At 39.2% G+C, this 72,089-nt stretch overlaps 2 protein-coding genes across 7 annotated transcripts; one reads left to right on the forward strand and one right to left on the reverse strand.

Annotated features, from left to right (window-relative positions):
• Positions 1 to 10,633: 10,633 nt before the first annotated feature.
• On the reverse strand, positions 10,634 to 16,693 carry LOC121864497 (putative uncharacterized protein DDB_G0287113). Of its 3 annotated transcripts, XM_042363532.1 has the most exons (6): positions 16,464 to 16,676; positions 14,990 to 15,082; positions 13,962 to 14,102; positions 13,544 to 13,612; positions 13,194 to 13,337; positions 10,634 to 12,634 (listed from the first exon to the last, which is right to left on the reverse strand). In XM_042363532.1, the coding sequence occupies exons 2-6, from the start codon at positions 15,068 to 15,070 to the stop codon at positions 12,422 to 12,424; spliced, it is 648 nt and encodes a 215-aa protein (XP_042219466.1). In that variant the 5' UTR covers positions 15,071 to 15,082; positions 16,464 to 16,676; the 3' UTR covers positions 10,634 to 12,421. The 3 variants fall into 3 exon arrangements, with proteins under 3 accessions (XP_042219466.1, XP_042219469.1, XP_042219468.1); XM_042363535.1 differs by lacking the exon at positions 13,194 to 13,337 and having other exon boundaries at positions 16,464 to 16,693; XM_042363534.1 differs by lacking the exon at positions 16,464 to 16,676 and having other exon boundaries at positions 13,962 to 14,298; positions 14,990 to 15,075.
• A 7,306-nt stretch (positions 16,694 to 23,999) lies between these two features.
• On the forward strand, positions 24,000 to 38,476 carry LOC121864498 (thymidine kinase, cytosolic-like). 4 transcript variants are annotated; one of them, XM_042363536.1, is made up of 6 exons: positions 24,000 to 24,192; positions 31,819 to 31,931; positions 33,098 to 33,224; positions 33,740 to 33,949; positions 34,460 to 34,570; positions 37,954 to 38,476. In XM_042363536.1, the coding sequence occupies exons 1-6, from the start codon at positions 24,145 to 24,147 to the stop codon at positions 38,059 to 38,061; spliced, it is 717 nt and encodes a 238-aa protein (XP_042219470.1). In that variant the 5' UTR covers positions 24,000 to 24,144; the 3' UTR covers positions 38,062 to 38,476. The 4 variants fall into 4 exon arrangements, 3 of the variants coding, with proteins under 3 accessions (XP_042219470.1, XP_042219472.1, XP_042219471.1); XM_042363538.1 differs by lacking the exon at positions 24,000 to 24,192 and adding an exon at positions 28,587 to 28,726; XM_042363537.1 differs by lacking the exon at positions 24,000 to 24,192 and adding an exon at positions 30,424 to 31,454.
• Positions 38,477 to 72,089: the final 33,613 nt, after the last annotated feature.

Here is a 72,089-nt window from a genome sequence, read left to right on the forward strand (position 1 = left end):
ATTCAGCTATTACCAAATACCAGTCAGTATTGTACCTGAGAGAAAATTCATTATTCTCAATATAATTCTTCTTCTAAAACTAGGACAATAAAAATTTGTTTTATTTAACAAGTGAACAAATCTCTTCAAGCCTAAAGCACTTGGGGATGCTTTTCCTCCTCTATGACCTTGCTATGAATTTGGGAAAGAGGAGCATAGTCTTACACAAGTCTCCAACTCCAGATATCTTCATGAGGAGCCAGATAATCCAGACTGTTGTTTAAAAAGTTAGTAAGGAGAGCCTCTCATAGAGGTGATACAGTACTTCCTACTGGGGTGTATGCAGGAGCTCCACTGATAAACGACCACCTCAATCCTGTCCCCAAAAGTCATGATTGTAGGACATCCGTTTCTCCACTGTTCATGGAATTAGAAATGAGAAAAGCTGATAGGATTTGCACAAAAACTTCTTCTTTATGACAAAAAAGGTTTACAATGTATGGATCGCTGAATGGGCTCCAACTTCTGACCTGCATCACTCACTGAAACTAGAGTCAACCACTGATTTAAGTGTAGTCAATTCAATCATAAGCCTTGGGACTGGAAAATGGTACTGTACTTGTAGTAGGAAATATTATTTATCAGTGTCTAACTAGATAGTGTTTCCTGCAATTATATACATAAAATGGTAAACTGTGGGCTAAAGTCACAAGGTGTTTTAGTAGTGAGGATCTCCCTCCTGTACAGGTCGGTCACCTCTTCCCCTTTAAAAACAAATAAAATTCCTACATTACTCTTTAACATAAGTACTGCCTTAAGGCTCCTTTCTCAGCTACAACTGCAACTCTATATAAATCATTTTAAATTTTGTATTCTCAAGATCTTATCCATGCTACATGTACTGTACTGAATCCCACAGTAGAACTTTATCATTTATCTACAGCATCAACAACTTACATGCAATTCTATCTTTAATTCATTCAGTTACTCTGTGTTCAAGCTCTAATCTTTCTCCTGCACAATCAACAGATACATTTAGCATGCAAAGTGTTAAGATATCTGTAACCGATTTTAAATATTAGATAATCACCTTGTTCTTTTTCTTTTTTTTTGCAATTTTTGTACTATCTGTAGAAAAAATATTGCACCTTTTTCAGAAAGATACTAATGCATTTGCAGTAGATTTCACATCTTTATTCTACTCAGAATCAAAAGTTTTTCCAAATAGATCAAACCTACAGTATGTATACCCATCAAAGCTTTTTAAGGGTCTTTACAGCAGTCATATAGTCAGTGGAATTACAGTATATTTCCTTAAATTCCTTTTGGAAGTTTTTCACAATCTTGGTATTATTAATCTTCAATTACTGTCATTTTATCTCTAATTTTCAATATACAGTACTAATTCTTTCTATGCCCTTGCGTATACTTTCCCTGTTAGGTAGTGATGGTCACTCAATCAAGATTTTTTAAATACTGTACTACCTCCCGGTACATTTCAGAAATCACACATTTGCTAACAAAAACTTTTAAACAATTTACTTTGCAATCAGCATATTACTTTGCCTTATTTCTTCTTATGCATCACTTCCTTCATCCTCCCACTAACTTTCCCCGATTCACTAATGTCCAGGTATGGTGCTTTCACTCCCTGGCCGGAACCGGACATATTCTGACGCAAAATGTCCGGAGACACGATAGGCGACGCCGCGGTGGGTGTTATGATTTTCTCAGCTTAGCTAATACTCGCTGTGTTTCTAGGGAGAGGGAAACTGTCTTCCCTCTTGGATAAAATTTTAAAGATTTGAATTAGATGTGATTCTAATATAGTGTGAGATATGTGTTGTTAATTTGACTCATTTGTTCCGACAATTTATCAGAATATGTCCTTTCCGGCCTTGGTGTGATCGTAGCCTCAGACAATACCCGTGTATATGTTATTGATGGGTCTGGAATAAAGTGGATCTATCTGTACCATTTTCACCAAAGAATGAATTTACTTCACAGCCATAAGACTTGGTGTAGACAAATAATGCTACTACTGTACTTGTAACCTTGGGTCTCCACCCACACACAAGATGAAATGAAATCACTCACATTAAAGAACTTTTGAAAATGCTTGTCAAGTACAATACTGTACAAGCATTTAGATTTGTTTTCATCATGACAAATCCAAACAATAATGATTTTAAATTCCAGTGACATTGACCTCCCCCCCCCCCCAAAAAAAAATAATAATAATTAATTCAGAAAATGTTGCATTTAACATAAACTGAGTATCTGGAAATATACCTCTTCAGAGTTCACTTTAGTTCCCTTTAGCATAGAGCATTTAAACATTTTGAAAATTTATATAATAAATTTAATGAGCAGATCTTGGCATTACAAGACAGGAAACTAAGTATGTTTTTTAGATACAGACATGACCACATACTAGATACTGTACACCACCACCTGCAGACACACATGAATACTGTACTGTACATATATGCCTCCTCCAGACACACAGTTACACATATTTCCTTGCAGATACAAATGAACACATCATAAACACTGCCTGCAGACACACATGCACGCACTACATGAACACAACAGGCACACTGATGAACACTACACACAAAGACACACACACAGCTAGGTTTAAGTTCAGTTCACATAAATGCCTTTAAAACATACGTAGGCTGTAAAATTTAGTGTTATTTGTGTCGATTATTTCTTTGTATCCAAATTGTAAAATAAAAACATATGTACTGTATATCATTCGTGCATGCATAAAGATCACTGTCAAGCATAATTGTGAGTTAAAATTTACATGTACATTGTCTTGCTTTCCTCTGCACAGAGCTTGTAATAATAATTTAAGTGTCAAGTCAAGTACTGCATGGAAAAAAATTATTTCTTTCTTGGTATTTCTCATTTGTGCATATGTCTACTGCAAGTGTCAAGGAACACACACAAGACTTGGTTCTATATGTTAATAATAATTATTAGCTTATCTGACTCTCATAAGTTAAGAAAAATAACAGTGATGTAGGTTACACAGGTTCTCATGTATGTTGCTGACTTTAAGCTGGTGTATTTTAAAATTGCACATTTATATTGGTAAAGTACAGTATATTTGTAATGTTTTTTTCGTCAGAGATGCTGTACCAGTATTTTATGCCAGTTATTGTTCTCCTCTAAAAGATTTGTGTAATATAAATTTAGCAATAATAATAATATCATTTAATATGCAAACAGTGCTTGGCTTCACTTTACAGCTTATATTTCTAAGTCAGCGTTTGGGAGTGAAACAGAATTATGGTCTTGCATATACCAACATTTAATGATTTGTAGTATAATATGAACTGGAACAAAATGTTTTATCATGTGTTTTAGGATAGCAGCTATTGAACTAAGAGGTCAAACTGTTAACATTGAGACATTTGTATTTTTACTAAAACTTATTGTCATTTCTTGATTTTTGACCCCACACTTAATGTCTTTATATCATAATGTTTTTGTTAATTATCTGGAAATGTCTTAAATAGTGAGTTAAGAGATCAGTTTTTGTAAAAAACATTACATGGCAAAATTTTAGATGATAAATCCAAATTACAAGCTGTAGTTTTTAATGATAAAATTATTCCATAATTCTCAAGAAATTTCCCATTGTATTTAATATGCATCATTTATGGAGCTACCAAATACTGTACAGTGAGATCTTTAAGATTTATGTCGAACAACACATGATACTTTTGTTATCAAAGCGATGTTAGTATCTATGCAGTGACTGGTGTTTTGCTAGGCAAGTGACATACTATTACATAATTTATCCAAACTGCAAAGTAACTAAATACATATTAAATTATAAGTCAAACAATGTAGTACTGTACTTAATACTTCATAGTAAGAATATGATTTATATTGTAATGATTTTCTCATTCATTTTTAGTATCTAAATCCTGGCCATGAATGATTGAACAAATAAAAATAAATATTTTCTCCATTCTTGATTCAAGTTTTTCTATGGAAAGAGTCTTAGGTGTTGTTGGAGTGCTGTGTAAAGTACAGTACAGTATTGTACTGGACCGTACTTTGTAATTTCTTTAGATATAGTTGAGCATGAAATGCAAACTATATTTTCAGTATTGGAATTATGTTGACCATTGTATTCTAATGCCTGTTTCTTGAAGCTGTCCATAAAATACACATGTATGAAAATGATAGATCTTCCACAAAATTCATGGGTAGCCCGGTATTGTTTACACAGTGTGTTGACCCGTTAATAATAAATTAAACAATTGATTAGTTGTCATGTGATTTTTTTTTATAGAATGAAATATGTGATGATTACTATGCACACCAGTACTGTATATTGAAAAATATATATAACACAAACAGTATATGTAATAACACAGATTCTTCCTAAACTTACACCGATATGAATATACACATTTTTCAGTGTGTCTAACGAACCACTCGTAGAATTGACAATATTACGGTGGTTCACTGACAATTTCCTTCAAACCCAGTAACCACAGTAAACGGCAGTCATGTCAAGACTGTATCAATAACACTGAACACACTCAAAGAATTCTGCATGTTATTAGTCTGCTCCCATTCAAATAAATGGTTCAATAAAAAAAAGTCATGAGTACCGTGGCAGATGGGAAACAGCTACGGCTTTAGGACTGTGCAGAGTTTTGAAGCTGTCGTGGACCAACAAGTGGGACTGCAATATGGATGTGGCCAAAGAAAACTACTAATTATAGTAGTCTGGAATAAGAAAGTTCTTCCTTATAACCAATGAGTTTTGTGTTTCCTATTTGCAGTTGTCCCTCACACACCAGGTCAATCAATATACACATATGCTTCATAAGCTTGTTTGTAGTACTTACAGTCCACACAAATATACACCCACACACACACCAACACACACATGCACAGGAAAGTTGAAAAGGGTATTATTATATTAGTACTGTGATTAAGTTAAAAAAAACAAAACATGTGGGGTGAGGATATGATATTAAAAGTTAGTTCTTGTTTAGCGCTAGTAGAAAAAACATTTTAATTCTGCTTTAATTAGAATAAACAAAAGTGATTGGCAATAATTGTCCATAGCATTAATTTACATGTTAATATTTACTGACTTGTGATATAGATGCTAAGCTTTGTTAAAATATAGGGATCAATATATAAGCCAATATTGATTTTAAACACTAATACGTTGTGTTTCAGCAGTTATAATTAAAAATCAAGTTACTGAGACAGGAAAGGTAAATAATAGTTACCTTTATATTTGTATAAACGATTTGTGTTTTTATAATAATTCTTTGTTTAAAGGGACTTGCTGAGGTGCCTAACTATGCTTGGATAGAATTATATTTGACAGATGTGAGTAAAGTCTTTCACAGTGAGTTGCCTGTACTGTATGTAATTGAGTGTATGGAAAGAACATGAGTTCAGTTTTATAACCAAACTTAGGTTCTAGGCTGGTATTGATCTTAGCTTGTTCTTGTTCCATGAATGAAATGAAAGATAAGAGTATTTAAAGAGGTGAAAACACATTTTTGTTGATGTAAACAGGAAAGCATATACAGTATGTTAAATTGATATGATTTCTTTCTAATTTGATGAAAAAATTATTGTTGTCAGTCTAGTTTAATAAACATAAAGTATTCTGCTGATTGTGAATTTTATCATTATTCTACAAGATGCACCGTGGGCCACGATAAACTGTTCTAATTATTTGCATCAATGACAACCAAAGTGAAGTTGTGCTGAGGGACAGATAAAAAGATTTTTCTCACACACACACAAACACACACACACACACACACACACTAAATAGGCGAAATTGCCAAGTTGCATATATTTAATTAAACCTTACTTATTATGGTAATTTGTACTTGTGTAGTAAAAATCACATTAATTGATGAATGAAGAAGTTGCACTTGTAATAGCCAAGCATGTATGACTAGGCCTAACTTATTGTAAATTAAATTAATCCCTCCCAAAGAAGATTAGGTTAAGTTAAGTAGCTTTGGACAGATTCGTAAATTATGTGACCAAAAAAACGAAAACAAAGCTAAAATATCGTTATCAGTGGATTTAACATTTTTTATAATTGAACTAAAAGGGTAAAAATTTTGTTTACCCTACCAATAAATTAAGATTGTATGGTTATTGAGACGACTGTACAATTAGCAAGAATCACTTAGTTTAACTCAATAAACACAAGAGCTGAATTGCACCCATAATAATCACCTGGGGAGTCCTGACCTTGCCTATTGTAATTTGATTTAGCCTCCAGTTTATAAAGTTAGCTTTATCGGTGCTTAAAAACATGATCACAAGACGCCAATCATCAGGCCCACACACATTCTGTTCAGTTATAACAGTAAAAACAGATTCCTTTTTAAACTGTTTTTTGTTGTTCAATACAGTAGCATCTAATCAGACATGTTTGGCTTATATTTTGTACACACACATCAGTAATAACAAGTGTGCTGGACATAAAGGGCACTGAACCAGAATGCTGTAATAATCTTCAGTTTCTTGTCCCTTGGCAGAATATGTATAGGCATTATATAATAATTTTCTTTTAGGTGTAAGAACTGGGCAATCAAAAACAAAATAGGAAAAAATTTGGCACAAAGATTGTTTATTTTTTTATATATTTTTTTATTCTTAAATTTGTTTAGTTTCCCTGGCTAATTTACTATTAATTATGCTTCTGCTGCCTCTGTCTTTCATATTTCCTTGTTGCTGAGCTTAACTAAAATATTGTAGTGGTTTGATGAATACTGCTTGAAAAGGTATAAGGAAACTCACAGTTAAGTGATCGCAGTGACGCCTTGAATAAAAAGACTTATTCACGGGAAACTGAAGTACATTGATTCAAATATTTTAATGCAACAAGGATCGTCAGACCTTTCAGTAGTCTTAACCAAAAAATATTTTCTTCTATTGTAATCAAGTTTTCCATAATTTGGGTATTATAATGCTGAAGACTTTAGTTGCTTACTGTGATTGGAGTGAATGCTAATGATATTGTTTCACATCAAAATTACTTTTATTGGAATTTTCACTATACAGTACAATATATTATACAATTCTAGTTATTTCATAAAATAATTAAATTTCATCCTCGGTGATTTATTTTAATCCAATATTTTGTAGTCGTGAAATTAAGAGAATCACAAAACATGTGACTTGTTACTAAAAAAACAATAATGACATAGGCCATATTTGTCAATGATAAAAGGTTAACAAGTTCAAATCTAATTGTAATGTTTATACAGCATCAACTTACCTGACGTCAATTTGTCATTCCTGAGAGCAATGTTACTAACCACAGTGTAACTATTATAATTAATAAAAAATTGAACATGAAATTTAGAAAAACTTCCTTTTACAAAATTTATGAGAAAAAAAATGTGCACAGAAGAAACATATGAATGTGGTAAAAGTTACTTTTTTGGACATAATGGAGAGAAGTACTAATGTGGTAGATGTAATGTTTTAGCTATCACTGCCCCTGGCGATCTACATGTAGTCAGAGTACAGTAGTTGGCTGACAGCGCTGGCCCTGAACACCTAGATTTAGTCAGGGTACAGGACTTTTACACCGCACTGTCCCTGATGATGTACATGTAGTCAGGGTACTCTAAGTCTTTATACGAAATAATAAAGGAGGATTATATTTCAGGAACCATGTTTTTTTCTAACCTTATACATACAGTATATCTATACATATTGACTACTGGTTCTTAACCTTTTTGGCTCTGTGTCCCCCATATAATTAACCATGAGTCCATGGCACCCCCAGGTCCCCAAAGAACACATGTTTTCAAGTTCCAATTTCACCACCTTTTAATGCCTTTCTAGATCCAAATAAACTCAATACAAATGTAATAAAATTTTACTATTTCATCTAGAAATGGTTTGCATTGCTTCTCCACAAGCATTTAAATTTTGGTGAAGTTGAAGAACGTACAATGTTTGTCATTTTCATCATTTTGCCTGTTTTGATACTTTGTCTTCACAGTAACAAGACTCACAAAGGTAAGTGGAAGAAAAGGGAACAGTCATGTCAATGCTTCCTGACTAAGCTTTGGGTAAACGGGCCAATATCACCCAAAACTTTTCCAATGGTAGGATTTTTAAATCATCTTGGGCAGATGAATTGAATTTCATCTCTAGAAAATTACCTCCCAGTTTCTGATGGTTTGACATATGGAGAACTTTTACATTTGCTGGCAGGTTATTCTTTGAATACACAACTCTCACTCCAAGAGGGGAGGTGTGGCAGCCATGTGAATACAGCATTTTAGAGGTAGTAGGTAGTAGGCAGCTACCAAACAGGGAGGTACTACCGCCTGGGAAGATATTGGAAGCAGATTGCATTGTCTAATGGTAGACCCTGCTGCCATATAGCATCAAAACAATTGTGACTAAGTCCCAGGTTGCTGATCTGACTTTCTGCCTCATTTACATGCGATTTCAGGGTCTCAATCGTTTCTCTTACTTTGACAACACAACAAATACAGTATATTGTTTCTCATTCTTGCTCTCTTTTATTTTTTCAAGTTCTATGTTTATTTCTTGTGCAATTTCTTTTTTCTTTTTATAGCTCCCCAGGCCCCAATGTGGGTCTGTGACCTATGCCCCAGTGGGCTAACCCACATTAAAAATAAAAACAAATCATTTCCTGTCCTAATGGTCATTGATCTGAACCTGGGGCTCCTCTGGTTCACCCAGCTGTAAATGGCTATCAAAATTTACACTTGTAAAGATTAAAGAAAGTTGAGTGCATCCTCGCACACGGCCTCCTTGTGTTACAGTGTGTTCTATGCACATTAACCCAAACAGGCTGTCATGCCTTTGGAATCCACTACGTCTCACTCCAAAGATGATGCCAAGCCATTCAGGAAATTAAGAACCTAATGGAGTGTGAAGTATTACAAGAAGATCTCTTGTCAGCTTCAGGCATGTTCTAAGCTCTAAGGAATGGCTACTGAGATTCAACTTTACAAAATGCAAGAGGATGCACCAAGGTCATACCAATAGTAAGGAGGCGTATCACATGTCTCAACGTTATGAAGAAATATCATTAACCGAGATAAAATGTGAAAAGGACCTGGGTGTGTATAGTGATAATGAACTGAAGTTCTTGGATCACTGTGAAAAGAAGGTGATTCATGCAAGTAAACTACAATGACTTGTACGAAGATCGTATAGAATACCTAAATGGCCCATCCAAAGTGAAATGCTTCCCCACTTGGAGTATAGTACAGTACTTGAGCAGTGCTATTATTCCATCTTGTCCCTGAGATATGTAAGAGACCGCCAATTGATTGAGAGTGTACAAAAGAAGCCACCAGTTAGCTGCCTGCATTCCAGCACCTCTGGTACCAAGAGGTGCACCTGAAAGGCCATTTCTCGTCAAAAGTGTTCATATCAGTACTGTAGTGCCATGTTGGAACACCACTTCTTGTCTGATGAGCTTAGTTAAGCAACATTGGGTCTGCTGGCATAAGGAATCTACTGGAAACAATCCTCTCATGGCTTTGTTAGTTGTCCTTGGTCAAATTGACCGAAATTAATAATTGGCAAGTTTGTAGTTATGTATTTAGGTAAAATAAGGTAATGTCCTCTTATGTTGGTGGTGCATTACATCACAAAGAAATGCATCTGATTTTTAAACACTATTTACATGTGCTTGCTATGGGTACAAGTACTGGAGCTTGAGAAACTTAAAGCAAAGAGCTAAGAAAATTTAAGCAAAAACACCAGATTATGCAGCCATCATTTTTATGAAGGCAATTACACTTCAGGGAAGGCTTTGTAAAAATCTATGTACAGATATCAACCAAGGTTTGTATTATAATATGTACAGTATGTCAAATATCAAATATTGCAAATAAATATGTTTGCATATGTATATGTCTATAGACTTTATTTTATGATCCACATTTATATATTTTAATTTTTTTTTTGTACAAAATAAACCATAAAACTATTTATGTATACAGCCTTAGTGACATGAACCTAGAGAAGTCGACTTGTGAAAGAGACCTAGGGGTACTTGTAAGCCCGGACCTACGGCCTAGAAAACAGTGCGTTAATGTTCGAAATAAGGCAAACAGCGTATTGGGTTTTATATCTAGAAGTGTAAGTAACAAGAGTGCAGAGGTCTTATTGCAACTATATCTTGTGCTAGTCAGGCCGCACCTCGATTATGCGGTTCAGTTCTGGTGCTCTTACTATAGAATGGATATCAATTCACTGGAGTCGGTGCAGCGAAGAATGACAAAAATGATTCCGGGACTTAGAAACCTTCCATATCAGGATAGGTTAAAGAAACTTAACTTGCATTCCCTAGAAAGACGAAGAGTGCGGGGAGATATGATAGAAGTATTTAAGTGGGTGAAAGGAATCAATAAAGGGGATATAGATAAAGTTCTTATAATATCCGAGCAGGATAGGACTCGGAGCAACGGATTTAAGTTGGATAAGTTTAGGTTTAGGAGGGAGCTAGGAAGGAACTGGTTCACAAATAGGGTGGTGGAAGAGTGGAACAAGCTTACCAACTTTGTTGTAAGTGCTGGAACGCTGGAAAGTTTTAAAAGGAGGCTAGATAGATTCATGGATGATAGAGAGTGGTAGTAACTCTCGACAGGAGCTGCCATGCACAGGCCAACCGGCCTATTGCAGACTCCTTATGTTCTTATAACCTTCACCCCAAAAATATTGACTGTTACTTATGATCCTAAAAAAACAACTAATATTTAATATTCTAAAGCATAGAAAATGAGTTGGCATTCAGTTTACTTAAACGAATACATGAAATAGGATATTTCTATGATTCACACATGAAATGTGCAAAAATATGTTCCAAACATGAATAAAAATTAAAGGGAGTAACAATTCCTCCAGTAACTTACCATAACATCAAGGTGAACGACTAATTTATACATTCCATGTGTATTATATGGAGAAAATATAAAATTGGTTATATTAACATATCTTATGCATATTTCTTATGAAAAATCGACACGTTAGCAACCGTTAAAATGATGCTCTGTATAGTGATGCGCCAGCTCAAAGATGGGGCTGTCATGGCTTTAGACCGCACATCTTTTTTAATGGTCGGGTTGGTCACTTCCCTATCTTCCCTATATAGTCTCTGGGTTAGTGTGGGAAGGGTAGTGTTTAGTATCGTAACAGCGGGGTCGTTGACGAAGCATGAATCTCATAACTAATTTTTCTTAATAATTATCAATTTTACTTTAGCAAATTATGGCTAGAAGTAATTTGAGAAAATGAATGGGACTATATATAACGGCCAATCGTGTATGATATTCTTTCTGCAATCCAGTCACTTAAGGTAAATTGATATGTAAGTGATTTTCAGTGAATCAGTAAAGTGAACCAATGAATTAATGAATCGAAGCACCTAAAGGGTTCACCCGGTTCACCAGGGTCTTTACGGTACAGACGTTAATGTTGACAGCAACGTGTGTATGTGTGTTGCGATACAGTATTTGATGGCTATTTCCGGATTTTACGTTCGTGTTTGTGGATTACCTGGTGTTTGTGGCGCCGTAAGGGCTTCCAAGACTCTACGTTGTGGATATTAGCAGTTGTGTGGAGGTATGTTGATAAAGCAGTTGAGTAACTGTACTGTGGAGTCCAGTTGGGGTAGAGACGGTAGTGTATTCACTCCTCCGTGTGTTCAGGAATTGTGAATGCCATGGCTCGGACAGATAATACTGTTATTAAGATGGCTCTTAACCAAAGTTAGCATGTGGATATATAAATAAGATATATAAATACAATCCTGGAATTATTAAGGGTTTATTGTTGTTTCCTGAACATTGATGTTGCACGGAGGAGTACTTGTCCACCTGCTGTGGAACCTTGATTGTATATGAATTTATTGAGTAAAAATCATACAGTAGATACATATGTGAACATTTATCGAAGACAACACAAGGTATTAGTAATGCATATTTCCAGTGTGGTGATTGTCAACGTTACCGAGGGTTCTTGCAAACCTGCACCTTGCCTAAAAAACTGACTATGGTCCAGGAAGTACTGTACAGTACATCTACTTATGTATGGTCAACTTTTCCCAGACCCAGGTACTGAATTAGTGGTCTAGGTGAGGTATCTTTTCCTGCCCCAACGCTAACTCTATACACATAACTCTGTTTTACATAAATTTTTGATGTCCTGTGGCTGTTAGGTGGTAAATCTCATTAAGTGACATTATAAGTGGCAAGTGTGAATTACATCTACCACTCGCTTAAATGAGGTGATGGAGTTCGTTTAAGTCGTTCAGTAGTGTGTCTGAAAGTAGTTGTACACTCATTATTATGTAAGTATTAAGTAGTACCAAGTAGTTTTGCATCAGATAGGAACTTTCGTTAGGTCTCTTAAGGTGAGGTTTTCTTTAGCGGGGTGGCGAGTGTGAGGCGGTCCCTCTGCAACATACTTGTTTGAGGCGGTGCAGCTCGTCCTCCAGAGTGGTCCTCAACACCAGCTTGTCCTTGAGGTCCCTGGCGAGGAGTGGGTCCAGCAGGAGGCGGGAGGAAGGTTCTAGCTGTGACGACTTCCTCCTGGATGATGACTGCTTCTTGGCCAGCTCATTTAATCTCTCCTTCTCCTGTGAGCAAAAATGGAAAGTTCGGAAATAATAATTGTTAACATAACCGATATACCCATAGCAGTATAATTTGTTTTGATGAATCTTTTAGTATATTTTCTTTGCTGAGTTCGGATATGATATTCATCTCTTGGGCAAATGTTTGTTCTTTCTGTTTAATTTGCCCCGGGGTCTTGGGAAGTTAGCTAAGGTTAAAAAAGTTTCTTTGGTTAGGTTGGTGCGGTCTTCTAACAATGCTTCGGCTGCTGGTGTTTTTTTTTATCAACATTGGGTAGGTTAGGTTTAATTTCGAAATAACCCAATTTTAACACATTTGCCCAAACTATGAGTGTCCACTGCAAAACATAGTGAAATTGCTGCGTTTTAAAATTAATTTTCTATGAAAATCGGCGACTGGTATGTCTTAAGTAATTACTAAAATAATAATACTCCAGTTAAAAAAACAAACATTTTAATATACTGTACGGTACAAAAGAAATGTAATCATTTTGATACAAAACTTCTTTTTGAGGTCTAGTGGATATAAACTACTGTTTTGTATTTTAGATTTATAGCTTACCTGTTTGAGTTGTATTTTGAGCTTATTGACCCTGGCCTGTGCCTCGTCCACCTGTGCTGATAGTTCCTTCTTCCTCTGAGTACGTTTGTTGATGGTGGCGGTCATGTTGGTTAGTGATGACTTGTAGGTGAGTATGTTGTTCTCCTGTTGATGTTAGTATGTCATACACAACTCATACACCATAAGCTATACACCCTCATACACTGACCCATACACCCTCCTACACTCACATACACCCTCCTACACTCACATACACCCTCCTACACTCACATACACCCACCTACACTCACATACACCCACCTACACTCACATACACCCACCTACACTCACATACACCCACCTACACTTACCTGTATGGCTGCCTCCTCTGTGTACGCCTCGGTCTCCACCACCAGTCTCAGCATCTCCGACGTACTCACCTGCAGACACACGGAGGTTCATTTAGCACATAACGTCGTCTGGGTCATATCTATTCACTGTGATGGAGTTCCACTTAATGAGTTTTCGTAAGTGTAGGTTCTGTGAGTTGCATTGTCGATAGAAATGGTACACCTCCGTTAGGCTGTTGCTGCTGTTTAGTGTATTATAAGGTGTAGGTCGCCATAACACTGACCAAGGAATAATATTTATCGCGTTGTATACTGGTATGATATCCTGGACACTTTAGTAATAAAATAAATCTCTGTATTTTTTATCTTTGCTGATGAAGTTAAATATATTGTTTGATGATGGCATATCCATATGAATCTGACGGACACACACACTCACCTGGTCCTCCGCCACTTCCTGTCTCGTCTGTAACTCCTCCTCTTGACGCTGTTTCTTGAGCATGAGGCTGAAGTAGGAGCTCCTGGCCTGCTGGAGCTGCTCCTGCACCTGCTGCTGCCGCTTGAGTACTTCCCCCACTGTCTGTGTGAGAGTCATCTACCACGGTTATACAGTATTTCATGAATGGCAACTACAGTATATGTGTGAAATTGAATCCCCTGGGCCTGACGATCCATTAAGGGCAGTGATGATACAGCATATTATAGATGAGGCCTCTTTTTGGTGCTTCAGAAGGTAGTGTGGCCACAACTACACTCGACCGCCTTCACTTCCCCAACTGAAAAGTTAGGTACTGTGTGTAGACAAAAATAACTCGGCTGGGAGGCAGTGTAAGCTGCGTCTGTCTCATAATTAAACAAAAAAAATCAATTTGTGGTGTGGAAAGTAAATTGCAAACTTTTAATCGCCACCACAGGTAATGTTGCCAGGTCTCCATCTCTCCCTACCCTCCCATACACCACCCTCCCTCCCTGCTGAATTATTGTTGTCCACAATTGTACCTGTTCATAGTTGGGTAAACTCTTGAAAAACTTTCCGGGATCACCTCAGGAATCTCCACCCCAGCTTATTTCACCTATAGATTAACCACCCTAACGCTGGGGATAAGATAAAATTAGGTTTGGTTAGGTTAAGTCAGATAAAATTAGCGTTAGGGTTGGTTAATCTTAAGGTGAAATAAGCTGGGGTGGATCCACTCCCTTGGCATATTATCTCAACTCTTTATTCTTATGACTCGATTTAGCGGTACAAGAAAATAAAAAAATTTCCACAGTAGAGGACAGATGTTTCCAGTTCTCTGCAAGGCTTATTTTCTGTGAGCCATCAGATCAACTAAACGAAACCAGCTACACATGGTATTAAAATGTGTGTTTGTATACAATACTGTACTGTATGACAAAGTTAGCCAATACTTTCCTAGTGTACCTGACACATGCCTCGCTCTACACTACAACAGCTACAAGACTCACCTGTTGCCTGTACTTCTCCGGAGGCAGAGAGGAGAAGCTACTTTTGACCAGCTGCTGTTGACTCTTCATGAACTTGTCCATGGTAGCCGCCACCTGTCATGAGTATACGTTTTACTGCTTTGATTCTTTACTTCATCCCTATGAGACTCGACCCCCCCCCCCATTCCAAAGAGTAGAAGATGAGAACACGACCACGGGAACCACTGGGGGCAGAGTATAAATCCACACAAGTATTAAATTTATTACTCTGTGAGCTGGTGGTCTGATTCTCACCCGGGAAATATAGATACGTTAATGCACATATTCTTGAACTATGAATGTATGTATGTGAGGGGGAGAGATATGAAGAGGTAGGTAGACACACAAGGAGAAACGACTTGTGAGATAGAGAGGCAATACATAATGGAAAACTTGATATACTCCATAGAGATCATACATAACACTCGAGTATACTTCTCATGTGCTGAATCATGGTCAGTGTACAGTTACATTATCTACCTGGGCGCACTACATACTGAATCAATATAAACTTGCATAGCAGTTTTACTGAATAAGTAGAGGTTTATCAACCCTAAATAGAAGGAGCTTAGTAGGTCGTATGAGCCACAACTCTAGTGAACTTCTGCTTCACTGTGACATCAACCAAACCAGATATACATTAGTAGGTAGCTACCATTCAGGGAGGTACTATCGCCTGGGAAGATATTGGAAGCATAATGTGTTGTCTAATGGTAGACCCTGCTGCCATATGTGACCAAGTCCCAGGTTGATAATCTGACTTTCTGCCTCATTTACACACAATTGCAGGGTCTCAATTGTTTCTCTTACTATTGACAACACAACATACAGATATTGTTTCTCACTTTTGATCTGTTTTCATTTTTGTATTTATGGTTGTTATTATTATTATTATTATTATTATTATTATTATTATTACAGTTATTATTATTATTATCATTATTATTTTATTATTTTTTATTATAAAATTTATTTGATATGAATTATTCTTATTACATTTTCGCCCTCCAGGCCTCGATGTGGGTCAGTGACCTGTGCCCGGGTGGGCTAATACCCGTGAAAAAAAAGGTGTTTATTTGTTGAACTCTTCCTTCCTGTACTGTGTTGTGTTATGTTGTGCTGTGCTGTACTGTGTTGTGCTGTGCTGTACTGTGTTGTGTTATGTTGTGCTGGGCTGTGATGCACTAGCTGTGCTGGGCTGTGTTGTGTTATGCTGTGCTGTTGGCCACCACCCTACGACCCCCACTTGGCCACTACCCTACGACCCCCCACTTGGCCACCACCCTACGACCCCCACTTGGCCACTACCCTACGACCCCCCACTTGGCCACCACCCTACGACCCCCCACTTGGCCACCACCCTACAGCTCGGATACACCTATTTTGCCATATTCTCAACCATGACCTATTGGACCTTAATGACAAGCAAGACAAGTGACCAGTAGCAGGGACTGACCTGGGCGGTGGTGGAAGCAGCCTTGGTGCGGGCCGCCTCCAGTAGCAGGCGGTAGTGTAGCTCGTGGGCGGAAGCAGTCTGGTCAGCTTCTAGGAGTGACTGGCGGGCTCTGGCGGACTCCGCAGCCCAGTCCACCTCTCTTCCACCTTCCTCCTCTTCCCCCCCTCCATCTTCCCCCTCCACATGATAAATAATGACAAATTAACACTTTTCTCTCTTATCTGACACAGACACACACTCTGAGCTTTTCCCCTTCTAGTTATTATATATCTTATTTATATCACTTATGTTATTTGTATATTATTTGTAATTCGAAACCCATTCCCCAAATATGTAACTGTATATTTTCAGCCTTCTGGCTGCCAAGCTCTTTCAATAAACCGTTAATTATTATAATTATTACACACACGCACACGCGTGTTGGTCCTTTTTTATAGATATATAACACACACAAATATATATATTAATTCTGGAACTAGTAAGTGGCTGGGCTGAACTAAACACTTTGTTGGTTTTGCTTTATTGTAGAAAAATATAATTTCACAGGCACTGAGTTCAGTTGAGAATATATTGTACCTTCTCTACTAAGGGAAGTGTCTTAGTGCACTTATAGGAGAACACTTAAGTGAGGTGTTCACTGGGTAACAAGTGGTATGAGTCTGCCAGCTCTCTCCTGCTCAGGCGTGAGACTCAAGGAGGAGTGGGCGAGGTATTTGCAAAATCAGTTTATATATATTTTTCATTATATTATTATTATAAATATACATTCGTGTTTATAGCTGTTTCTATACTCCTACACACTCTCTCTCTCTCACCTGTTTCCTCCGCTTGAGGCTGGCCAGTACACGTAGTTCAGCCTTACGGGTCATCCTGGCCATCTTGTTCCTCTGCCTGTAGAGTCTGGTTACCTCCTGCACCAGCCGCGCCGCGTCCATCCCTACAACAGGTGTGTTACTCAACTCTGGCGTGACATCAAGTGTTATTATTGTTATATCTCCAGGTAACAGTTAATTAATGTAACACTGTCTGTCAGTCTTTCTGTCTCTGTATGTGAGTGGTGGCGGTAGACTTAGGGCGGCGTCACACAAACACCTAACGCGTGGCGGTAGACTTAGGGAGGCGTCACACAAACACCTAACGCAAGATGTGGGACTAGATTGACTGAAAAATATGTGAAATTAGGGGGGAAACTGTAGTAGTCCTATTGGCAGCTCTGTTTACACCCAATGTGTATTACTCTTGTATCCCCCAACCTACCGTATAGTGATGGTGTTTGGTAACTTGTTCCACTTGCCCATAATTATATTTTCAAATCAATGTTTACCTAATTCCTTCCTAAATCTTATTCTGTTTAATTTAAAACCATCGTTACGTGTTCGCTCCTAATTTGATAGTTTAAATACCTTAGTTATGATAGTTATTAGGCCCCAACTTCCATCTATATACACCTTGATCATATCGCCCCTCATTTACGTCTCTCAAAACAATGCAAATTCAGTTTTCTTATTCTGTCTCTATACTCAAAGTTCCTAGTACCCGGGATTAACATTGTCATCCTCTTCCAGATGCTTTCTAGGGAATCGGTATCCATTTTTTGTGCGGTGACCAAAACAGAACCGCATAATCCAAGTTTAGTTTCACAAATACAAGATCTACTGTAGTTGTAAATAACACTACTGCTCCTAAACCAGTACTTTGTTTATCTTTTTCCGTACATACACGTACTCCCGTCTAGGATTTACAGTAGGTCCCAATTATTATTACCTTTAAAACTCTAAATCTTTCTCAGTCGGATTTCTCTATATCTAATTTAATAGATTAGATTGCCCCCGAGGGGTTAGTTTATTGGGCACCCTTTACATCCTGTGCAACGTGAAGCGCAGAAGCGTTTACAGCGCCCATCAGAGAAGCATGCAGAGTTCATGCTTGCCTTTATGACTCCTGCATTAAGGGCGTAAAAGCCTAAAGGATCATAGGTTTTGTCAGCAAGTGACAGAATGATGAGTGTGTGGGGGGAAATTCCCGGTACAATTTATCTGTTTATGGCAAAGTGTTGCAGGTCCCTAATAATGTCAAATGCCAGGCCTGTCACTAGGAGGAGGGATATCTGGTCAGGGAGGGAAGAGGTGCCACCCCTGTAGGGGGAGGTCATAGGGCAGATGGGGATGTGGTAAAGAGGGTGTGAGAGTCTGTTGACCACAAAGTTTACAAACAGTGCGGCCAGGCTCAGGGTTGCCAATGTACGAGGCGTGGCGAAGTACAGTGGGGGTGGAGGTGATATGGTGTGGTGGGGCAGGTACAGTAGGGGTGGAGGGAGGCACATAGGCATTGACAACATTGAGGGACGTACCTATTAGTGTTATTGTGATGGTGTGTTCGTCGACATGTCGGTGGGGTACAGGTAGCCGGGGGTAGTGTCCTCAGGTCCAGGTAGCCCTGGTGGAGACAGCTCAGACACGGGCGCGGCTTGCGGTGGGTGGTGGACAGGTTGAGGCACCAAGTGTTGTGAGGATGGGGCAGGACTTCGCTCGGGGGCAGCAGGACACACCAGGGCAGGCCCGGTAGGCGCTACACCAGTAGTGAAGGCAGCCAGCGGTGGAGTAGGCCGTGAGCAGGGGGCTCACGGCCTACTGACTTCCACTTATACACCTCTATCATGTCGCCCCTCACTCTACGTCTCTCGGGGGAGTGCAAATTAAGATGCTTTAACCTGTCTCTGTACTCAAGGTTCCTCATGCCCGGGATTAGTCTTGTCATTCTCCTCTGAATTCTTTCCAAGGATTCTATATCCATTCTGTAATACGGTGACCAGAACTGAACTGCGTAATCCAAGTGAGGTCTCACAAGCGCAAGATAAAGTTTTAAGATGACCTCGCTAGTCTTGTAACTAACACTCCTTTGTATGAACCCAAGTACTTTATTAGCCTTTTTCAAGCGAATACACATTGTTTACTTGGCTTAAGATTCCTACTTATCATTACTCCTAAATCTCACTCGCAGTCGGATTTCCCAATAACATTGTTGTTCATCTGGTATCTGGTTTCCCTGTTTACATCTCCTATACTGAGTACTTTACATTTATCCACATTGAATTTCATCTGCCATTTTTCAGACCATTCGAAAAAATTGTTTAGATCTTCCTGTAGTTTTGCGGAGTCCTCGTCAGATTTAATTACACGTCCTATTTTAGTGTCATCAGCAAATTTACTTATGTTGCTGTCTACGCCGATATCTATGTCGTTTATGTATATAATAAATAATAATGGTCCAAGTACTGAGCCTTGGGGAACTCCACTAGTGACGTTGCTCCAATGGGATTTAGTGCCGTTAATGCTCACTCGCTGTTTCCTGTCCTGTAACCACGCCCTAATCCATTTTAAAATATCACCTTTAATGCCATGAACCTTTCTTATTAGTCTTTCGTCGGGGACTCTGTCGAAGGCTTTGCTAAAGTCGAGATATACCACATCATAATTGTGCCCCTCATCCGCTGATTCAAAAACTGATGAAAAGAATGTTAATAGATTAGTTAGACATGAACGCCCGCTTGTGAAGCCATGTTGGGAATCATTGATCAACTTGTGCTTCTCCAGGTGATTTTGAATAGAGTTTGAAATGATTGCTTCCAGTAATTTGCCTACAATTGATGTTAGACTGATTGGACGGTAGTTAGAGGATAGTGATCTATCTCCCTTCTTGAAAATCGGTATTACATTTGCTATCCTCCAGAATTCTGGTACTACACCCGTTTTTAAGGACATGTTAAACAACTTTGCTAAGGGCATACTAAGCTCTTCCTTACATTCCTTTAATACTCTGGCAAATATCTCATCGGGACCTGGTGACTTATTAGGCTTTAGTTTGTCTATTTGCTTCCTAACATTGTTACTAGTCACTACTATCTCGCTTAATTTGTTTTCTTCACTATCTCTGTATAGAGTCGGTGCCTCGGGTATCATGTTTAAATTTTCGGTGGTGAAAACTGTTGAAAAATATTTATTCAGATTATTGCTCATTTCTCCGTCGTTATCAGTGAGCTCGCCGGTATCTGACAGTATTGGTCCAATCTTTTCTCGGGTTTTAGTTTGATACATTTGATAGAATCCCTTGGGGTTTGACTTCACCTCCCTTGCTATCCTTCAGCTCATTATTCCTCTGCTTTTCTTATCTCGGTCTTAACCCTACCGGCCAATACCTTATAATAATCTCGGAGGTAAACTTAACCACAATCTATTCTCCTACTTATAGCTTTCCTTTGTCCAATAATGTTCTTTAAATAATTATTTATCCATTTAGGGTCACTGTTGTTTGATCTGAGTTTTCTGAATGGTATGTTCTGCCCTTGTGCATTAAGTAACTCATTATTTAAATTGTTGTGAAACTCGGCAACCTCAGATCTCGTTTTCAGGTCAGCGGGTTAAATGTCGACATGAACTCATTGTTGTGTCACATTTCAAACAAACTTCAGACTTTTGATGTTGAAATGTACCGCCCCCCCCAAGCTGCCCGTGCATGGTATATTAATTATATCGACTCACCGTGGTGGAGCGTTGGAGAGGGGGAGGTTGGGCAGCTGGCACTTCCCTCCCCAACCTTCCCGCCTACTACACTACCCTCCAAGTCGAAGGAATCGTAGGTGAACCTGGTGGGGGAGGGTGACCCAGCCATCTCCTCTTGCTGAAACGTAAAGACAACACCTGGTTAATGAGGATAGTGTTGGGGTCAAGTGAAGATTATCCCAACTCAGTTTATTTCACCTGATTATACTGTACACCCTAACGCTACCTGAGGTTTGGGTTAGGTTAGGTCAGGTCAGGTCAGGTCAGGTCAGAGTTGGTTAGGTGAGGTGAAGTTAGTTTAGGTTAGGTCAGGTTAGATTAGTTTAAGTTAGGTGAGGTTAGTTTAGCTTAGGTTAGGTTAAGTGTTTGACTGGATTTTGTTTTTAGTTTGGTCTCTATTTCGAAATTTTTTTATCTATTGAGTATAGATTCGTGACCTCCTTTCCTAACTGAGAAACAATTCCCCGCCATGTCCTGTTGCAGCACCTGGTTGCCTCACGGCTTCCTCACTAATGCAACTCATGTCTCAGTCGTAGATCATCATTCCCCTGACGCTCCACTGAATGTAAACATACTCCTATCATTGTAACCACGTGTGTGTGTGTGTACTGTAAGAGTGCTAGTCAGGCCGCACCTCGATTATGCGGTTCAGTTCTGGCTTCTGGTGCCCTTATTATAGAATGCATATCAATTCACTGGAGTCGGTGCAGCGAAGAATGACGAAAATGATTCCGGGACTTAGAAACCTTCCATATCAAGATAGGTTAAAGAAACTTAACTTGCATTCCCTAGAAAGACGAAGAGTGCGGGGAGATATGATAGAAGTATTTAAGTGGGTGAAAGGAATCAATAAAGGGATATAGATAAAGTTCTTATAATATCCGAGCAGGATAGGACTCGGAGCAACGGATTTAAGTTGGATAAGTTTAGGTTAAGGAGGAGATAGGAAGGAACTGGTTCACAAATAGGGTGGTGGACGAGTGGAACAAGCTTAGCAACTTTGTAGTAAGTGCGGGAACTCTGGAAAGTTTCAAAAGGAGGCTAGATAGATTCATGGATGATAGAGGGTGGTAGTAACTCTCGACAGGAGCTGCCATGCACAGGCCAACCGGCCTATTGCAGACTCCTTATTTTCTTATGTTTCTTATGTTCTTAACTGTGTTGTACCAAATGAATCATTAATAGACGCTAAAATTGCGATTGGTCTAGGCCCTCTAGGGCATTTTTCACAATTTGGATTTCTGTTGTAATGTTACGTGCTGCTCGTACAAGTATATTCATGTTGATTTTGCGCTGTGTTAATGTCCTAGTTACCAATAGGCTCATGTTTCACCTTACGTTGACAGGTATCGGGAAAATAAACAACTATTAAATATCAGCATATGAAAATTCGCGTATACCATCTCGCTAAACTCTTACAAAATACTTGCATTTTCGCCAGGGTCATCACGTCATTGTTTACAATAGTACAGAGGCGAGATACAAACCGGTGTAGTAAAGTCAATAAGTCATCCAATTCACGTTAAATACAGTCAAAGTTCTGACTTACCTAACTGAATTCTCCACAGTGGAGACAGTGACCCCACAGCGTCTGTCGTGACCATGGCAACGGGGGATCACACGCAGACGCACACCAGCTGCTGAGTCGTGGAGTAACTCGTACTGTCTTCAATAAACTCACATCATAACCTCAATATTATCTAGGAAAACACATACACCAGTGATGATAACACTAACCACAATTTATTTTAGCTAGTCTATTTAGTTCTTTGTTTATCAATTTCATATGTCGATAAGTATAAAGACTATTATGCTCATAAAACCGTTTTACAGAAGCCTGGGAAGGTATAGGTTCCTGTTTAATCTTGTTAATATTATCTTTTATTTACTCATTTTCAGTCGAGAGTAAACAAACGGTTACTGTACGTTACGTGAAACTCTCTTATTACCCAATACAGTATTTTGGTGGGTCGTTTAGCTTAATGTCTACATCTACACTATTAAGTTTAAAAAAAATCACAACAATCCCACACTTTACTGTGGAGGGGTGATACAGTTTTCTTCTGTGGCTGTGTCGCAGGATCAGACATACCTACCCCGAGAGATCACTGGAGAGGCATTGGGCAGATTATTATATGCACAACATTTAGAGCAGAACCAGGGACGTCATTTCAGATTTTGCTTGGGGGGAGGGCAACACCATTACATGCAAAGAGTAGGGGTCAAAATCCTGGTCCACTGTAGTGCCGCCGGGTGGTGCTGTAACAGGCGAAACATGTTCCAATACGTTTTATATTTTAATGATTTTTTTTTAGATTGCCTCCGAGGGGGCTAGTTTAATGTGCACCCCCTTACATTCTGTGTAAGGTGAAGCGCAGAAGTGTTAATACAGTGTCCATCTGAGAAGCATGTGGCTTATTAATGACATTGGATCTGTGGGTTCCTTGCCCTTAGTTGACTTGATCTCGGAGTTGCTATTTTTTTTATTATTACTAGTCATTTACCACCGCCAAACAGCAGGCAAATGACTGACTTATACAGGTGTGTGTAGAAGATAAATTAGTCGTAGAGGACATTTTCATCTGAGGAAATGCCAAGGTATGTTCCTAGAAATTTATTGACCAATCGTGAAAAAAAATAAAAGGTTTCTAATTTAACATAATTCAAGATAGAGAAACATTAAGAAACATGTACGAGTAATTCCTACATAATGCTATAATAGTCTGTTATAGATTGCACCATTATAACAACCTTAAATATGTAACGGAAGTACAACTGGGCGTTATTTTACCAGAACTAATTTACAATCAATATTTCAATTAAAAGTATAACACATAATGTGAGTATTAATCAACAGAAACCAGAGGATATCTACAACACTCATTTATGACGAGGATAACATTAAACTTTACGGGTTGATGCACAAATAATGACTGGTGAAACCTTTGCAAGTAACTAATGGCAACCCAGCAGTGGCCCCGGGGATCAGTAAGACTAGGGCCGCGCCAGCAGTATCGTTCAATTGAAAGGCTTAGCTCAAGCTGAGGCAGTATAGAGAGCACAGTGGCACACAGCAGTCAGCATCCTCTAACTACCCTGCAGTACACCAGTTCTCGGTCACCATGGATTGCCAGAATGTTCTCCCAGCGCCTGACAAAGGACAGATACAGGTAAGGGGAGCTAGCAGACGGGAATTTAAGAACTGTCATATTTACTTTACTTTATACTCTTCACTACTTATCGGCTTGTTAGTCTGTCCCGCCTGTTACACACTGTTGGCAAGCACTAGCTGCAGAACGTATCAATACCTGCGCCAGGTTGTACGAGTCTGTACTTGAATGAACTTCGTGCCATCACACCTTTGGCAGATTGTTCTATAGTTTGTTGACCTCCCTCTCCTAATATTCGTCCCAAATTACGTTTAAGGGTACCCCGGTAAGCACAAGGGAGTCAAGCTCTTATTAATCATATATTTTTGTCAGTTTACTTGGTGACTGGTGAGGTCTGTGCGTCTGTTATGGTTCATTTGTTGCACCTCTGCTATTCTTTTACTTTTTTATTACTTCTTGTTATTTTTTTTAACTATATTACTTTATTGTTGTATCATGCTTCAGTGTTTTGACTGTATGGTTGGGTTGACTAGGCCTAATGGTAAATAATACAACACGTGTTAGAAATTTGGCGGGAAACGATCAGCTGTTAGAAATTTTGACGGGAGTTAAATTTGACAACATGTTAATTTAGCGACTTTATGTATATGGTTTATTAATTAATTTCAATGTTTCTAGTTCATACATGTATATAAATATATTGGCGCAATATTAAATTAGTATAGCCTGTAGGTAGTGCTTGCATTTGTGGAAGATAATAGTTTTGGCGTTTTAAATACGGAATGTGAACCTATATTTATGTTCATACTGGATGGTAATATTAATGACTAAATTGGTTTACCTAGACTTGCAGTGAGGGGCAGTGTCGATGGGTCCAGTGTTAGTACAAGAGGAAAGCCAGAGCACCTAAATAAAACCTGCCATATTTGGTGGTGTCACAAAGGACTCGGCGGGTGTGAGCATGTCGGGAGTATAAGGCCCCCCCTCCCCCAGCGCTCAGGGCTGACACTCGTCCAATTTTCTCATTGATATATATATATATATATATATATATATATATATATATATATATATATATATATATATATATATATATATACATATATAATGGAGTGAAAGGATCTGGATATAAAGGGGAAAAGATTTTAAAGGTTTATTACCATATGTTCGATACTTGATAGAATTTTTTCATGTCTCATACTAAGTGGCAACTTTGTAACTTCTTAAAGTCATTTGTTGCCTAAAGTAACATAAATTACGCCTTTTACGCAAATATCAGAATTGTCACACTTGTCAGCATTTGCCAAGACCAAGTTTTCATGTCATGTCACGGAAAACAAATTCATGCTAAGGTTGAGGTCAGGTAGGCCTATGGAAATTGGAACAGTCTATTAGCTGAACTGGTGAAGCCGTAGAAGGTAGGACAGCAGTAGGCACTACAGTTGCCTTTGGTAAGAATTATCAAGAACAGTGTTTAGGGATCCCACACAAGCATGGCCTCCTGTAGTTGGGGGAGCTGCCAGGTATATTAGGTATAAAAACAAAAATACTTTGTAAGACCAAGAAATCTGTGAAAAGTTTATTTGCATTTCCTTCCCTAAGTAATTAACTACAATCGAACTTGGGTGGCAATTATCAAGAAAACGACAATAGTTGAGTATGTACGATGGCTGCAGGTGGTTGTTGGGGCTAGTTGGGTAGTTAGGGAGGCAGGGCAGTGTTGTGGTCACGGGACTCCTGTGTGTCAGCTCGTGTTACCTCTCTCGGCTGGGGTATCCTATATATACCTGTTTTACCGGTTGTAGGCGTGCCAGGGGTCCCAACAAGGATTACAATGGAGAGATACGATGAGGACCTCGGCGAGAACAGCTTCTTTCAAGTGCTACAAAAGGATTACGGGGAAGTGTTTGAAAGGGCTGTCTTAAGTGAATGGATCATCTGTGTTCCTAGGGCAGGGGCGTTACCCAAGTATTCTTTAGCTCAAGATGATATATTGGGGCATATTTTAGTGCCCAGTGAGGAATTACCGGAGACACATTTTAGGACATTAACCGACAGAAGTGTGGTGCTGAATGGGAATGTCTTGGTGTTAGAGAACAATGTGTCCAATCCCCTTTCAGTACACATACTGTTTGACGAGACTTACTATGATGATGAAATGAGAAAGTACAAAGTGATGTGCCTTGAGGATCCACTGTATGCCTCCCATGCCTTTACCCCCACAAGTGGCTCTGGTCTTGTGACCCTTTATTCAGTGAGAGATTGTATTGATCTTCTGTGGACTGAAGCAGGTGGTGGGAGAGCACTTGAAGGAGTAGATAATCTTATCAAGCAATTTCTAACACGAAATCCTTCATTAGAGGAAGAAACTTTACAAAGTTTGCGTGACCTTGGCAGTGAATTATTCTCTGAAGCCGTACAAGTAATACTGTCCGATCCAAGACTTGGACAGAAGACTAAAAGGGATCAGTATCTTTTGGAAACTGTTAAGTTGGCCGTGGAAACGTATGTGTTGTACTGCACATACAAAAGATTTATGAAAGGCATTGCTGCTTGTAAGGCTGATGAGGATGCAAGGCTGAACAGAATAATAAAGAATCTTGCTGACTTACAGTTAAGAGATTTAGGTATAGACCCACAGTTGATGTGCAGCCTAACAAAAGCTAAGTTTGAATTGGCTAGTATTGAAGGCCAAACTACACCTCTTGGTAAATTGGGCTGCATCAAGCGTGCCATATCTCTAGTGACTTCACACGGTACCGTAGTGTCGTCTGACGAACTCCTGCCGATATTACTCTTCTTGGTTGTAAAGGCAAATTTGCCAAATTGGTACGCTCATGTATCATTCCTGAAGCTTTTTCGCTTCTCCGTGGCCATTAGTGATAGCGGCGAACAGAGCTTTAATATTTGTTCTCTTGAAGCGGCAATAGAGCACCTCAGTTCTGGGTCTCTATTTGGCTCCACGTCACCTGAAGCAGACTCGGTGTTGCAACCCGGGTGTATTACTAGTCCCATCTTGAAGAGCATGGAAGAATCACTTATGTATAACGGGGTCGACCCCATGGCACGGTACTTTGAGTGCATTCGCCTTGGAAAAGTGGAAGATGTTAAGGATATTTTAGATGGAAAATACAAACCCTTTGAAAAAATAAGTGAAAATGAGCCAAGTTTGATTGAGGCAGATGCTCAACTTTGTCATCCACTCTGTTCGTGTGATCGATGTGAGAAATTGGTGTCTAAACCAAAGAAGGACGTAATGCCAACAGTTTACACGAGAGAGGAGAGGGGGTATACTGGCCTTCATGTTGCTTGTATATTTGGTCGCCCAACAATTGTTGATCTCCTGATAAGTCTTGGATCTGACCTACATGCCACAGATTTCCGGGGTGCCACACCATTACATTATGCCTCACAGCGGGGACACCAGAATGCTGTATTGCTACTCCTACATGCTGGTGCTGATATAAATAAATGTGATGGCGATTCAAATACGCCATTACACCTGGGTGCTCTGAATGGCCATATTGCCTGTGTCAAGGCCTTATTATTCTATGCTGAGTCTGTTGGCTGTCAAATTTCAATCAATGCACAGAACAATTTGCTTGATACGCCACTGCATCTTGCCAGCAGGTGGGGATATTCTGCTATTGTTGAGTTGCTTCTCGATCGAATATTAATTCTGGGATTGAGTTTGAAAGTGTACAACAACCGAAAACTTACCGCTCTAGACTGTGCTCACAATCTCCATATTTCAAAACTAATTCTTGAAGCAAATATGAGAAACGACGAGCTTCAGAGTTATGTAAGAGTAGACATGGATTGTATAGATTCTTCTGGTAAAAAAGGTTCAGACTTTAAAGATAGTGCTGAAAGGTCAGAAGTGAAAAAGAATACTCTCTATACAGATCCCAGTCACCTGAAGCATGTAGAGAAGTTACTGAAGGTAGTCAGAGTTGGAGATGTTAAATTAGCTTGTTTTTATCTTGGTATAGAAGAGAAGATCACTGGGCCAGAAGTATTATCACCTAGGACCCTGTGTCATCCACTGTGTCAGTGCTCTGAATGTGCTCCTAATTTTCATAATAATCAAGAATCTTCAGAAACCTTCAAGGCCACACCAATCAACTCCTGCAATGCGGATGGTTACACTGCCCTACATGTTGCAGTAACACAAAACCATCTTCACTTAGCTAAAGTGTTACTAGGTCATGGAGCTAATCCCAGCCTTTTGACCAATAGTAGAAGGTTGACTCCCCTCCACATATCTGCCCAGAATTGTAATTTCGACTTGATGCAGGCATTATTATCTTACGGTGCGCAGGTAGACACTCAAGAAGTGTGTGGCAACACAGCGCTCCACTACTGTTGTGTGAAAGGATTTAATGAAGGTGTGAAGTTGTTGTTGGATTGGAAAGCAACAAAGGATATCTCAAACCTATCAGACAATACTCCTGCCCAAGAAGCTGAGAAGAGGGGCCACTGGCATATTGTGGAGATGATCTTTGGGAAAACTATGCCATATTAGATTGTGATATCACTGGACTAAAAAAAAAAAAAAATACTGCTTATTGGAGGCCTTCATAATAATAAGCTGGTGAGTAGGTAAAGGATTGTTTCAGTCTACAGTACTTGTTTAGTAACTTAACCTAATAGTAGCTGTTATATTTATTTCTTAATGTGTTTTAATTGTATCGTGTGACAGGTTGGCTCATTTGTTTCTTTACTTGAATAATGAGTGAATGTGATTTATAAATTCCTGTTAAGATTATCGTTCAGACTAATAGCGACTGACTCGGGACAACGAGTGAGTGAGTCATGGTGTATCTATATAATGGTTATTAATTTGATGTAGAGAAAAGGGAAAACAAGTTAATTAATCCATTTAGATATTTTCTAAAATTGTAAAGGTGGAAACTGCAAATTATTAAAAAAAATAATAATGTAATGCAGAATATCAGTTAAAAAGAGTCTACTTGTTTTAATATATGATATTTAAAAAGTTTTATGGTGCAAAATATGGAACATTAAAAATAAATTAATGTACAGGACTGTAAGTGGAGTTCCAAATTAAATTTACATAAGAGGAACAGCTTTCAGTGAGTTGTTGAGTAGTTATGAGACTGTTGATGCCTGACCATTAAGGGGAGTGGTTGATGACCTATTAAAAGGTAACATAGCTGACAGGCTGTTTGCTGCTCGTCCTCATCTTGTAACTGCTATCTAACTTTGGGGCAGAACTGTCTATTTTTCCAGTTATTTTAAAGGATGATTTTAAAGGTTCACAGTGCCCATGTCTATCACTGAAACATACTGTGCACTCTTACTCCCTCAAGTAAGGCACAGCAATGTACTGTTCGGTGCTCCTACTGGGATGGACACCAGCTAGTTACCAGACTATGTTGGTTCTATTTGTATTGTTTCAAGAAAATGTTTAACAAATTAGGGAACAATTTGATGGAAATCAAGGCTGTCCAATATAACTCCAGTTTTGCCGTGTGCCGTATTCAAGGTCGTTTTACGTGGGCTTTCCTCGTGAGGAATCCTCACGGTGAGCTTTGCCCGAGCCATGGGCATTGGTCGTATTCTAGGTGGTACAAATCGTGGGGTTTGCGTGGGACTTGCTCCAGGTCTGCCATCATTGGAAAAAAGGGAATGTTGGTATGCCATACGTGAACAGCTGATCACAAATACTGTATTGTTAGTTGAAGGCAATAAAAAATCAAATAAAGATATACTGAATCAATAAAATGATCATATATACTGTATTGTACAAAGTCCAAATCTTGTGGTATTTTTTTTTTACAAGTTGCCCATAATCTGCTGAGTCACCACATGTCGTCTGTTGGTTTACAACCGACCTGCTTGGTCCGAGGGTACTCTCATGTCCTCATAAAATATAAAATTATACCATGACGCTTCAATAAAGTAGGTTTCATTGGTACCAGATAACAAAATAAGTACTTTCTGTTCAATACGGCAGTGGATCGGGGGGCTGGCAATTAGGTAAGGTTAGGTAGGTTTCTTTGGTTGGTTAGGTCAGGTGCTATTGCGTTCACTATTATTCATTTGCGACAGAAATGTACGGAATGAAAGGTACTCAGAATGATGAAATATATCTAGAACTGGACCCCACAATATTGTGGGACATTATGGGCAACTTGTAAAAATTTACCAATCTTGTACAGTATGCTGGTGATGAATAAGATCACATGTATGTGTGAGGTAGAGTGAAGACTTCAGCATCACTATTGACCTAGGCTAGTATGCTACAAGTATTTCATTAATTTCAGATATACAGTACAGTACTATCTTATTAATATATCACCAGTAAAATATTGACAACTAAAGATAAATCTTCCTGCAGTGTCAAAGAACCCATACTGTAATGTTAGTTTACTGTATGCACCGTCGGTCAGTAATATACTATTTGATTTTGTTGGTGTTTATTGTCTCAACACAGAAGGCACCAATACCTGAAATGTACACAACAGGAATAGGCTACACCATCTCACACATATACTGGTACACACACTCCAATGACTATACGCCTGGAACAGTACAGTTAGTTATGGCTAATAAAAATAAAGATACACATACTGTACTAAATCGATAGAATTATCAATTGTATCTTATATGGCAAGTGAGTTGACACAGGAGTGTTAGATTAGAGTTGGCCTAAAGACATAAACAAAATTGAAGGGATATTTCTATAGTTAGGCCTTTTATATTCACACTATATTCATGAATGGTTTTAGAATTTTGTGGTCTGATTTTTGGTAAACAACGTGAAATATAAAATTTTGGGGGTAGAGTATGACTCTTAGCACCGTATCCGGCCTTGTCCATCAGCAAAATTCATCAAAAATTAATAAAGAAAATTTTTTTGACTAAACTAGAAGCGTTGTAACATATTTGTAATTGCAAGGATGTTAATAGTCAACACTGATTGATCCTAAGGGCTTGCTTAGGGTGCCCACCCCTTCTCACGAATATTCCAGCAATATCCGTGAGCATTCCCCACCATTCTTGAATTCAAAATGTGGGTAATCCCCATAGGGAGATCTCAAACTAAACGATCTTGAATATGGATGTGTGAGAGCACTAAAATAAAAAATTAAACTATGTGCCAGAAAGTCATGTGGTACCATTGCTGACAGCTGAGCATTCAAAGTGAAAAGGTCATTTAGCTGGCCACTGAATCTGCCTCGGTCAGTGAGCAAAAGATAATATTCCCTGTGATTATCTTCCCAACACTCATTCAAAAGACCCTCACCTCACCTATGAGTGGAGAATGTTTTGCAAGTTCACCTGCCAAGTGTATGGTGAGTATCCATGTATTTTATCTTTATTCATTTAATTATTTATAATTGTTTTATTTGTGTTAATTTTATTACAGTATTATTATTATTGTTGTGTGATATTTACCGGTTGTTATGTGAGGTGTTAGGTAGGTTATGATGTCTTAAAGCTCAGTCAAGGAACACCTCTCAAATTATAACTCTTATTTGTATTGAAAAATGTTTAAAAGGTAAAAGTATTTATGTTAGGTTTTCTAGGATCACATCCCTGGTATAAATCAATGACTTGCTGAATTACATAAAGGCTTAGGTAATGTTGATGGTAAAAGATGAAAGGTTTATGTAATGTGATGGTAAACTAGATTATAGATTCAACTGTTACTTTCAGATCATCTTTGGACCCATGTTTTCTGGAAAGACAACTGAGCTGATGAGGCGTCTTAAAAGATATCAGATTAGCACTCACAAATGTCTTGTTATCAAGTATTCCAATGATATTAGGTAAGTGTATATTATATATATATATAATATGCATTTTGTTAAATTCTTATACTTTACAGTAACCAAGCAATGCAGGAGGCTTACCGGTAATTTTTCAGAGAGAGCCTAAGAGCCACACAAAGCTAGTCCAAATATATAGTGTTAACCATTATTGAAGGTTCTGGCATAACCACAAGAATTGTCTGTTTGTATCAAAAGACTGCTAGGTGGCTGCAACCTTGGGTTAGCAGCTTGATCCCTCAGTTGGTGATAGTGTCATCCATCAGTTGTAGAGTAATGATTACAACTTTGTATTAAAATTGTTTATTTTTTGTTATTTCTGTTTTATTTGGATTTATGAGAGAGAAAATTAGCTACAATACTGTACAGTATATACTTAATACTGTACAGTAAACTTATTATGTTATGTGATTCTCAACACAAATGAATACACAATTCCTATTCTTAGCACTGAGGTCTCACTATCACTACAGTTTTTGCACCAAATATTTTTTTTTTTAGCATTAAAGGGTGAAATAGTGGTGAAAGTTGTCAGAGGAACACTTAGGATTAGAAAAACAGAACACGAACAAAGACAGTACAGGTACTCCCCGACTTACGATGGGGTTAGGGATCGACATCCTGGTCGTAAGTCGGAAATGCTTAAATAACACACAGAAAATCGAAAATTTGGGTCTTTTTCTTCTCAGCACCACAAAACTCTCACTTTTAAGCTTGCCAGCCATTTTAAAGTGAATTACAGGTGAAAATTTTGTCTGTGTACTGACTTTGGGACTCAAAAATACATAATTTGACCACATTTTGGTACGACTGAGGCGGTCGTAAGTGCGGGTGGACGTAAGTCGAGTCGGTCGTAAGTCGGGGAGTACCTGTATATAAACAGCGTATGGAACAGCTTCCAACAGACTGTCATGTGAGATGAAGTGAAATTCTTAAAAAAAATTTGTGAACTTGCTCCTGTAAATCAATTTTGTTATGAGTTTCTTGCCTCCATGGGTGAATGAATCATATCAGGATGAACCATGTAGCTTTTTGTTGTAAAATTGATATACAGTACCTGTGCAAGAAATTTTATTCAAGAATTTAAAGTACATACACGAATAAAGTGGGTTTTATAATTTTGGTGGACAGTACAGTAGTGCTACAATATTAACTTTACCTTTCAGGTACGACAGTAATGGTATAGCTACTCACGACAATCAAGTCCTTCCTGCACTTTCTGTCACATCGCTGGGAGAATTAAAAGATAACGCTGAAAAATACAGCGTCATTGGAATAGATGAAGGCCAGTTTGTGAGTACAGTGCAGTAGTTGAGTGCTGTTAGATGTAATATGGAGGAATTCTTACACATTATAGTCTGCTACTAATCTCACTCTGTAAATTTTTCTTGGGTATAAAAGAAGTTTCTGTGTACCTCACCCCCACCACCTCTACACTACATTTGCCAGGATTGAAATGAGGCAGCTTAGGGAGTCGATTCTTTATTCCTTATGTTTTATAATCTCATTTATGTATTTTTTGAGTAGACCTTCATTTAAGAAGCATAATTTTACAAAAATTTCAATGTTATATAAAAAAATTATCCCCAGCTTTGTTCTCGGAAAAAAAAGGAAGTTAAGACAAAATGTTCATTAATATTCATTATGCAAGACCCTTCCTCTCCCTCCCCCATAAGAATGTGTAACAGCTTTTATAATGGGACTCTAGGGGAAATTGTGCTTGGGCTTACGAAAGTTTTTTCCAGGAACGGAAGCCTTTCATAAATTGGGGTCTCCCTGTATTTATTTTGACAATTTTTTTTTTCCAGTTCCCAGATATTGTAGAGTTTGCTGAAGAGATGGCAAACAATGGGAAGATTGTGATTGTGGCTGCATTAGATGGAACTTACCAGAGATTAGGGTTTGGATCCATCTTGCAGTTAGTACCATTAGCGGAGTCGGTGGTGAAGCTGACTGCAGTGTGCATGATCTGCTATGAGGAGGCTTCGTACACCAAACGCACTTCATCAGAAACTGCAGTCAGTTGATTTGTACCGAGCAGTATAACTTAATTAGACTCAGTTGTCCTTTTTTTTTCCACATCCAGTAGAGTATTCTAGCCATGAAATTTCCTCCATACCACAATCTGGATATTTATGCAATTAAGTCACCATATTTGTCAGATTGCTCTAAAGTTATGATGGGAGTTTGTGCAGCCTATGTTGTAGAAATTGTAAGTAGCTACAGGCATACTCCTTAGAATGTTTATTTATGGCAATGCAGGAATTTTAAATGGTAGAGCTTTCATTGTCGACCATAAGAGACGTATTTAGCCATAAAACCCAATACAGTAGTACAGTGTCTTGTTTGGCCGACCACAACGTGTTATTTTTGTTTGGTTTTACTACAAGTTGGTTAACAGTGAAACATGATTTAACTTAAATTGATGGGTTGACTTTACAGTATCACATATAGTGTTTGGTGGTTTATGGATGTTTTGCTGATCAATTAATGGGAAAATACACCTAAAAATATTTATATTTTTGCAGGTCGAGGTGATTGGCGGTTGTGATAAATATATCGCTACTTGTAGAAGATGCTTTTTCACTTCCTCCTCCCCACAGAATAGATCAACTGCCAATCTGCTCAAACCAGTCCAGGTAAATTATTTTCTTTATACAGGAGGTCCTCGTTGTATGTCTTACCGATGATACATAATATCACACATGTCACTAACAAACACAGGAAGAAATTTTCATTATATGTCACATTTAACAAATACAGTAAAACCTCGATTAACCGACCACATATTGGGGGGAAGGGGCCGACGGATAATCCAAAAGGTCGGTTAATAGTACATAAAGTCTACGGAAGTAAAACATACATTTTCAAATTACCTTTCCCTAACCTACCTCATTTAAGTCCCTCTATTCATTTTTGTTCATTTGCCATTCATATTTCAATAGAATTTGCTTTAAAACATTAACCACTTTAGTAAATAAATATGAACCAGCACAGAAACCGTGAATAAAAAATGGAAAAGTCAAAGAACATGTCATCACAAAAATTGTGACCAAGTCCCAGGTTGCTCATCTGACTTTCTGCCTCATTTACACACAATTGCAGGGTCTCAATTGTTTCTCTTACTATTGACAACACAACATACATACAGGTACATTGTTTCTCACTCTTGATTTTTTTTCATTTTTGCATTTCTTTATGGTTCTTTATTATTATTATTATTATTATTATTATTATCATCATCATTATTAATATTATAATATTATCGCCCCGATGTGGGTCAGTGACCTGTGCCCGGGTGGGCTAATCCCCGTAAAAAAAATAGGGGTTCGGGGTTGACGGCTAATCCGAAAGTCGGTTAATCGAGATTTTACTGTATGTCGTCTGCATCATCCACCGTCTTATACTAAGTCTGCCTGTGTCAGAAGTGTCATGAATAGTATTGAGAACATCTAATATAATGTAAAAATAACTACAACAAGTACTAGAAGTGCCGCTACAAGTGTTAAGTTTATGCAGCGCCAATACATCGGTCACCTCTCACATGGCAGTGTGCTGTGCTGTTGTTATAATATGTAAGTCGCCACAGACTGTACAGGTAAGTCAACTCAATATGCTGGTGTGCCTTATGAATAAAGAAAATATAAAACACTGTACAGTAATTAAATATATAAAAGACAAATTAAGAGAATAGAGGAATATTGTGTGTGTAGCTGGGTCGATAATGTTGTATTATTGTAGGGGGACCCCTCGATAAGTATGAATTTGGGGTAATACGGCAAGGCCAGAGCCCCATTTGTTCCAAGCTGTCAAGGATTTACTTGTACAGTGAAACCTCGCTTTACACGGTCAATTGAACCCACGGAGGCCCACGTAAAGCGGGAAACGCGTAAAGTGAACAATAGAACATATGGGATTAATTGAAATAGAGACCGGGCCGACCCCCAAACTCAGCTTTTTCAGACACAATACCTACGTTGTAGTAAAAATAACTTCTTAATTTTATGATGGTATGCACACACAATTAATAATTAAGTGAAATATCAATAATATTAGGTTTTTAACACTTACATTAGTAGAAAAGATGGATGGGGGGTTGGTTCCGAGGCAGAGGGCAGATTATTGGCCCTCACCTGTATCTCTTGTATCAATTGTATCACTATCCACCACAGAGGCTTGCAGGGCCTCTTTGTCAAACCCCTCAAAGTCCATATAAGTCCATATCCTCACTATCATTATCACTATCACTGACTTGGGCCGGCTGTGGTGGGTGGCGGGTGAAGAACTCGGTAATGTTTTGATGACTGGGGGACTTTGTGCGCACCCTGACCGCACCGCTTTCCGCGTAAAAGAGTACACGCACCACGTAAAATGAGCATTCCAGGTCTGGCAGGGTACCGCGTAATCATGGAAAAGCGTAAAAAAAAACCGCGTAAAGCGGGGTAATATTGTACACGGTATACGTATATGTATATGCAAATTCACTCATATGAGAAGACCCCATTCCTACCGGGAATTCAATTAATGCGAACAAAATTCAACATTATGCGAGATGTCATACTCCCTGATATGGATTCTAACCCTGATGACTGCAGATGTCACTCCAACACCATCACCCACTATGTAAAGCCTCTACCACCACCTCCATCATCGTGTCTACCCAAGTTGATGTAACAGCTTTTATTATTAAGTACACTCTACTGTACACTTGCTTTCTCTATTATTTTATAGATATTGTGTTGATTTGTTTTATGGTTTATTTGTCTTGAAAATGGGTCTGGAACATTTTCATTTTGGGTTACGTAACACATCCTATTAACACCATTTACCGCTGCACCATGTTGGCTAAAGATCTGTTTTACAATGGTAACTACAGGTAACTGAATGGTTTTCCTGCATATTCATTGCTATGAAAAAGTGATGTGCAGTAACTCACAATATTCTGAGATATGATGACGCAATCAGAATGGTGTAACACGTGGGAGGTTCTGCCAGGCTAACCAGTTGAGCTGTGTCACATCGCCCAGTGGATGATTTGCTTGTGGAAGAAGCTATTCTTTGTATGTAAAATAATGTATACTGTACCAGTAAATGTGAGGAATAAATGAAAATAATAAATAAAATAACAGAAAAATACTGCGTTGCCATTTGGCAATCTTGTTACTATGCACCAAACAGTGATCTGAAATCTTCCACTCGTCTCCCTACTGCCGTTCCACTGTGTTGAGTCCCACACACGTAAGAGATGTTTTTGACCTTATGATAATTATTGTTTTTATTTTTTATGCATATTCTGTATGAATGATTATGTGTACATGTGATATAGTGAAAAAAAATGAATATCTACCTGAAATGCCAAGTTCAAAAATAACATTAGTGCAGCTCACAGCATGGCAGGAGGCTGAGATACCGACGCCTCACCCCCCTCCTGTTCCACGATCCTCACTAACTCATGGGAACATAAAAGATGTTTATTCTCTTTATGCTTTTGGCCTTTTTATATGTACTGGTATATATTTTTTTTTGTTTTACACAATTTATATAGTATGAAAGATTTTGTGTGCATGTAACAGAAAAAAGAAAAGCATATTACTGTATGTGTGTCTGCTTTAAATTACTTGTAGTGACTGCTGGGGATTACTACTTACATTTGTACATGTACATAGCATGTATAGTAAATTAAAATAAATATTAGTTTAGTACAAATTTATTGTTTTAAACTATATTTTGTATAATTTTTTTTCTTCAATAAATGAGTTATTTAGACATTATTTAATCATTATAGCAGCAGGTTATAAAACTTGTTTGGGTTCTTCAGGGGCTCAGGAGCAGAACCTATTGATCAAGTATTGGTGACTTTTTGAGGTCTCTAACCCCATCGTATAAGGGTCATTTCCTCTGTGTGTGTGCGTGCGCGCATGCGCTGTGATACTTCACCGGCCTTTTTTTTTTTTTATCCTATGTTATTGTGTAGAAGCTACACAAACTGTACTATAATAATTATTGAAGTGTTCCCCCCCAGGAAAATGTGGCGTCCAAAGATACCAATAGTGTTTACAAGAGGCGGCTTGCGGAGACACCCGATGTAGATGTGTTAAACAAGGAAAATACCAAGATGGAAATGGCTTAGATGAAGGTCTCAGTTTATGCTATTTAAAGAAGTTTATCAGCATGTTTAGAGCTGTGAATGCATTTGTTATTTGCCGCATATGAAAGGTAACCACAAGAAGACTCTAGTACAGTATTCAAAGATTCACACACACATTTAAATGTTTTTATTTAATAAAGATTGATTTATTAATAATTGTTCAGTAATGTTTTTGGGTATTATACATCATTGAGATTGAAATATCCAATAAATTTTCATTCCTTTTATTAACGAACTAGGTTAGGAAGCAAGTATTTTAGTTTCTATGAATATTCAATGTTCAGAACAACTAAGAAGAATTTGCATATATAATAAAGTATTACATGTAACATTTATAATTTGTATGGTGCTAAGCTTTAGTGAATTATGGAAAAGTCAAATAAATATACTTATTAAATTTCAGGTGTGTTAATCTCCTGTGAATTCACTGTTATGTTAATCTTGCTATTTGTAATATGAACATTTTATTTGTTTACAGTAACAACTTATGGACTGCTGTGTCATTCTTCATGAAACCAATTGGTTCAAATATCTTTGTTGGCCAGTTGTATTATGGTCTCTTGTCTGGCCTGTGTTACTCTCCGTGGCTTCTGTTACAGGCTCCTTAACATTGTTTCTGTTACAGGCTCCTTCTTAACATTGGTCATTTAAAGAATTATTTAGTGTGAGTGGGAAACTTGTGTGTAGAGAGGAGGGACATGCTTCTGTTACACCGGCATTCAAATATTATAATGGTGATTACAGCAGGATGAGGGATATTCAGTGGCCTGGCTCAATGAGAAAAAAAAATGCAGATACTATCCTAAATATCGTGGTTAATTTGGAACCCGATTCAAATGAATTTTTATATTGGTTTTTGACTGAAATGGAAAAATAACAAATAAAATATTGTAATCGAGAAGTATACTGTACTGTGCAGTGTTAAAAAAAATAAACTTTGACATGGACTCAACTGGGCTGGTAACATTACTAGTGTAAAGTCTCTGCTTGGCAGAGTTTTTTGTTTCTCATTGTGTGAACTGAGTGAGGGTAGTTTCCCTGGTATTTTATGGCATTATTGTGCGCCTATTCAACATAAACCAAGAGCAAGTGAAGGAAGGAAAGCCGAGAGAGAGAACTGGATTATTTAGGCTCTTGTCTGTACAGTAATAAACCGTAATAAATGTTGCTTTCATATTGTGTAGAGAAATGACGGTTTGCACATGAATGTACGTGCATATGTTGGCCTTCTGCTGTCGGTCTTGTACCACCGATGGTTACTGCTATTGTTCCGTTTATATTAAATAAATTACTAATGAAAACGTAGTCTTTTTCCTTTAATTTTGCTACAGGTACAGCCAGAGTCTCTCATGACCAGTTTCAGATGGAGAACCTTCATGTTTGTGAACCGTGACCAAGAATAGTCCCGTCTCCATGTAAGTTTTAACTAACTACGTATTGGTAAATTGCATTTTTCTTATATAAAAAATTCAATCCTATATTTATATACAGTAGTAATAATTGTTAAGCGAAATGACCAGGTTTTTGCATGAATTCATACTGTGGGCTTCCAACCAGAGTTCTTTATCACTATTACCTCGTGAATTATACTGTAAAAGTTTCATTAATAAACATTAAAGTAGTTTTTATCATTTTAGTTTGGGGGAAAAAGGTTAGTGACACAACAGATGTGAAAAGGTCCCTACGTAATGTATTTTATTATTGTTTTATTGTTAACGGTAATTAAGGAATCGTAATACGACCATTTGCTTCTCACTGCAATATTGGATTACCGGGTACACGTTTCATTTGTAATTTGTGGCTTTATTTTACATTTCTGTTAAATTGGATTTTGGCACGGAAGTAAAATGTGCAAGAGTTGAACGTGCCAGTAAACTGTTTAATTAGGATGAATAAATGTACGGATTAATTTGAAGAGTGACAAAGGGGCATAGTGACTAGAGGCATACAGTACAGGTCGGTTCTCTTATCCTAAATGCTTGGGATCACAAGGGTCTTGAATTTGGGATATTTTTGGCTTTTGGAATGCCTATAAACCTCGCACCTGTATAATGCGGTAGCTAACTTGGCGGGGATGTGAACTAAGTATATAGAGGTGTATATAGCCTGCTATCTCTACCATCTGTTCGGCACTGCCTGACTTGGCAGGTGTTAAGCATCCTGTGTGTTGCCTCATTCATTCATTACATACATACATACTGTATTAGTGTAATTTTTTGCAGTTTTTATTTAATTTTGTAAATATATATAGCAATTTTTTCTACTAATAGGCTAAATACAGGACATAAATATAGCGACCAATATATAATGGAATTTTGCTGTTAAAAAATGGTTGAGTAAAGAACATTGTGTACAAACGCTATATATAATATCATGTTGATATAATATTGTATTGAGTATCATACTAACAGTTGGTTATCTGTGTAAAAATGAGAGTAGAGTAGAGTACTGCAGAGTAATATACAATGAAATAAAACTTGTTTATAACAAAGGGGGACTCGCAGAGGTTGTATAGAAGCAGAAGTGTTAAAATTAAAGCCGGCCGTCAGTCCAACGTGTACTCTAACCTTCATATTTAGTTGTACAAAGTAATTACTGTAAAATGTGGCAAGAAATCCTCGTTTACAGTAGAATTTTCCATTACCTTAAATTTTGACCCCAAAGGTCCCGATTACCCTAAAATGGGGGTACAGTATCGCTGGGGAAAATGGATTCCTGAGCATTTATGACTTGGGATAAGTGACTCATAACCTGTACTGGTGTTTAATATAGTTAGAAATTGGTGAAAATGGTCCCTTGTAAAACTTGTTAGGGTTACATGTCTGTTATTTATGGCACAAATGACTGGTCTTTTTTGTGGATAGTTTGAATTAAGTCGATCAAATTTGGTACTGTAGTTTTGTTAATGCATCATAATTTAAGAAGGAAGTGTTTGTGGTTTTGTTCAGTATTAATGAAATGTGAGGAGCTTTATTAGTGAAGTTTGATTAATCGTTTTATTGGTACTAATGGTCCGGTACAGGAGCTGCTGCAGTCCATAACACTAGTGATTGTTGTTGGATAATCCATTAACCTTAGACTGAACATGTAGGTAATAAGAGCCAGTACAACTGTAAGTATTGTTTATTATACAGTATTGATTAATTAGTTTGGCTCCAACACTTGATCGTAATTGTAGCGCTACAGTAGTCTTAACGTGGATATTGCCAATTATCTACGGGAGAGTACGGTAGTTTTTATTTTTGGAATGTAAACATTACTTTAATAAACTTAAAAGATACAAGAGTTGATTACACTTGTAGGAAGAGTTGTTGAGTAATATAAAATGAATTTAACTACTATGTATGCCAGGGTAGTTTTAGATGGAATAGGTTTAATACTTGACTAGTATGCAATCTGTGTGTAACATGTTGAAAGTCTGGAACAAATCAGTTATTTTTGAAACAATAATTCACAGCCATAAAGTTGTCAAATATGTTATTATTTTGGGTTTTGTAGGTAAAATGGGAAGAGACGTCGTTGACCAAGATTGGCATTGGCAAGTGTTGTAACGGTTTGGTGAAAGGGATGACCACCTGTTTGGGGGCAATGCAGTGTGGCACCAGTGTGTAGGGATGACCACCTGTCTGGGGGCAATGCAGTGTGGCACCAGTGTGTAGGGATGACCACCTGTCTGGGGGGCAATGCAGTGTGGCACCAGTGTGTAGGGATGACCATCTGTCTGGGGGGCAATGCAGTGTGGCACCAGTGTGTAGGGATGACCACCTGTCTGGGGGGCAATGCAGTGTGGCACCAGTGTGTAGGGATGACCACCTGTCTGGGGGGCAATGCAGTGTGGCACCAGTGTGTAGGGATGACCATCTGTCTGGGGGGCAATGCAGTGTGGCACCAGTGTGTAGGGATGACCACCTGTCTGGGGGGCAATGCAGTGTGGCACCAGTGTGTAGGGATGACCACCTGTCTGGGGGTAATACAGTGAGGGAAGGATTTGTGCTACTTAATCTACACTGGATTTATTTCCTTCATTTCTTCCATATCCTAGGGTCAAGTTTCACTTCATCTGAACCCAGCCAAGAAGAGAGTCATCTTTGGACACCAGCCGACCCCACCATAAGGAACTTCATCTATAAACTGCAATCAACCTAGTGAAATCCAGTGTAAACAAATGGAAATGAAATTGTAGAAAAATATGGAAGACTTTTCTGTACATGTATTTTAATATTTTATTATGAGAATACCTGTACTGTATTGCTGTAACGTCTCTATTGTCTCTTTTCTCCAGTCATCTATACAATAGTCACTTACCAATGTAATTTGAAGAATCAACAACTGCATTTGCCCCCATATATATATGTAACTCACATCTTCAGGGGTGAGTACAGACTAAGGAGAAGTACAAAACAAGGTGTATATGTACAGAGGAGGATGAGATCAGGTCCACAATGGTCAGGTATTAGGTAATGACCCTACTAATCTTTAAAAAGCACCGCAACGGTCGGTAGTCAGGTCAGAGGGTAAGGTGACCCATCCTTCTCACCTGGTTACAAATCTTCTTAATTACAAAATTGTCCAGTTTGTACATGCCATTACTCAAATTCATGTTGACTGCTTCCGTATGTTTAATGAGACTAGATTCTATAATGTTCCTACTGTCAATTGAATTACAAGGTAATATTGAGGAGGCATTATCCCAGTCAATGCAATGCTTATTATCCCTCAAATGAACAAACAGAGCATTGGATTCCTGGCCTGTCCTAACACTATATTTATGTTGTTTTAGTCTAGTTACAAGATCTTTACCTGTCTGGCCTAAGTAAAACATATTACATTCCTTGCAAGGAACTTTATAAATGCAACCAATTGTGTTGTTGGGGGAGTTCTTGATTAACATTTGTTGAACAGTGCAGGAGTTTTTAAATGCCACATTGACGTTTCAGGTTTTTAGTTGTAAAGGAATTTGAGAGAAATTTTTGTGAAATGGTAATACTAAGATATTCTAATGGTCATGGGTGGGCTTGGGATCAGTTAGAACATAAGAACATAAGAAAGTGGGATACTGCAGGAGGCCGACTGGCCCATACAGGGCAGATCCCTTTCACACCCATCCCAGCACTTCCATGTGCCTATCCAACTTCGTCTTGAAGCTCCCTAGCGTCCCCGATCCTACTATAGCACTCGGTAGCCTATTCCACATATCCACAACTCTATTACCAAACCAGTGCTTGCCTATATCCTTTCTGAATCGGAATTTATCAATTTAAAGCCATTTGTTCTAGTTATTTCGTTATTACTGAGCTTCAGAACATCTTCCATTTTACCCTTGTTAATCCCACTTACCCACTTGAACACCTCTATCATATCTCCCCTAACTCTACGCCTCTCTAATGAATGTAAGCCTAAGCTTTTCAGTCTTTCTTCATATGGAAGGTTTCTAATATTATGGATCATTTTTGTCATTCTTCTTTGTACTCTCTCCAAAGAATCTATGTCCATTCTATAATAAGGACACCAGAATTGAACCGCATAATCCATGTGTGGCCTCACTAATGCTAGGTAAAGTTTCAAGATAACGTCAGCAGTTCTGTTACTCACACTCCTAGATATGAACCCAAGAATCCTGTTTGCCTTGTTGCGAACGCTAATACATTGTTTTCTAGGTTTCAAGTCGTTGCTAACAAATACACCTAGATCAGTTCTATAAAAAGATTTCTTAGTAATGTTCAGGCATTGTTGAAAATACTGACTGTTTGACTCTATTATGGTGGGCAGAATAATAATGAATGTATGAACACACATTAGTAGGTTTTCTATAAATAGTGAACTTAAAGGTATTACCTATTCTGTGTATCAGACAGTCTAGGAATGGCAATTTGCAGTCATGCTCTAATTCTACAGTGAATTTGATCGAGGGGGCTAAGTTATTAAGTTGTGGCAGGAAAGCTTTTAGGTCCTCATTACTTGGCCAGAGACATAATACATCATCTACATATCTAAACCAGACTGCTGAAGGTGGTAAAATATTACTTAATGGTTTCTTTTCAAAGAATTCCATATATTGGTTGCTTAATACAGGTGAGAGTGGATTACCCAATTGTGACACTGTCAAAGACTTCAGGCCCCCTGACTTACTGTATCATGAACTATGTAATTACTTCATTGAATCAGGTGTGCTTGAGGACATTCTTGCTGTTTATCCCAAATTTGCTAGCCCACACTGATTAGTCTTCAATTAGAATATGACTCCAATGTATGTGATCCACTGACCTATATATGCTGGGTGAATGTGATGTATTTCCTTCTTTGTGTACGAACCTCTGTCCTGCGTGGCAGTGAACAGTGGCATTACCCACATGAATCTAACCTATATATAGTGTCAATGAATATGATGCATTCTTTGTGTACGAACCTCTGTCCTGTATGGCAGTGAAAAGTGACATTACCCACATGAATCTGACCGACGTATATGTATGTATGTGTGCGTGTGTGCATGTATAACAATTTTATCCCACTTTCCACTGTAATAATGCACGTCATTTCAGCAAAAATATTACATTTCCATATTCTCAGAAATAAATACAGTTGTACCCCATTTAACGCGGGTCAATTGAACCCAGAGGGTCCCGCTGTTAAGTGAAACTGCTAAGTGAACAACAGAACATATGGGATTAATTCCAATAGAAACCGCCCCACCCCCAAACTCCACTTTTTGAAGGCACATACCTATGTTGTAGTAAAAATAACATCTTAATTTTATGATGGTACATGCACACAATTAATACTTAGAGAAATAGAGAAATACAGTCGCCAAGTTAATGTCCATTCAAATAATGGACTCAACTCCTCCCCTCACACTACACTGCCGGGCTCTTCCTCTCAGAGAAATTTTTTGGGGAAAACCACTAAATTTTAATAAATAATACCTCAAACAAAGTTAGATAATACAATTGACATTGCTGGATTCCTTGTAAGACTAGGAATATTTTGAATAAATTTCATATATTTTGCACAAAAGATAACATAGTTACCTAGAGAAAATTTTATCTAAAATTTGTATGTTTAATGCAAAATATATGATGTTTATATTCAAAATGATCACCAAATTATAAGAATTCCAGCAATGTAAATTATATTCTGACCGGTAATTTGTATGAATTTTTTGAGCTAAAACAAATATCTTCAGTTAATAAAAAAATAATAATCTTCACGACACTATCTGTCAACAAAGTACCCCACCTTGCCTCCCCCAACCTTGGCGGTCAGTCCCAACCCTCCCCCACCAATCCTCCCTTCCAGAGTTTTAACATTTAGTATTAAATAATACCTCAGATTAAAGTTAGAATAATATAATTGACATTGCTGGATTCCTTGTAGACTAGGAATATTTTGAATATAAATGTCATATATTTTGCAAAAAGATAACATAGTTAATTTGAGAAAAATTTTTATCTAAAATTTGTATGTCTAATGCAAAATATATGATGTTTATATTCAAAATGATCATCAAATTATAAGAATTCCAGCAATGTAAATTATATTCGACCGGTAATTTGTATGAATTTTATGAGCTAAAACAGGCAGTCAGGCAGGGGGTGGGGATGTGGGGCAAATCTAAAATAGCGTCGTCTCGAGGCGGACACTCACAGCGTGATATGTGGAAAAAATTCGTGTTAAGTGAAAGTTCAGCTCTGGCGAGGCACAGCGTATATGAAAAAAGCTTAAGGTAAAAACCGGCGTAAGTAATACTGTAGTAGTTTTGTTGAAGCGTAATGTACAGTATTTAACAGATGGTCGGTCAGTCCCTCCCTCCCCCCTACCCCGCACCAACCCTCCCTACCAGATGTGTGGGAAAACCAGAATATTTACCTTTTTAGTAATAAATAATACCTCAAACTAAAGTTAGGATATTATAATTGACATTGCTGGATTCCTTGTAAGACCAGGAATATTTTGAATACAAATGTCATATATTTTGCACAAAAAATAACATATTTACTCAGAGTAAACATTATATCTAAAATTTGTATGTCTAATGCAAAATCTATGATGTTTATATTCAAAATGATCATCATATTGTAAGAATTCCAGCAATGGAAATTATATTCTTGCTGGGTAATTTGTATGAATTTTATGAGCTAAAACAGGCAGGCAGGCAGTCAGGCAGGGTGGCAGGTGGGGGGTGGTGCGAATCTAAAAATAGCTCTCGAGCCGGACACTCTGCGCGTATACGTGGAAAAAACCCGCGTTAAATGAAAGTTCAGCCTTGGCGAGGCACCGCGTATATGTGAAATCGCACTGAGCGAAACCGTGATAAGCGGGGTATTACTGTATATATATATATATATATATATATAGTATATATATATATATATATATATATATATATATTATATATATATATATATATATATATATATATATAGTTATATATATATATATATATATATTTATATATAATATATATATATATATATATATATATATATATATATATATATATATATATATATATATACACACACAGTTGTACCCCATTTAACGGGGTCAATAGAACCCAGAGGGTCCCGCGTTAAGTGAACAAGAGAACACTATGGGATTAATTCCAATAGAAACGGGCCCGACCCCCAAACTCCACTTTTTGACGACACATAACTGCCGTATATACCCGTGTATAGCACGAGTTCTTAAGACCAAATTTTTGGGCAAAAAGTTGGGGGTCGACCTCTATACGGGTAATAGTTTCGTTAGGTTGAAAAATATTTACCAGTAACTACCAGTAAACGATGGAAACGACGCACCAACGCACCACCCTCTGTGAGTGTCGGTACAGTTGCCAGGGCAGATCTCTTGCGTCATCATAGCAAGCCCAAAGTAGCCAAATGCATGGTATGGTATGCACAGGAGTATGTAAAACATAAAGTATTCATTTTTAAAAGTTTATTTATAGATACATAAATTTTTGTTAATTAAATTTGAAACATCAATATGATGTGAGTCAGGTTATCTACACACAGTTGCCAGTTTCAAAATTTTCCTTTTAAAATTTTAAGTTACCGAGTATTTCTTTTCCCAAATCGTTTTACAATACTGTAGGTAAAACAGTATACTATTGTGCAAACCCCACAGAAAAAAAATTAACAAATGGAGACACCAAAAATGTAAAAAAAAAAATGCTGTCTGACTTGCAACACTGTTGGTAGGGTCAGGTGGTTCTAACGGTATCTGCCAGGACCCGGTAATCAAATTTATAACAATATCTAACCTCAATTACTGTAGTTTATCTGATGTAGGCAATATGAAGTAAAAAATACCAGTTAAAGTGAGAAATTGGAAGAGAATAAACAAGAAAGATGTTGGGCTATTTTTGGTAGGGCTGAGGGAGAGAGTACCAGCTGTTTGGTCTTTTTTGGCGGGAGAGTCACGCAAATATCCGTACTAGTATTTGTTTGGTGTTCTGTATTTTTAAAAATGAATACTTGTAAATTAAAAGTACCGTAACATTGTATTATATAAAAACTTGTCATATTTCTGGAAAATAAGAAGCAAGAAAATAAGAATACACCGGTAAACACAATTTCAACGTACGCTAAAATTAAAAGCTGCTTAAGAAGGGCCGATGCAAACACAAAGCCTCCGTATCAGCTAGACGGTACACGTGTTTTTCGAATCGTTTTCAGTTAAAAAACTTTTACATCACAAGTGAATTAGGATAGAATATTATTGTAATATGACAGTTTTTAACTGAAAACCATTCGAAAAGCGATTACGGTAACATCTTTTGAACGAAAGAAAGCGAGTTGTAGTGGATGTCTCCCCTACAAACTAACTGCGCAGCAGCCCACCACCTGCTATCACATTCCAATGTGCCGCCTTCCCTAGCAACCAACCAGATGTTACCGTATCTTAGCAACGAAACTATTCACCGGCTACTTCTCGGGTTTTCCCACCATGACTCATAGCCGCTGCTGGGTGTATATAAACTCTGTCTCTCCCTTGAGATTCAGTCAGACCATTCTTCTTGAACTAGCAACACCTCCTCCTCCGCCGCTGCCTGGCTGCCCCTCGCATCTCCTCGCCTGCCTGGCGGTCCTCGCTCCCGCCAGCGAGCATGTCCTTCTCTGAGCTTCCTCACCAACCAACTCTCATTCTGACCATATTTCTTGAACAAGCAACATCTCCTCCAGCAAGCTCCACGCTGTTAACAATTCATTCAACCAGGAGGCCAGCAACAGGCAACACCTTCTCTAACGAAGCTCCTGCACATCTACCTCCTTCAACAAGCTACTCACCGCACGTCTCTACCAAGCAGCCCCTCACCACACAGCACCTCCAGCACCAGACTGTCTATCATATAACTTATATATTATACAAGAATACCACATTAGAGTTTCCTTCCATCCTGAGTGCTAGACAACTTTAATATCTCGATACCCCTACAATGGTGACTCCCGGAGATAAGCACTCACACAGGATGGAGGAGACACTGATCACGCTCCCAGTCTTCAAGCAGACACCAGCTCCTCTTCCTGCCTCACGCACCACATTCTGACGACCCCAGCACACCCGTCCTGCCTCAGACGCCGACCCCGGCCCAGCAGTACCTGCCGTGAGGGAAGCACACAACATCCATCGCCTCCACACCCCCTCTTTTCTCCCTCAGGTACTCCCTGCTAATGTCCTGCACCCTGCTGCTGTCGTGGACCCAGCTGCTGTCACGAGCCCTAATCCGCTTCTGCTGACGCAGCCCCTGCTCCTGACCCAGGCCCACACACACCCCAGCAGGCGCATCTGACGACTCAGTACCTGCCGTGAGGGAAGCACACAACATCCATCGCCTCCACACACCCTTTTTTCTCCCTCAGGTACTCCCTGCTAATGTCCTGCACCCTGCTGCTGTCGTGGACCCAGCTGCTGTCACGAGCCCTAATCCGCTTCTGCTGACCCAGCCCCTGCTCCTGATCCAGGCCCACACACACCCCAGCAGGCGCATCTGACGACCCTGTACCTGTCGTGAGGGAAGAACATTCATCGCCTCCACACACCCTTTTTCTCCCTTCTCCCACAGATCGTGTGTATCTAGACAGTTGTATTTCAGCGATCGGCTCATCACGCCATCGCCGTTGTCTCACATGAGGCATGCACCGCCCGGTCTTCCTCACATGTGCTAAGCAACTCTACAAACAACAAGTCTCCTACACCGCCTGGAGGGGAGAGGGAGTATTGTAGTGGATGTCTCCCCTACAAACTAACTGCGCAGCAGCCCACCACCTGCTATCACATTCCAATGTGCCGCCTTCCCTAGCAACCAAGCGTATCCGCATTCCAATGCCCGCCGTATCTTAGCAACGGAACTATTCACCGGCTACTTCTCGGGTTTTCCCACCATGACTCATAGCCGCTGCTGGGTGTATATAAGCTCTGTCTCTCCCTTGAGATTCAGTCAGACCATTCTTCTTGAACTAGCAACACCTCCTCCTCCGCCGCTGCCTGGCTGCCCCTCGCATCTCCTCGCCTGCCTGGCGGTCCTCGCTCCCGCCAGCGAGCATGTCCTTCTCTGAGCTTCCTCACCAACCAACTCTCATTCTGACCATATTTCTTGAACAAGCAACATCTCCTCCAGCAAGCTCCACGCTGTTAACAATTCATTCAACCAGGAGGCCAGCAACAGGCAACACCTTCTCTAACGAAGCTCCTGCACATCTACCTCCTTCAACAAGCTACTCACCGCACGTCTCTACCAAGCAGCCCCTCACCACACAGCACCTCCAGCACCAGACTGTCTATCATATAACTTATATATTATACAAGAATACCACATTAGAGTTTCCTTCCATCCTGAGTGCTAGACAACTTTAATATCTCGATACCCCTACAGAGTCATTGTTTTTGTCACGATTTTATCCCACTTTCCACTGAATACGTACGTCATTTCAGCAAAAATATTACATTTCCATATTCTCAGAAATAAATAGTAGTTTTGCTGAAACGTGATGTATTTCAATGTAAATTAGGATAAACTACATGCAGAAAACAAAAGACCTTACCTAACCTTCCGATGTTCAAGATATGTTACTCGTATTTTTAATAGTTTTCGGTTAAAATACTGTTATATTAGTGATATTCTATTCATACCGTGGTTGATATAATACCTTCACGGAAATGTAATATTTTTTGCTGAAATGACATACGTATTAGTGGAAAGTGGGATAAAATTGTGATGAAAACATCGACTTTCGCTTTGTTTCGTTCAAAAGATGTTACCGTAATCACTTTTCGAATGGTTTAGTTAAAAAACTGTTGTATTGTATTACAATAATATCCTAATTGACTTGAATAAATATTACGATACCATATTTCTTAATATTTTCATTAAAATCCATCAAAATCATTTTCTTTGTCATCGTCTGCAGCACCAAACAGCTTCTCCCAGTCCTATCCTTGAACAGGGCTAGAGGGTACACGTGTTTTTCGAATCGTTTTCAGTTAAAAAACTATTACATCACACGTATATTTTACCTAACCTGCGCCTGAATGAATATATTCTCGGAAATAAATAGTAGTTTTGCTGAAACGTGATGTATTTTAATGTAAAATAGGATAAAATACATGTCGAAAACAAAAGACTTTACCTAAGCTTCCGATGTTCTTGAGATGTTATTCGTTTTTTTAATAGTTTTCGGTTAAAATTCTGTTATATTACAATGATATTCTATTCATACTGTGCTTGATATAATACATTCACGGAAATGTAATATTTTTGTTGAAATGACGTACGTATTAAAGTGGAAAGTGGGATCAAATCGTGACGAAAACAATGACTCACTTTCTTTCGTTCAAAAGATGTTACCGTAATCACTTTTCGAATGGTTTAGTTAAAAAACTGTTGTATTACAATAATATTCCCTCCTAATTGACTTGAATAAATACTTGAATGGAAATATACAATATTTTTGTTGAAACTACCTGCGTTTCAGTGTAAAGTGTCGTAATAATAAATGGTAAACAAGTTTATAGGACGTAGAGTTTTTCTGAAGGTTTTGTTGTTCCTTTACCCTCAAAAACTTGGGTCGACCTATAAACGAGGAATATCATAAATTAACGATTTCTTGGTCATAAAATCGGGGTCGACCTATATACGAAGGGGGGTTATAGACGAGTATATACGGTATGTTGTAGTAAAAATAACATTTTAATTTTATGATGGTACATGCACACAATTAATACTTAAGAGAAATACAGTCGCCAAGTTAATGTCCATTCAAATAATGGACTCAACTCCCTCCCTCTCTCACACTACACTCGCTGGCTCTTCCCTCTCAGAGAAATTTTTGGGGGAAAACCACTAAATTTTAATAAATAATACCTCAAACTAAAGTTAGGATAATACAATTGACATTGCTAGATTCCTTGTAAGACCAGGAATATTTTGAATATAAATGTCATATATTTTGCACAAAAGATAACATACTTAGATTAAAAATTTTATATAAGATTTGTATGTCTAATGCAAAATATATGATGTTTATATTCAAAATGATCATCAAATTATAAGAATCCAACAATGTAAATTATATTCTGACTGGGTAATTTGTATGAATTTTATGAGCTAAAACAAATATCTTCAGTTAATAAAAAAAAAAATAATCTTCAGGACACTATCTGTCAATCAAAGTACCCCACCTTGCCCTCCCCCCCTCTTCCAACCACGCGGTCAGTCCCAACCCTCCCCCCCACCAATCCTCCCTTCAAGAGATGTTGGGTGAAAAATTTAGATTTTAACATTTTGTATTAAATAATACCTCAGATTAAAGTTAGGATAATATAATTGACATTGCTGGATTCCTTGTAAGACCAGGAATATTTTGAATATAAACGTCATATATTTTGCACAAAAGATAACATAGTTACTCAGAAAATTTTTTTATCTAAAATTTGTATGTTTAATGCAAAATATATGATGTTTATATTCAAAATGATCATCAAATTATAAGAATTCCAGCAATGTAAATTATATTCTGACAGGGTAATTTGTATGAATTTTATGAGCTAAAACAAATATCTTCAGTTAATAAAAAAAAAAAAATATTCTTCACAGGATAACAGATGGTCGGTCGGTCCCTCCCTCCCCCCCCACCCCCCCACAAACCGTCCCAAGAAGATGTGTGGGAAAACCAGAATATTTAACTTTAGTAATAAATAATACCTCAAACTAAAGTTAGGATAATATAATTGACATTGCTGGATTCCTTGTAAGACCAGGAATATTTTGAATATAAATGTCATATATATTTCTGTACAAAAGATAACATATTTACTCAGTATAAGTCTATTTATCTAAAATTTGTATGTTCAATGCAAAATATATGATGTTTATATTCAAAATGATCACCAAATTATAAGTTAAGAATTCCAGCAATGTAAATTATATTCTGGCCGGGTAATTTGTATGAATTTTATGAGCTAAACAGGCAGTCAGGCAGGGTGGCTGGTAAATCTAAAAATAAATGCTCGAAATGGACACTCACCGCCGTATATGTGGAAAAAAACTGCGTTAAGTGAAAGTTCATGCCTATGCAGGCACCGCTGCATATGAAAATGCGCTAAGTATGAAAACCACAAGAAGTGGATAATACTGTGTATATATATATATATATATATATATATATATATATATATATATATATATATATATATATACAGTTGTACCCCACTTAACGCGGTCAATTGAACCCAGAGGGTCCCACGTTAAGTGAAATCCGCGTTAAGTGAACAACAGAACATATGGGATTAATTCCAATAGAAACCGGCCCGACCCCCAAACTCCACTTTTTGAAGGCACATACCTATGTTGTAGTAAAATAACATCTTAATTTTATGATGGTACATGCACACAATTAATACTTAAGAGAAATAGAGAAATACAGTCGCCAAGTTAATGTACATTCAAATAATGGACTCAACTCCCTCCCCCTCTCACACTACACAGCCGGCTAACAGATGGTCGGTCTGTCCCTCCCTCCCCCCCCCACCCCCCACCAACCGTCCCAAGGAGATGTGTGGGATAACCTCAAACTAAAGTTAGGAAAATATAATTGACATTGCTGGATTCCTTGTAAGACCAGGAATATTTTGAATAAAAATGTCATATATTTTGGACAAAAGATAACATAGTTACCTAGAGAAAAATTTTTATCTAAAAATTGTAAGTTTAAAGCAAAATATATGATGTTTATATTCAAAATGATCACCAAATTATAAGAATTCCAGCAATGTAAATTATATTCTGACCGGGTAATTTGTATGAATTTTATGAGCTAAAACAAATATCTTCAGTTAATAATAAAAAAATAATCTTCACGACACTATCTGTCAATCAAAGTACCCCACCTTGCCTCCCCCCCTCTTCCAACCGCGCGGTCAGTCCCAACCCTCCCCCCCACCCCCCACCAATCCTCCCTTCCAGAGTTTTTAACATTTAGTATTAAATAATACCTCAGATTAAAGTTAGGATAATATAATTGACATTGCTGGATTCCTTGTAAGACCAGGAATATTTTGAATATAAATGTCATATATTTTGCACAAAAGATACCATAGTTACCTAGAGAAAAATTTTTATCTAAAAATTGTAAGTTTAAAGCAAAATATATGATGTTTATATTCAAAATGATCACCAAATTATAAGAATTCCAGCAATGTAAATTATATTCTGACCGGGTAATTTGTATGAATTTTATGAGCTAAAACAAATATCTTCAGTTAATAAAAAAAAATAATAATTCTTCACACGGTAACAGATGGTCGGTTGGTCCCTCCCTCCCCCCCACCCCCCACCAACCGTCCCAAGGAGATGTGTGGGATAACCACTAAATTTTAATTAATAATACCTCAAACTAAAGTTAGGATAATATAATTGACATTGCTGGATTCCTTGTAAGACCAGGAATATTTTGAATATAAATGTCATATATTTTGGACAAAAGATACCATAGTTACCTAGAGAAAAATTTTTATCTAAAAATTGTAAGTTTAAAGCAAAATATATGATGTTTATATTCAAAATGATCACCAAATTATAAGAATTCCAGCAATGTAAATTATATTGTGGCCTGGTAATTTGTATGAATTTTATGAGCTAAAACAGGCAGTCAGGCAGGGTGGCGGGTGGGGCAAATCTAAAAATAACGTCTCGGACACTCACCGCGTATATGTGGAAAAAACCCGCGTTAAGTGAAAGTTCAGCTTTGGCAAGGCACTGTGTATATGCGAAAACGCGTTAAGCGGGGTAAAACTGTATATATATATATATATATATATATATATATATATATATATATATATATATATATATATATATATATATATATATATATATATAATAAATAAATAAATATTAAAGTGATAACCGTGGTAACAGTATGAGATGTTCTTATTACCACCATACTAAATGTTACATAATACTTCCTTGAGATAAATGTATAGTATATATCAGGTGCCTCAAAGAGAGCTCAGGTTCTCAACTGGCTCAGCCATGTTAATATTGTTATTATTATCCACTCTGTATCTGTATTTTTCTGGCTAAATAAAATGTTTCAATCAATCGTCCAGGATTCTGGTACAACACCTATTGTTAAAGACATGTTAAACAACTTTGCTAAGGGCATACTAAGCTCTTCCTTACAATCGTTTAATACTCTGGCAAATATCTCATCGGGACCAGGTGACTTATTAGGCTTTAGTTTGTCAATTTGTTTACTAACATCATTACTCGTCACTACTATCTCGCTTAATTTGTTTTCTTCACTATCCCTGAATAGAGTCGGTGCCTCGGGTATCATTTTTAAATTTTCGGTGGTGAAAACTGTTGAAAAATATTTATTCAGATTATTGCTCATTTCCCCGTCATTATCAGTTAGCTCGCTGGTATCTGTCTATAATGGTCCAATCTTTTCTCATGTTTTAGTTTGATACATTTGGTAGAATCCTTTGGGGTTTGTCTTTGCCTCCCTTGCTATCTTTACCTCATTATTCCTCTTAGCTTTCCTTATCTCGGTCTTAACCCTACTCATCAATACCTTATAATAATCCCGGAGGGAAATTTCGCCAAGATTTATCCTTCTACCTATAGCCTTCCTTTGGCCAATAATGTTCTTTAAATAATTATTTATCCCTTTAGGGTCATTGTTGTCTGATCTGAGTTTTTTGTATGGTATGTTCTGCCTTTGTGCATTAAGTAACTCATTATTTAAGTTGTCGTGGAACTCGGCAATTTCAGATCTCGTTATCAGGTCAGTTTCAACTGTCAGGTTCACCCCCAAGCGCGACACCCCTTCCCTCAACTGCCTCTTCAAAATATCAAAGTTTGCCCTTCTGAAATCTGGGACTTTTGTGGAATTTTCCTTACGTCTGCCCTGAAAATCTAACTGGAATCTAATTTCTTTGTGATCGCTGTTTGCAAGCTCGTTCCCTACCTCGACATTGCTAATGAGGTTTTCTCTGTTCGACAGAACTAAGTCGAGTATATTATTACTCCGGGTGAGTTCGGTTATATGTTGACTTGGGAAACAGTCCTGGATCGTTTCGAGAAAATCTTCTGATTCCGAGTTACCCGTAAGGTCAGTCCAATCTATTTGGCCAAGGTTAAAGTCGCCTACTATACAGACTTTGTTGTGTATGGAAGGCCTGCGCATTTCATCCCAGATAATTTGCTCATTAACTCTATCAAGATTGGGAGGTCTATATATTACTCCCGTGATTAATTTTTCCCTACCATCGATTAATTCTACCCAAATTGTTTCTGTATTCCGCTCAGTTTTTATTTCCTTATTTATTTCACACTTCAGATTATCCCTGACATAGATTGCTACTCCGCCTCCTTTCCTGGTCTGCCTATCGGTATGGAACAATTTGTAACCCGCAATTTGGTATTCGACAGGTAACTCACGTGAGTCTAGGTTGACCCATGTTTCAGTGAATGCTATTATATCGATTTTTTCGGTACATACCAAGGCCCTAACATCATCCTTTTTGTTTCTCATACTTCTACTGTTCGCGTAGTAGACATTTAAGTTAGTTGTGTTCTGAGTCCTCCCTTTACCGCGTTTAGGTTTAAACTCCCTGTCAAATTTAGTTTTGTCATCATTCCTAACACTATTTCCCTGTAATCTTTCACTTTGTTCACCCGCTCCCACTGCAGTCTCCTCCACCCCCGTGCCCATATGTTCCCCTAGTAGTTTAAAGACTTCGATATCTTTTGTACTGCCCCCTCTAGAGACCCAGTATTTTATCCTATTTTACATTGAAATACATCACGTTTCAGCAAAACTACTATTTATTTCCAAGAATATATTCATTCAGGCACAGTTAAGGTAAAATATATGTGTGATGTAACAGTTTCTTAACTGAAAACGATTCGAAAAACATGTGTACCGTCTAGCTGATAAGCAACAGCTGGTGGTGCGTCATGCATCGTTGTAAACAATAGGAGGTTGAGGTGGATTACCGGGTATTATATTAAGTGTGAAATATCGAAAAGGTTTTTATTACTGGTATTTTTTGTAGATCAATGAGTACTGTGATACCGTATATGATATGATAAGTTAGCCTGTGCTAAGAACTTCAACATAGTCTACTGAAAGCACATTGTAAGGTAATTTAGCCTATTGTAAGTTGGTGAGCTTCATCTGCTGAAGGAACTGCACAACTTTTCATTACTGATTGGTACATATTTTACATTTCCATTGTTTACTGGCAGTAAATGGTCAATATTTTTCATGTCTGAAGCTAAGAGTTGCTCCTTGCCTGTCCCATCATGCACGGATTCAACCTAACAAAACTATTACCCATGTAGAGGTCGACCCCCAATTTTTTGCCAAAAAATTTGGTCTTAAAAACTGGAACTACACACAAGTATATACGGTATTTAGAATTTGGCAGAATGATAGCGTCTTGAAATGTGATTGGTTTATTCATTAATCATTTGTCTAAGTGCACAAGTTGCCAAATTGAGCCATCATATAGCACTCAAAGGTAGTAAATAATATTTTTAAGAAGGTATCTTCATAACAAATATTATACAGTGTGTTATAGTGACCCCTGTTGTAAGCTGGTCTATGGAAAGCTCTCACACGAACGCATCTAGAGTAAATAACCTTCTGATACAGCTTATACCTTTATTTTCAAATCATATTACAAATTACATCCAGTATTGTATTTTTTCTGTATTACTGAAGAGGTTATATTAATCCTGATGAACCATAAACCATAAGAAGCCAATCATATGAGAATATAATACTGAATCAATAAATAAATAAACCAGGAGAATATGGCAACATCTGATCAGTTCCAGCCTGCTTATATATTCGAGTGTCTTAGTTCTCAGTAAGCCTAAAGCAAATCTGATTATATCACTGTACAGTATTCAATAAGTGTTGTTGATTTCATAATAATATTTTTAGTTAATCTTCCCCATTTCTTAACTTTTTTGGGGGGGGGGAGCGGTGTATTTCTGGTGACCAGAGCATCTCAGAGTCCCAAAAAAGTGAATCCGATATATTGAAGTCTGATTTATCAGGTTTTACTGTACTGTGCATATATAAATATTTCTTCATATGTACAGTGGTCCCTCGACTAACAAGCACAATTCGTTCCAGAAGGTTGCTCGTTAACCGAAAAATTCGTTAACCGAAATCATTGTTTCATTGGGTTTTTGGGTAATTGGTTCCAGCTCACCGAAAATTGCCTAAAGTCAACAAAAAAGGTAGTAAAGTACACTTACTTTGAGGTGTGTATGTAGAAGGCTCCTGGATGATAATGCTGATGTGAATTTGAAGTGGGAGGTGCAGGAGGAGAAGGGAGAAGAGAAGGAAGTGGAGGTGGAGGAGAAGCATTTTACTGCTTCTTGGAAGGTGAGTCACCTTCCATGAAAATGTCAGGAACCTCTGGACTGACAGATTCTCCACCATGATCATCCTCTCTCCTTCTTGAAGTGGAAGGCTGAGGGCTAGCATCTTGTTCCCGCTGCCTTTTACTGAAGAAACTGTCAATTTTTGTCTGTGGGGCATCTCTCCTCCTCATCATTAACTGATGTTTGACACAAAGCTAGTTCAGATTTTTCCACATCTGGGTGCCTTGAAGCCAGTTTCCTGAACTTCTCCCAGTGGTGAACAACAACTTTCAACTCTGAAGTTGACATATGGTCATCACTTTCTATTTCCTCCTCACCACTGTCAGCCTCTAACATCTCCTCCAGTTGCTGCAAGTCTTCAGGAGTAAGTTCCTGTTCATGAGACATCACAAGCTCTTCTACATCATCCTCCTCCACTTCAAGGCCCAATGACTGACCAATGGACACAATCTCCTGGTCCAACTCTGTTTCTTCCTGAAATCCCTCAAAATCATGGACTACTGATGGCCACAGTGCTTTCCATGAAGTATTCAGGGATCTAGTGGAGACTTCTTGCCATGAGGACACAATCAATTTTACAGCCTCCAGGATGTTAAACTGTGTCTTCCAGAACTGTGACGGTGTTAGTTCAGGATCAGTGGAAGTTGCCTGATGACACCTCCTGAACATTTTCTTCATGTACAGCTTCTTAAAGTTGCTGATCACATTCTGGTCCATTGGCTGTATGATTGATGTAGTGTTGGGAAGCAAAAACAGCAGTTTGACAAAGGCAAATTGAGACTCCAAAGTTCTGGCAAGTTGAGGGTCATGACCAGGGGCATTATCCATAAGGAGAAGAGCCTTTAAAGGGAGTTTATTGGTGGTTAGGTAGCTATTTACAGAAGGGCAAAACACCTCAACAGCCCATTCATTAAAGAGTTGTCTTGTCACCCATGCCTTACGGTTGGACTTCCAACAAACTCCAAGCCGTCCTCTTACCACTTGTTGTTGCTTGAACACCCTGGGGTTCTCAGAGTGGTAGACAAGCATAGGCTTCAGTCGGAAATCCCCTGAAGCATTGGCACCAAGCAATAGAGTGAGACAGTCTTTCATGGGTTTATGCCCAGGTAAAGAGGCTTCATCTCTGGATATGAATGTTCTTTTGGGCATCTTTTTCCAGAATAGCCCAGTTTCGTCCACATTAAACACTTGCTGTGGAAGATATTTTTCTGTATCCATCAGTTCTTTAAATTCCACTAAAAACTTTGCTGCCCCTTCCTTATCAGCACTGGCAGCCTCACCATGCCTAACAACACTAAATATGTCACTTCGTTTCTTAAATTTTTTGAACCAGCCCTTGCTGGCCCTAAAATCTTCAAAGTCTGTGCCTGAAGAACCAGGTTGATCTACCTTTCAATGTTCGTATATTTCCCTGGCTCTTTCACAAATAAATTCAGTAGAAACTGAATCACCTTTCATCTGTTTTTCCCTAATCCAGATGAGAAGTAACCTCTCTGTTTCTGCTATTAGGGATCTACCTTTGAACACTCTGGTAGATTTGTCTCTCACTTTCACTTCCTTGAAGATTAATAACGAATTAAAAAACAAGGAAAAGCGTTTATGTCGAATAGTCTAAAGCAAGATGTTACCTCCACTGAAAAGACACAGAGACTGAAGCCTGTATGGTGTGTTAACACGCTGTTTGGCGTGCATAAAACTAGTTTCCTGTACTTCGATTATGTTCAATAATTGTTAAAATGACTAAAAAATTTAATATAAAACTTTTAAAATGATTGAATAGTACAACCTTCTTGATATATACTAAAATGGTAAGGAATTTAAGCCCTAGAACCGATTACTGTATTGGCGGACTAATACGACAGCTAGTGTGCAAGCGAAAACATGTTGAGGGGCGCTCGTAAGGAATTCGTTAATCGAGGGAATGCTCGTTAACCTAAGTTAAGAATCTTATGAAAGGTAATTCGTTAACCGAAATCTCGTTGACTGAGGCGCTCGTTAACCAAGGGATCACTGTACATACAATACAAAAAAAGTAAAATAATACAGTAATAAATCAATGTAATTCTGAGCTGAGCTATCAGGGGAAGGGTAAGGTGATGAGTCAGGTGGTTAGGTGACAAGGCAGGTAGATGACGAGTCAGGTGGTTAGGTGACAAGTCAGGTGGTTATATGACGAGTCAGGTGGTTAGGTGAAAGGTCAGGTGGTTAGGTGACGAGTCAGGTGGTTAGCATCCTGTGTACCGCCAGCAAGGCAATAGGCGCTCGTAACACTCGTCTTGCCCGCGGTGCCCACTGTTTCTCTGTGTGGATGTCGGTCACACTAGAATAACCCATTATAGTACATCCTTCTTTCCACCCACAGCCAAACTGTGGAATTCTCTTCCTTCTTCTGTGTTTCCACACTCAAACAATGTCTGACTTTTAAAAAATGGTTTTCCAGAATCTCACAGTAGATTACAGTTTTGCCCCCGCCAACGGCCACACAGGCCACAAAGCTGAACTTTCACTTAACGCGGGTTTTTTCCACATATACGCGGTGAGTGTCCGAGACGCTATTTTTAGATTTGCCCCACCTGCCACCCTGCCTGACTGCCTGTTTTAGCTCATAAAATTCATACAAATTACCAGGCCAGAATATAATTTACATTGCTGGAATTCTTATAATTTGGTGATCATTTTGAATATAAACATCATATATTTTGCTTTAAACTTACAATTTTTAGATAAAAATTTTTCTCTAGGTAACTATGGTATCTTTTGTCCAAAATATATGACATTTATATTCAAAATATTCCTGGTCTTACAAGGAATCCAGCAATGTCAATTATATTATCCTAACTTTAATCTGAGGTATTATTTAATACTAAATGTTAAAAACTCTGGAAGGGAGGATTGGTGGGGGGTGGGGGGGAGGGTTGGGACTGACCGCGCGGTTGGAAGAGGGGGGGAGGCAAGGTGGGGTACTTTGATTGACAGATAGTGTCGTGAAGATTATTTTTTTTTTATTAACTGAAGATATTTGTTTTAGCTCATAAAATTCATACAAATTACCCGGTCAGAATATAATTTACATTGCTGGAATTCTTATAATTTGGTGATCATTTTGAATATAAACATCATATATTTTGCTTTAAACTTACAATTTTTAGATAAAATTTTTTCTCTAGGTAACTATGTTATCTTTTGTCCAAAATATATGACATTTATATTCAAAATATTCCTGGTCTTACAAGGAATCCAGCAATGTCAATTATATTTTCCTAACTTTAGTTTGAGGTTATCCCACACATCTCCTTGGGACGGTTGGTGGGGGGTGGGAGGAGGGAGGGACCGACCACCATCTGTTAGCCGGCTGTGTAGTGTGAGTGGAGGAGGGAGTTGAGTCCATTATTTGAATGGACATTAACTTGGCGACTGTATTTCTCTATTTCTCTTAAGTATTAATTGTGTGCATGTACCATCATAAAATTAAGATGTTATTTTTACTACAACATAGGTATGTGCCTTCAAAAAGTGGAGTTTGGGGGTCGGGCCGGTTTCTATTGGAATTAATCCCATATGTTCTGTTGTTCACTTAACGCGGATTTCACTTAACGCGGGACCCTCTGGGTTCAATTGACCGCGTTAAGTGGGGTACAACTGTATAACCTATTTCTTTTCTATTTTTAATTTCTTTTTACTCTTATATTTTCACCCCCTTGGCCCTGTTGTGGGTCAATGACCTGTACCCGGGTGGGGTATTCACCGTATAAAAAAAACCTAAATGTAAAGAAAAGAAACCGTGAGGGATGGAAAATATCTCCCCGGGCTCTGCTGACCTTAAGTGTGCAGCGTTGCCGTTTGCAATAAAAAACACCTATTTGTTTATTGCATAATTTGTTTTAGGTTCATTTGCTATGCTGCTACTATCAATTATTTTGTTTGTTTTTTTGCTTGGAAAAAAAAATCATTATGTATATACCTGTACAGTACAGCTACTCCTCGACTTACGACATACTCGACCTACGACTACCCGCACATACGACCTGCCTCAGTCAGTATGACCACCCGCACATACAGCAGCCACAGTCGGTACCAAAAATTTTTCAAATGACTAGCGTCTTTTCTAGACCGAAACGTTTCCGTCCAATACGAGAGCGTCGCGTGGACTGGGTCGCACTGCCTCGTGGCTACAGCACCCACGCTGTAGAGCACTTAGTTGGTGTTTGGCTGCCGTTGTTGTCAATAGTGATCGTGCTGTGTACTGACATTATTTTCGTATCTAATTCACTTTAGAATGACTGGAAAGCATACAAGTGAGAGTGCTGGTGGTGCTCAGAAGAAAGGGAGACAGTCATTTACTTTTGAGACGAAAATGAAGATAATAATGTAGTATAAAAATGGAAAAACTGTAGCTTCTCGCACTCGACCATATCTACTATTTTGAAGGACAAGGAACGTATTCGTGAGGGAGTGAAAGGATCAGCACCTATAAAGGGAACTATAATAAGGAAGAAAAGACAAGGTCCTATTCATGAGATGGAAAAATTACTTGTGATATAGATGGAAGACCAGATGCAAAATCATGTTCCCTTAAGCCCTCTAACCCTACAGGCTAAGGCAAGAAGCCTTTTCGAAAGCCTGAAGGAGCAGGCAGGAGATGAGTGCAACCAAACGTTCACAGCAAGTCATGCAACGATTTTGCTTGTACAAGGCGCACAATCAGCTATGCTGCTGTCCTCTTCTACACTTTGACCTGCATGGGTTTCTGCAGCAGCTGCTGCACTGACTTTACTTGAGCTAGCTTCATCATCATAGTCGGCTTTGCTGATGCTGTCGGTGTCCACATCTTCTCCTAACCTCTTATCCTCAAACTTAGCATAGGCTACACCTTGCACGTTAGCACTGTCATCTCCAACACTGGCACTGCTAAAGTTACGAGCACTACTAGTAGCAACACAACTACTACTGATCAGGTCGGTTAATTTTCAACATTTAGCTGCATCAGCCTTAAGAGACTTTGTTTTCTTATCTCAAAAATTTTTCGCACCACCTTTGCATTTTTTACTGGGTCGACTTTCAATTGGTATTTTGGCATGTCACACAGATTCAGTGGCCTTCTATTCTCTGACTCTCTCCCACCCTCTATGGGTGTGTATGGTGGCAAGGGTATGTGCTAGTGTTGCCACAACAACAAAAAAAGAAAATGTATCAAAATTGTTAAAAAAGTACCAATTTTTTTTTTTAAATGTACCACACAAAACTGTTTATATTTTTCAGTATACAAGTCAAATTGGGCAGTTCTTTGAACTGCTAATGTGATGGTTAAACGAAATAAACAAAAATTGGCACAAAAGCACAAATGAGTAATGTCATGTGACTGCTGAGATACTGTATTATGCAACTCCTAAGGCAGATGTCAGAAGCATATACAGGTTGTACCTCTCTAGTCTGGCAACTTCGGGTGCAGGACCATGGAAATTTCCGGACCATGGAAATTCACCCTTTTCCTGGATAGATAGTGACTTGTGCTTACGCTTGGAAGCACTAGCACCACTTTCTCTGCTTCATGGTCTCTTTGAAGACACATTGAAGGGTTAAATGTCGTACAGTAGCTTCTCAAATTTCGCGAGTTTTTAATTCGACGTTTTCTATTTGAACACACACAAAAACAACACATTAAAAATTTTGACAGCGGAAACTAGAATTTCGACGGGTTTGAACGGCCCACCAAAGTTCAGACGACGTGCACAATCCTGTAAACAGCGTCATTTCTCTTATGTACAAAAGATTCATTATTGTTTATTACTGAAAGTCTTTTTGATTGAATTAATGTTTGTGTGTGCAAAATGAGCAATACAATTCATTAATAATATGTAGAATATTAAAACACGAGGAAATGAGACAGCATTGTTTTCGCTGATTACAAAACCAGTGACTGACTGGTTCTCATATAAAACTGAAGAAAATAAGACCCTGGTTGTAGCTGTAGTAAAATTAATATGGTTGTTTTAAGTAATGTTATTTAATGTTAATAAATGGAACAATAGAAGTAGCTCACGATAATGGTAAAGAAAAAAGAGAGATCGCGTATGTAAGTGCGCACACGTGAAAATATATCGTCATTACTTTACATAAGAATATGAAAGCAACACGTATTTACTGTTCATATATATTTTAATTAATGTTTCTGAATTTGTTTTTATTGAATTAATGTTTGTGTGTGCAAAATTAACAATACAATTTATTAATAATAAGTGGAATATTAAAACACACGAGGAGACGAGATGGCTGACGGCATTGTTTTTGTCAAAGCTTACAAAACCAGTGACTGATTGGTTCTACATATAAAACTGAAGAAAAAAAGACCCTGATTGTAGCTGTAGTAAAATTAATGTAAAAAATTAATATGGTTGTTTGAAGTACCTGTAATGTTATTTAATGTTAATAAATGGAACACTATAAGTAGCTAACTGTAGATATATGAGACGAATATGGCTGTAATATGTAACTCTGTACTATTTACCATTATTGATTCAGGTCTCTGTATTATATGTTTTATAATCACACTCCCTTTTGTCACCGAGTGTTAGTTCAGGCTTTGGGCACATGCGCGCTGTACGCGCATGTGCAGAGAGAGATACCCAGAGAGATTCCAAGACAGGAAGCTGTTTACCCTTGTCTTAACTCCTTTTGTTTGTACCAGTAATAGAACTTACGGACTTGACATCAGAGTGTTTCCTTTATCCCTGAGTGCAAGGACCACCTGAGTATCATACATGGCGCAGTGTTTAGCTGGGACATCACGTTATTCAGAATTGGAGTGGACACAGAATCTCTCTAGGAGCCGCCATCTTGTCAACTCCTCTTGTCGGGTGGATCTTGGTGCGTACCTCAACACGATATTCCTGGATTTACAGTGCAGTGTTGTGAAGTGTTTTTTCAGTGTTGTGTGTGCCCTTTAGTGTCTTTAAAGTGTTTCCCCGTGTTCCTGCACTTTTTACAAAAGAGGGGAGCCTTTTTAAGAGCTATGGGAGAGCTCAAGTTTTGACATCCATCCCCGCTCATGTCTCGACCAGACGGATGTCGGTGCAGTAAGTGGACTCCAAGTGGATCGGGAAGTGGATCAAGCGGCCCCACCCACCCTTAGCCCCCACCACACACGTCCGCAATCTGCCACAGGTGTCGACTTCCTTCATTTAATTCAGTTTTTGGAAAAAAACCGACGACAAGACGACATCAGGAGGTGACAGGAAGACGATGAACGAAGGCGTGAAGAGAATCACAGACGTCAACAAGACAATGCCAGGTTCAGCGCCATTATCGAGTTGTTGGCACCTGTTAACCTTCAAGCAGCTACTACACCTGCCTCTTCGTCCACAGGTGCACCTGCAGGGTCCTCTTCAACTTCTTTGCCGCCCCCCCCCCCACGGAAAGCACTCGCTCAGAGTCCACCGCCACTCCAAGCTGATGCCTCGTTCCAGGTATTCCGTGAATGGCGTCGGAGGTGGGACGATTATTCGATGATGGTCGATTTATCAAGGTTGCCTAGGGAGAAACAGCTGATCCAGATGAGGATGTGTCTCACCCTAGAGACGCAACGTATCCTGGAGCACACCCTGCAAATTCCCCACAGCACAGACAAGAGTGTGAAGGACGTCTTGGATGCTTTACAGACGCATATCAAGGGCCTCCGCAACGAAGCTCTCCGTAGGAGAGAACTTCTCAGTTGTAAGCAGCTGGAGGGTGAGTCGTTTGCCGATTTTTACGTACGACTCAGACGCATCGCTGAGGAGGTTGACGTTTGTCCTGGGAACTCGTCGACTTGTGAGGAAACACAGCTGAAGATGATTATCCTCATGGGCGTGCGGGACGAAGAGCTAATTCAGAAGCTTATCTCCCTCGACACTGCCTCTTCTCTACAGGATGTTGTCACCACCTGCCGCTCTTACGAAGCCACCAGAAGTGCGACTTCTGCCATTCGTGCTCCATCTAACCAGCTGTGTGCCATCTCCGCATATACGAAGAACAAAGGACATGACCGGACTTCAGCTTCACATCCGACTTCAGCTTCACATCCGACTTCAGCTTCGCATCAATCTTCAGCATCACTTCAGACTTCGACGCCAGGTCATTCCTGCCAGTATTGTGCTCGTCGGCATGGTTCTGAATGCCCTGCCGCTGACAGCACCTGCAATAACTGTGGCCATCGTGGTCATTGGGCTCGGACACTGAAGTGCCCTGCCAACAACGTTCAGTGCCGCTCCTGTAGCCACATTGGACACTATGACAAATGCTGTCAATCAAAGAAGAAGAATAATACTACTTGCAAGTCTCAGGCGGCGAAGAACAAGCGCTGTCGTCGCGTGGGATCCTCTTCTTCCCCTGTCAGCAAGACACCTCAGCCCATCTGTGTTCACCTGTCATACGGCGACATTACTTCCCATATCCAGATGCTTCCTGACACAGGTGCGGACGTCACAGTCATCGGCCCAAGACACCTCGACATTCTGCGGATCCCTAGGAGGAGCTTGCAACCACCGTCAACTTCTACAACACTTACCGCAGACGGTTCTACAATGGCACCTGCTCTGGGTACATTTCAGGCTACCCTCACCCTAGGTAAGCAGTCATGTTCTGCCAGGATTCAGGTCCTCAAAGGTGTTCAGATGCCACTACTGTCTTATGGCCACTGTCAAGAGTTGGCCATGATATCTTCAGACTTCCCTAAGCTAATTCTGGAAATAAAACATGTCAACAGGTGCAAGGAGCTGCCCCTCCCACCCAATACGTCACCTTCTGCAGCCAGGGAGTTCTTCCTACTGCAATTCAAGGACGTGCTGGTTTCCAAGGAGGACCTCAAGACGGCTCCACTCAAGCCAATGGCTGGCTCCCCCATGAGAATTCACCTGAAGGATGACGCAGTACCTTTCGCCATCCACACACCGAGACAGATACCCTTCGCTTTCCAGAGCCAAGTTAAGAAGGAACTCGAATCTATGGTAGCCCAGGGGATCATTAAGCCTGCTGGTGACGACCCCTCGGATTGGTGTCACCCCATGGTAACAGTCGCCAAGAACATTACTGGAGTTCGTATCACCGTCGACCTCACCAAGCTGAATAGCCAAGTTTCCCGCCCGACCCACCCTTCGCCGCTATACGCAGTGTGGACCCGAAAGCAAGGTACTTTACTACAGCAGATGCCTTATGTGGGTACTGGCAGATGGAACTTGCAGAAGAAGATCAGCACCTCACGACGTTCATCACATCGTACGGCCGATTTCAGCACTGCAGAGGACCTATGGGTTTTGCGGCTACTGGCGATGCTTTCTGCCTCCGTGGTGACATGGCCCTTCAGGGTGTGGCGAACTGTGTCAAGGTCATCGACGACGTGCTCCTATATGACGAGGATTACTCCACGCATCTTGAGCGTATTCACCAGATGCTCACCAGGTGCCGCAAGTACGGGATCACCCTCAACAAGGATAAGTTTGTGGTCGCCGCACCTAGTGTGAACTTCTGTGGGTACACCCTCTCAGGCAAGGGCATCTCGGCTGATCCTGGAAAGGTCAGCACGATCCGGGACTGCCCAACTCCTGCCAACCTGACCGACCTCCGCTCGTTCATGGGCCTGGTAAACCAGTTGGCTGAGTTCACCCCCAACATCGCCGTTGCAGCACAGCCTCTACGCCCCCTGATGAGCCCCAAGAGAACATTCACCTGGACAGCTGACCATGATGAGGCATTCCGTCGCATCAAGACAGCTCTCCTTAGCCCACCTATTCTCGCTTCCTTCGACCCGGCCCTGCCAGTTGTCCTCCAGACTGATGCCTCTCGCCTCTACGGGATTGGATACGCTCTCCTACAGGACCACGGCAATGGACGCCTTCGTCTGGTTCAGTGTGGCTCTCGGTTTCTCACTGACGCCGAGACTCGCTACGCCACCATCGAACTGGAGCTGTTAGCCGCCGTCTGGGCCATGACCAAATGTAGGTTGTATCTGATCCGCCTACAACACTTCAACCTCATGATGGATCATCAGCCACTCATCCTGATCCTGAACCACTACTCCTTGGATGCGGTCGAGAATCCCCGCTTCCAACGCCTTAAGGAGAAGATCTCGCCCTACCTCTTCACAGCTGTGTGGTGTGCTGGCAAGCTGCTCTGCATCCCTGATGCTTTGTCACGAGTCCCAGTCAGCCACCCCACACCAGAGGACGAGATCGCATGTTCTAATGCTACTGCACACCTCAGGACCGTAGTGACTGTGAACGCCGTCATTTCAGAAGAGTCTCCACCGCAGGACGCCGACAGGACTCTTCAGGAACTCCGAGCCGCGGCAAGAGCGGACCCTTCGTACATCCGTCTACTGAACTGCGTGACCTCGGGATTTCCCTCCAACCGGTACGACTTACACAGCTCTCTACTCCCATACTGGAAGATGCGGGACGACCTCTATGCTGATGGCGACCTCGTCTTGTATGGAGCAAGAGTTGTGGTTCCTGCCGCCCTCCGCCGCCGCACCCTAGCCCACCTGCAAGACAGCCACAGGGGTGTGGAAGCTTCGAAGCGCCGGGCGAGACAAGCTGTTTTTTGGCCAGGCATTGACTCCAATATCGCTAGTTCCGTTCAAGTCTGCGAGCCATGCCAGGTGCTGCAGCCTAGTCAGCAGCAGGAACCCCTCATGAACAACGACAACCCTACGAGGCCCTTTGAGTCCGTCTCTGCGGATTTCTTCGTTGTGGCGGGAAAGTCCTTTCTCGTCATCGCCGACCGGCTCTCAGGGTGGCCTGTTGTCGTTCCCTGCGGAGGCAACACTACTGCCTCTCATACAGTACATATGTTCTGTCGCTACTTCCGGGAAGTTGGTGTCCCTCTCCACCTGAGGACTGACGGCGGGCCCCAGTTCACCAGCAACGACTTCCGGGACTGCATGGAGCGATGGGGAGTTCATCATGTGGTGTCCTCGCCACATTATCCCCAGTCCAATGGACATGCCGAGGCTGCCGTAAAGTCCGTCAAGCATCTCATCCTCAAGACGGCACCCTCAGGCAACATTGACTGTGAGAAGTTTGACCGGGGTTTATTGGAATTGCGGAATACCCCCAACTTCACAGGTCGCTCCCCAGCACAGATGTTATACGGCCACCCACTACGGTCATGTGTCCCTGCCCATCCTGAGTCCTTCTCGAGGGAGTGGCAGGCCAAAACCGAGGACTGCGATCGTCGTGCAGCCGCCCGTGCTGACCAGGTAAAGGCACAGTACGATCAGCACGCCCGACCCCTTCCCAGGTTGAGTATCGGGCAAACAGTTTGGGTTCAAGACCCGACGTCTCACCGCTGGGACAAGGTCGGGGTTGTCATGGGCTGCGGCAAGACCAGGGATTACGAGGTCCATCTCCCTAGTGGTCGGGTATGGTGGCGGAATCGCCGCTTCCTTCGTTCAGTACCGTCCCCTAGTGGTGAACCCCTCCCCCACATCCCTGTGAACCCTTGCTTGGACGAGAAAAGTAAGTCCTCATTCAGTGACCCCCCAGTTTTCCCACGTCACTCTCAAAGGCTCCTGGAAAAAGAGTCCGCTCGAGATTGCACTACGAGCGTGTGGGGGGAGGGAGGTGTAGATATATGAGACGAATATGGCTGTAATATGTAACTCTGTACTATTTACCATTATTGATTCAGGTCTCTGTATTATATGTTTTATAATCACACTCCCTTTTGTCACAAGTGTTAGTTCAGGCTTTGGGCACATGCGCGCTGTACGCGCATGCGCAGAGAGAGATAACCAGAGAGATTCCAAGACAGGATGCTGTTTACCCTTGTCTTAACTCCTTTTTGTGTTTGTACCAGGAATAGAACTTACGGACTTGACATCAGAGTGTTTCCTCTACCCCTGAGTGCAAGGACCACCTGAGTATCACACACTAACCATTAATGGTCAAAAAAAGTGAGACTGCGCATATGTAAGTGCGCACATGTGAAAACATATCGTCATTCCCCTACATAAGAATAAGAAAGCAACACTTATATACTGCTCATATATATTGAAGGGTTAAATGTTGTACTCTGTATAGACAAGCAGAGAGAGAGAGAGCAGCCGAACTGCCGGATGTAAACAAACCTTAATTTCCCGCGGCTTTGTTGTTGTTGTTTTTTTACGGGGATTAACCCACCCGGGCATAGGTTACTGACCCACATTGGGGCCTGAGGGGCAAAAATTTAATCCTCCTGTAATAATAATAACAATAATAATAATAATAATAATAATAATAATAATAATAATAATAATAATTATTATTATTATTCAGGTAAGTAAAAAAAAGAAAGAAAAAAAGCTGCCTATCTACCTATTGGACAGACTAAAACCGTTCCGGACCATGGGAGTTTCCGGACCACAGAATGCCGGACTAGAGAGGTACAACCTGTAATAGAAATACAGTATACTCTCGATTTAACGGAATCCAATATAACAAACTCTTGCTTTAGCGGAAGGAATTTTTCCACTATTTTTCGCTCGATTTAGTGAACTAGTTCGCTAAATCAAGATCAATTCCGTTAATATGCTCACTCCTACGGAGACACCTCAGACACATGCTGTGTACGTAGAACCATGAGAAACATTATTCATGGTTTACCGGTACCTTAAACTAGGGGGTTTGATGATTGTATTAAGTTTTTTTTCTATTAATTCTAAACTTTTTTCAAATTGATAGTTGCACTCTTTTGACTTTCTCCCCCTCACCACTTCCTTTCTGAGACTTCTGAGAAACTTTCAGCATGATGTCTAAGCACAGTAGTTAGTTGACCGAGAGGTAGTAGTGAACACGCGGTGGCGGCAGGACACAGACCGAGTGGATGTAAACAAACCCCATTGCCAAGTGGTGCATTTGGCACAAAATTTACTGGAATCATACTCGATTTAGTGAAGTAGTTCGCTAAATTGAGCGAAAATAATGAAAATTTGATTTAGCGGAAATTACGATTTAATGGAAAGGAGCAGCTCGAATTAGTTTGTTATATCGAGAAAATACTGTATAACTTATTTCAGGTTCTGTATTTTATACCCAGATTCTTTCTTGATAGTCAGACATCAAGTAAGGTGAGTATCGAGCAAAATCAGGCTAACTGAGAAAAGTAATATTTCTACTGTGGTTTAGTGATGCATTATTGAGAGCCTGGCAGCCCAGTCATGTGTACAAATTGAGCTCAACGATCTCCATAGGACCACTGGTACTGAACGTGTAAATGTGATGGTGATGGGGGGCTGTGAGCTGTCTGCATTATTTACTTTTCTTGATTTTTTTTTCTTGTCCTTGCCGGCCTCCAGCAAACAGATTGACCAGCCCACTGGGAATTCTCCTGGTGCTCCAGATGGCAGTCCATCCCTGATTTCAACCCAATCTACTTTTAATTCTCTACCAGATTTTGGCTAAGTAGCCGTTTACCTCCACCATGGGCCATTCAGCAATTAGACCAGGTGCCCCAAATCACCTTTCTAAGCACAAACAATGGAACCAATTTTTCTCCTCCCTTAGGTTACTTGGGTTTACTCTGGGGTTATGACGTTGGGTAAGTTTTATAAGCTTCTCCACCTCTTGATAAAGAATGGCAGAATCAACAATGATACTGATGGGATTTGGGGAGTTTTGAACGGAAACAAGGCATTTGTGGACCACAGGATAATGAATTATGAACTTTAATAGCCTTAATTTCTTTATAAAAACAAAAATTGGGGCACATAAGAATGCATCCTTATTTTTATCCTACAAATTAACTCTGAAAGAGAACAATTTGCTTGATAATGATATCTTTACAAACCAAATACTGTACAGATTACATCTTGGGTCCATTGTGCATTTGAATAATTTTCAGCATTTATTCTTCTCTTTATCTAACAAAAAAAAACAAACACAAAAACCACTGCCATTACAACACAAAAAGGTGAAAGAAAGCATCCTACCTTCTCATCAATAACAGCAGAAAGCGGCATACGATCAAAAACGTCATTTATATCACTCCAAACTTTCATCCCAAGCTCTTCACCAAACTTCGTAATGCATTCCCTGCCAAAAAAAAAATGAAAAATTAAACAAGTTTTATATAAATCCTCATCTTTATTGTCATAAAG

The sequence above is a fragment of the Homarus americanus genome, unplaced genomic scaffold, assembly GCF_018991925.1.
Source record: "Homarus americanus isolate GMGI-L3 unplaced genomic scaffold, GMGI_Hamer_2.0 scaffold25860, whole genome shotgun sequence".
Classification (NCBI taxonomy): domain Eukaryota; kingdom Metazoa; phylum Arthropoda; class Malacostraca; order Decapoda; family Nephropidae; genus Homarus; species Homarus americanus.

Excerpts from the sequence above, each read along its gene's own strand:
- LOC121864497 (XM_042363532.1), bottom strand. The coding sequence starts at position 15,070 with ATGGACAAGTTCATGAAGAGTCAACAGCAGCTGGTCAAAAGTAGCTTC. Across the intron at positions 13,613-13,961 it reads AGGAAGTGGCGGAGGACCAG|GTGAGTACGTCGGAGATGCT; the intron begins GTGAGTGTGTGT and ends GTGTGTCTGCAG. Across the intron at positions 12,635-13,193 it reads TCAAAATACAACTCAAACAG|GAGAAGGAGAGATTAAATGA; the intron begins GTAAGCTATAAA and ends TTTTGCTCACAG.
- LOC121864498 (XM_042363536.1), top strand. The coding sequence starts at position 24,145 with ATGGATTGCCAGAATGTTCTCCCAGCGCCTGACAAAGGACAGATACAG. Across the intron at positions 31,932-33,097 it reads AAGTATTCCAATGATATTAG|GTACGACAGTAATGGTATAG; the intron begins GTAAGTGTATAT and ends TTTACCTTTCAG. Across the intron at positions 34,571-37,953 it reads ATCTGCTCAAACCAGTCCAG|GAAAATGTGGCGTCCAAAGA; the intron begins GTAAATTATTTT and ends GTTCCCCCCCAG.